Source organism: Denticeps clupeoides, chromosome 3, assembly GCF_900700375.1.
Source record: "Denticeps clupeoides chromosome 3, fDenClu1.1, whole genome shotgun sequence".
Taxonomy (NCBI): Eukaryota; Metazoa; Chordata; class Actinopteri; order Clupeiformes; family Denticipitidae; genus Denticeps; species Denticeps clupeoides.
In genome coordinates, this window is record NC_041709.1 from 2,961,820 (window position 1) to 3,014,083 (window position 52,264).

The following is a 52,264-nucleotide window of genomic DNA, read 5'->3' on the forward strand; positions in this document are numbered from 1 at the left end:
ATGATTATTTTTGATGCCCCATTTCCAAACGCGCTGCTGGTTCTTTTTTGGGATTTTTCTGCTCACCAAATGGCCAAAACCGCAGTTTTGTGATGCTTTCTACTGATGTGGGTTCTTTTTCTTCTTCTGGTTCCAGTGTGTTCATGTTGCTTCTGTAGTGTGCAACAGAACAGTGTATACAGTGTGTGCACATTCATTTTCCCCGCTTGTGATTCATTTGTACAGTTTGATCTGGATGTTTACCCCACGACAGGAAACGACCAGGAAAAATTCCACAGTGTATACCCACCTTAAGCAGGGAAGAGCAGGGAGGCTTAGAGGTCAGCAGTGAACCTCTGTCTAATATATATTAGCGACTGGTGAGATAATTAACTACTGGTGGCTGGTTAAAAAAATTGATATTATTTTGGTGGGGTGCACTTTTGCAAGACATTGCAAGGCATTGTTCTTCACCATACTGTTCTTGGATGGTTGGGAGAAGTTGCTGTCGGAGGATGGTTTGGTACTATTCTTTATTCATGGCTGTGTTCTGGATGAGGTGGCACTCACCGTTTCTTTTACCCCAGTCCTCAGCAGTCCAATTCTTGTACGTTTTGCAGAATATCAGTCTGTTCTTGATGTTTTTGGGTGGTAGTAGCTTAGTGGTTAATACACTCACCTATGAACCAGAAGACCCAGGTTCAAATCCCGCTTACTACCATTGTGTCCCTGAGCAAGACACTTAACCCTAAACTGCTCCAGGGGGGACTGTCCCTGTAACATCTGATTGTAAGTCGCTCTGGATAAGGGCGTCTGATAAATGCTCTAAATGTAAATGTTTTTCTTGGAGAGAAGTGGCTTCTTGAGAGATGGCCTTCTTGACACCCGGCCATTCACCAAAAGTGCCAATGCACTCACATTGCTGGATTTTCATGGGTGCCCTGAAGCCTTCTTCTCAACACTTGACTGCACGATGAAAGCATACGTTTCCTTGCTGGTAACCATGGTTAACAGTTCCTTTTTGTGGCAGAGCAATTAATCTGTTCACTCTTCATATGCAAATAAAAAAGCAGTTTTTGTATCATTCTCAAAACTTATGGCCATGACTGTAATTGTCAACTAAACATAAAGCTATATTTGTACAGTCAATGTGGGGCTAGTTTATTGATCTTCTCACAGTTTCAGTCTCATAGAGAAGTGTTTCTTTCCCTATCCTACGGGCTCCCCTGTCAGCCTGTCTGTTGCATAGAGCCGACTGGAGGATCCAGACAGAATAAAGCTTATTCACTTTCCACCCCAGCAGTGCACAAAGGAAAAGTTAGTATTGCGAGATGCCTATTTTTTCAGCCAGACTGATGCTTTTTAAGTTGAAAGTTGCATCAAATGCATTTCTTTGTGTCTTTTTCATTATGAGGGTCTGTGCACGAAGCACAAACTGGCTGATCTGAATGAATTAAGTGTGAGTGAGTTTGCCGAAACTGTTTCATTGGTCATCTGTGACCTGTATGGTAATTTCATTAGCCTGCTATGACAAGGTTAAAAGTGTTGGTGGCAGGAAGCTAGCCTATAAAAATCCATAAATTAGCTGCATCGTTGTAAGAGCTTCAGTTCTCAAAGTGTGTGAAATGTGCTGGAATTTACGAAATTTTTATATAAATATACACTGTACAGGCCAAAAGTTTGGACACCTTCTCGTTCAATGTTTTCTTTATTTTCATGACCATTTACGTTGGTAGATTCTCACTGAAGGCATCAAAACACAGGAGTGTGATGGAGTGCTGTGTGTGTGTGTGTGTGTATGTATATAAAGTGAAAGTAAAGTGCTTGTCATTGTGACATACAGCACAGCACACGGTGACAGAACAAAATGTGTCCTCTGCTTTTAACCCATGTGGCACTTCAGTGGCACCTTGGCAGTTCGGGATTCAAACTTTCTGATTACGGGTCCGTTTCTTGACCCACTGGGCCACCACTGCCCCACAATATGAAAGTGTGCACAAACAGATGCCTTTTTCGGTGAACTGTGCAGTGCTTCTGTTTATATAATATCATGTGTGACTCAGGGTGGTAGTAGCCTGGTGGGTAACACACTCGCCTATGAACCAGAAGACCCAGGTTCAAATCCCACTTACTACCATTGTGTCCCTGAGCAAGACGCTTAACCCTGAGTGTCTCCAGGGGGGACTGTCCCTGTAACTACTGACTGTAAGTCGCTCTGGTAAATGCTGTAAATGTAAATGTGCAATGTGTGTAGTGAGAGGTCTGTTGTAGAAATTGTGTGTGTTGTTTTAGAGCATTTTGGAGCTCTGGTGAAAGAAACTGTCTCAAAGTCGGCTGGTCACATGACCATGGATATGGAGTGAATGTTCGGGCAGTTATAATTTCTAGTTGTTCTACGAATCCCACCCCTACAGGCAATTTATGCAAGAATACGAGACCCTGCCATTTTCAGCACAGTAAAAAGTGAACACAAAAAAACTTCAGGACATGGGTGCCTTTGGGTGGTAACATTTCTCAGACGCAGTCAGGCAGTGATGTGCACTTAAAAGGTTAAATTAGAAGTTGATGTATAAGATTTACTTTGAAGCTCTACCCTTCAAAAAGAAATGTTGCCATCGATGCCAGCAGGGCATCTTCAGGCACCCTGCCACAGTTTTGAACCCAAAAGATCACACTTTTGTTGTGCAATGTTTTATTGATCAGGTGCACGACAGAGAAAACAGGATGCGCCCTTCCTCATGCGGTCCAGAAGCTCCAGAAGTAAAGTCCCGACAGAGGCGTCTCCAATAACAGCAACCCCCATACCTTTACAAATCCAAACAATTAAGCTACTGTCCTCTCCAGTCAGAAAAAAACATGATTTGCAGAAGCAAGTGATTGTGTGACTCGATGCTTTTGTGCTGCTGAAATGAGGGAAACGCATAGTTCATGCAGCTGATGTGACCGTGACCCTGTTTTTTTTATAACAAAAGGTTATTTTTCTCTTTACATATTTACTGCCTTTTCTATGCTTTTCTTCGATTTTAAGAACATTTTATAAATAATGTATTTGACCTTAAGGCAAGCACACTTTGCTCATATGCTGACAATAAAGGCACATAATGACAATTGTCAAATATTATTTAGCACTGGTAGTGAATGTGATGAATGGGATGTCAGCTCTGAATTTGTGACATAAAAGAGCAAATAAATCTCTGTGCACTGTATTAATACAGAACCCATCATCAGATCTTCCATGGGATCATTCGTAAGTGTATCAAAGTGGTTGTAGACAGATTCCGACAGTTTCGCTTGTTTGGAACTGGAAACAGAATTAATTTCCTTATATGGGGACTTGCGTTTTTAATATTTTACTCAGGAGTTGTGCTAAAAGATTTTACATAGGCAAAGTGACCAGAAATCAACAAGAAGCACATTCCCTTAATGTCATTATTGCAATTCAATTTAAATCAGAATCACAAACGTGTTTATTGGCCAAGTAATATAATCTAAATCTTATCTATAGAAATATGATTCTATAGGTGCACACAGTGAAAATGTTCTACTCTACGTTTAACCCATCCCCTGAAACCATGAAACCATGGAGCAGGGTGTGGGGACGGTACCTTGCTCAAGGCACCTTGAGCATCTCAGTGGCACCTTGAGGGTTCGGGATGTGAACCTGCAACCCTATGAGTCTGCTTCCTTACCACCACTGCCCCACAGCTGCCCCACAGTCCAATGATGATGGTGTTGTACAATGGTGTAGAGAGCTGAACTAAAGAACTCAAACAGGATCCTGGCATAAGTTCCTGGACAGTCGAGGTGTTGCAGGACATAATGCTGCCCCATATTCCCTGCATTAAAAGACCGTACCGCAAAGAGCAGAGCTTTTTGAACCCATGAAACCATGGACCACTGGTGTTTGCCAGAAGAAACTCTGAAAGTAGCAATGACAATGAATAAATATCTTCACTATTACAGCATTCTGTGCACACACCTTCCCCGCACAATTCCTCCTCCCCACTGCACACAGCACGAGTTCGCTCGGCACACGTGCTTATTTGTGCATTCAAAACAGCTGTGCTGTCTTGTTTGCTGACTGCACCGGCTGCCTAGTGTCCTGGATGCTGTACAGGACCTGCAATATTAATCAGCAAACCATTTGGAGGGTTTAGTTCCTCTGTAGGGGAGGTAAACACTTTCTTTTTCAGGCTGGGACGACTCTTTGTGACCGTTGTGACATCAAGGTTTTTTGCATCCTAAACATAAGCAGTGTCTGCATAACGTCATATAGTGCCTTTCACAAACCCAAGGTCGCTTTAAGTACAGGAGAGAGAGAAAAAAGGTTTGTTGATAAGAAAAGTTTTCAGTTGAGATCTGAAGGTGAAGAAGAAGGTCAAATCACAAAGAGCTGTGGGGCCATAACACTGAAGGCCCAAGGCAGGTCCTAGTGTGGAGAGGCTGGTGACGGTAAGGAGACCACTGGGCTTTGAATATAATCCATTATGGACATTTTGAAACCATGAACCAGAGTCTGACCATCATTTAATGTTGCAGAGATGATAGAATAAAAGAATGGGACCTTTTTTTTCCTTTTTTCGAGGTTGTGTGCATACTGTCAGGATCCGGTCCGAAAGGGGGGTTACTCAGGCCCGGATCAGGTTCAGGATCCGTACCAGAGTTTCATTGTTGTCCTGTGTAATGTTCCCTGATCGTCTTCACCTGTGTTAATTGTATAAAGCTGCCCTGTTCGTTTCTGTCCGCTGTCAGGTCTTTGAAGTTATGTTCTATGTTCACCAGTGTCTTCGTCTCGGATGTCTCCCCTGTCCTGTGATTCACCAATTAAACCCCTGTTCCGTGAAGTCAGGCGAAAGCGTCCTTCATTCTTCGTTCCTCGTCACTCCTCGTCCTCCTCTACGTTCACCCGCCGCGTCATTCCCGCATGGACGTGACAGAAAGACCTGACCCACATTTGGACGCCACCTGACGCAGCCCCGCTGAGATTGGAGGAGCCGCGACTCGCCGTGAGGACGCCGCCAGCTTCCTTGTCCCTGGCCTTCCATGGCTTCATGTTCAGCAGGGTCCCGACCCCTGCCTCTCAGTCCCGTGTCTGGCGGCGTTGAAGGTGAGGAGCGGCCATTCAGCGGGGCGCGCCGGAGACTGACAGGGAGCGGCGGACGCATGCGGACGGCGGACGAGGTGCCGGTACCAAACTGGCCCAAAGCCGTCTGCGCTGGACATCCGCCGCTCGTCCATCTGGAATACCGGACCATTCGTTCATTCAGTAATTTATCATTCTGCTCTGTTCATCTCATCTTTTCCGGTTTTCGAATCGATTCCATTCGATTCCTCCTGTCCACTCGGACCATTTAAGACTGTGTTTGGACTATCCTTCCTCCTTCATGGACTGCTTCGTCTGGCCCGCCAGGCGTCGTGCCATAGGAGGGGGGATTCTGTCAGGATCCGGTCCGAAAGGGGGGTTACTCAGGCCCGGATCAGGTTCAGGATCCGTACCAGAGTTTCATTGTTGTCCTGTGTAATGTTCCCTAATCGTTTTCACCTGTGTTAATTGTATAAAGCTGCCCTGTTCGTTTCTGTCCGCTGTCAGGTCTTTGAAGTTATGTTCTATGTTCACCAGTGTCTTCGTCTCGGATGTCTCCCCTGTCCTGTGATTCACCAATTAAACCCCTGTTCCGTGAAGTCAGGCGAAAGCGTCCTTCATTCTTCGTTCCTCGTCACTCCTCGTCCTCCTCTACGTTCACCCGCCGCGTCATTCCCGCATGGACGTGACACATACACAGTTAACCTAATGAGTTTCTCGAGGTGTTGTGTCCTTGATTTTTCCTTTGTGTGTGTTTAGCCTCTGATCTTATGATTGCATTTGGCTTGTGCAGATCATATATATATATAATATTTTTTTCTTAAAACATTTTAATAAACTTACCCATTTGCCCATAAATCCTATTATGTAACTCTGCATCTTAAAGGCAGGAAGCCATCACGGGAAGTTCTCTGGCAAAGGCAGACTATGTGATATCACAAGAAGATTCTGGTACACACCTCCGCAGGAAGGCGTCTCGTCAGCTTAAACGCTGGCTGAGAGGACGGAGCTAAAATGCACGTTTAATTTTTTTCTGGCCTCAGCAGAATCCTTGCACTTATTTATGAAATGAGAAGGAACAGCATAATCGCTCCTATCTACGTTCATGGCGAGGCATCACTAGATGTTGTGCCTCTCAAGCTTAATAATGTGGTCGTGTCCCTCTCCACGTGAAAAAGTGTGATGCATGTTTTTAACCCCCCTCCCCCAGGGATACGGTAAAAAGCTAAAATATGGGTTGGATTGTGGGTTATGCTCTGCAGATGGGTATCAATCTATTTAATTATTAAGTGTTTAGCCTCAGCATGCTGAAGGGCAGTTACTCACCTGCTCTTTTTGTAGCACTGCACTGCTAGGGTGATTCACAGCGGCTAACTGCACATATCCATATGCATATGCTTCAGATTATGTAAATGGGGCTACATTTGACAGCAATTCAGTCAGAAAACAATTATAGTTGTGCGGCGTGATGCATAGAAACGCGTGTAACTGGAGTCAAGCTTAAAAGGCTGATGTGTTTTCTCTCCATCTCACTCTCCACCTCAGTTTTGCTGTATCTGTGCAGGCCTATTTGTTATTTGACACAATCAAATGAAACACACAAAAACACACATAAAAAATATGTCTATTTGACCTTAACCACCATGACATATTTTAACCAAACAATCTTTAAATAAAGTCAGAGATCGATCAGCAAAATGTTTTTTCACTTATCATCCCATTTATGTCAATTTTGTGCCAGTGTTGTAGTCTTACGTGCATTGTACTGGTGATTGTATGTGGAGCCCACGGCATGCAATCATAATAAATATTAACATGAGGGGCAGTGGCGACCTAGCGGTTAAGGAAGCGTTGTGGCACCATGCGCTGTGCTGCCGTGATTCACAATGACAATCACTTCACCTACATAAGAAAACACACAGATACAAAAATGGTCGCATTAATGACTAAATTGCACAAATGCACAAGTAGAAAAGCCTAAAGATGTGATTTATTTGGTAGATTTTATGGTGACAGTTGCTTTGTTGGGCTACTGTAGAAGTCTGCCATTTGATAGATGCCCCTGTCACCCATACCAAAGTTGTCAATAATGGCTTACACAGGTCCCCAAATCTTAAAATATTTAACATGGAACTAATGTGAATAATATGGACAATCAATGACTCTACAATACACAGATTGCATATGCTGACAAGAATAAAGAACCTCTTCCTGACCTGGATCAGGTGAATCTTACTGAACAGGTCAGGGGTCATCCACATGGACGTTGCACAAAGCAACACTGGCAAATTTAAAATAAAGCACCTAACATTTGTGACCATGAAAGCATTTGAGTGCATCGTTCTGTCATACTTGAAACCCGGCGCCTCCACACTGATGGATCCATGTCCATTTGCCAACTTAGTAAAGCATTCTGTTAAGGATGCAGCCAGTATAACACTTCATCATGCTCAAACACCTACACACACACACACACAACATAGATCTGCCTTTTACTGCATCGGCCCACTCAAACACTTCTCCTTACTCCCTGACACAGTCCCAGCCCGATGTTCGTTGATTCAGAGCTTTCTGTGGAACAGGCCACAGAGGGTGAAGGTTAATAACCTGACCTCATAACCTCTTACGCCCAGGGCTGTGTTCTCTCCCCAAGGTCTCGTCTCACTTAACACCTCCTATGTATCTATGGCCAAAGCCTGTGAAAATAGTACAATGTGTAGACAACAAAGCCATCGATTTTCTTCACGCTGATTATACCACGCTGTGAACAAGGCTGCCAATTCTACTCAAAGGCTGTTACTTCTGCTTAGGAATAAGGGGTAACGGACAGTGGGTACGAGTAATCAAGCAATTAAAGTATCTTGCCCATTTGCTCAGATGGTGACTTCTTTTTATAGCAGGACAGTGTACAGAACAATTCAACTCTGTGACCAAAAAAAAAGCCTATACAAGCCAAGAAGAAATGGACCACTTTGACAGTCATAACCAAAAAAATGCCAGATCTTCATTTTTTACACAAGGTGACCTTCTTCCTTGTCAATATCCCAACGTCTCTGTTACAAAAGCACAGCAGATCTAATTGGATCCAGCAAAACCTGCTGCTGCTGTTTCAAGGGCGTGTGGTACACTGGAGCTCCCTCAGAATTTGACAAAAACCAGTCCAGGCAAAGAACACATGTCCTCGGTTTGTAATCCATTACCAATGCATTTGTTTGAGCAGGTTTGCCACGCCAGTTGACACCGGAGAAGACAGAGAGCGGGATGGAGCAGCGGGGTCGTGCAGACGGAACTCACGTCTCTGCACATCAGCACTCAGGTCTCCAGAGAGGAATGCATCTGGTGCAGAATGAAATTACTCCACGTGCAACAACCACATGAACCACACTGGACTCCTGTGGGAACAAATTGAGGTCAATGACATTTTAAGCTTTATGAAATGTTTACTTTAAAAAATTCAGTTCTGGCTACTTTCAGAATCAGGATCTGATGTTTGCCCCGACACCACATTTTTAACGCGGGAAAAACAACAGACATCATTTCCAAAGATGAAAATGTTGTTGGACGTATTTCAGATCTTGTAGGCCCTCCGAGAGCATTTCCAAGACTGCAGAGCAGGGGGTGTTGGGCTTGGTATCTGGAGAGTTGAAGCCGTGTTCAGTGACGAGCCACATTAAAATCAGATGAGCTGAATATGTGAAAGACTAGTGGCTCATAATTATGACATCCAATTCAAATATACACAAAAAGAGCAAATGCTGACAATTTGTTAAATAGATTTGCTAGCACTTCCACAACAGTATGAACAGGCTTCAAACATTCTGTTCACATTCTGTTTAACATGGAATTTGGATATGACAATCAACGGAATAATAGAAAGCTACAAAACGTACTTACATGCACATTTTTCTTTTATTTAGAAAAACTATGCTGTAGACAAGGTTATTTGGTTAATTTTTGGTCTAAAGTTGGTATAAAAGGAGACTAAAAACACAGACAGCAAAATTGCCAGTGTTAATTTAGCACTGCACAGAAATGAGCCCACTCCAAATCAGAGTTAAATTTAACCCTTTCAGTTGTAAAGTTTGTAAAACTGACCCTAATTGGCGTTAAATGACAGCGACTCCGCCCCTTCCCATGTAACAAGCCCATATGGGTGGTACACAGGTACACTCATCAGCCCCATCTTAATATAATCCCAAGGCCAAGCACATCATTACTAAGCACAACCATAACTGTTTTTATATATATATATATATATATATATATATAAAAAAGTTCACCACAAAGTTCCATGCCACACCAGTGGCAGATCGCCATTAACCCATCCCCGCTGCCATAATGTGGCTTCCGCCTGTGTCTCAGTGGGCTGGGGCTGGTGGAATGATTAAGATGACAGGAATGTTCCAGTGTTGCCCCCTCAGCAGTAGTGTGGGTACATTTGGAGTTGTTGGATGCCCTCGCTGGCGCTGTGCTGCAGACGGTGCGCGGAAATAATGAGCCGCTGTCCCTCAGACGGAGCGCATGTGTGCGCCGGGCATCTAAATGTGACCTCAATTAATCTCCTCCCCTACTGCGGAACCTCTATAATCCAACTTTGTCTCGGAGCAAGCGGCTGCCTGTGACCAGACGGCCGGGAGTGATACATATCACATTAGAATCAGCAAAGAATTGCCGCGGCTCTGCCACGGCCTCCACTGCACGACATGAGATCATGTTTTCACCGTTATTTACGACTCCAACGGCCTGAATAAATAAAGGCGCGTGTGACAGCGCGTCCGTGATGAGACGAGTACAGGAGAGGAACACATTTGCCGACTTCATTTGACAGCTAGACGCGCTTCATGAGCTGCTGATCAAGGCCCAGACAAGCGTTTAAGTAGTAATGAGAATTTCAGAAGCATTAGTGCAGATTTTTTTTTCGACACGAGCGCAAAATAAATGCTTGCGTAATGCCTCCCGAACGCTTGTGAATGGCACCGCGCGAAGCGGCGTCTTGGAAAGCGTCGGGTCCAAACACCTGAACCGATAGCATTACACCCAATAAATCTCGCGGGGAAGAATGGCCTTACTCAGGAGAAGTGGTTTAGACTAAATATGATTCATGGTAATCTCCCAGAGGATCCCTCCATTCATTCTGGAGAAAATGTGCTTACTCCGTGACTCCTGAAACCGGGCCAAGTCTCAACTGGCACGAGCATCAGCAAATGGTCTTTTTTTAATGCCGCAAATGTGCCTAATTAATGAGCGAATGTAAACTTTGCTTGGGCGGCAGGGAAAGTGGAATGGAGGAAATTTGTTGGACTATTCTAATTACTCACGGAATTTGGTGTCCCAGTGGGGAAAGCTAATCAGAATACATGTTCAACTTAAACTAATCATCACAAGACCTGGTTGTCAAAGGCTGTGGGTTTTTCCCTTTTAATTAGCCCCCTGTCGCAAAAGGGGAGGAGGTCCAGGCGCAGGTTAGTTCCACCAATTTTATTAATGGAACCAAATCCAAAAGACTCAAAACACGCAGGGTCGGTACTTTGGGGCGAAGGTTCGTTGGACATGGGGAGAGAGAAAGTCAGACAGATAATCTCGGGGAACACAGAACTGACATGAAAGACGAAACGGTGCAATTCCAGTTCATGGTGAGGAAAACAGGTGCGGTGAATAAGGATTGGGCGTGTCCAGCACTCAGTGTAACGGGAGTGAAAATCAGGGTTAGGTGAGGGGATTGCCATTGTGAAACACTGCAGCACAGCATGCGGTGACACCACGAAACGTGTCCTCTGCTTTTAACCCATCACCTTGGTGAGCAGTGGGCAGCCATGGCAGCCTCAGTGGCACCTTGGCGAATTGGGATTCGAACCGGCAACCTTACGGGTCCGTTTCCTTACCCGCTAGGCACACCACTGTCCCAAGGGATCGTTGTTGCACCTTCACAAAACTTACACGATAAGGATGAAAAGGTTCTCCATGTGCAAAAAAGAAATTTTTTTACCCATAATAATATTTCCAAACCCAACTTTACTCTGCCTCTACATTTCCTGGAATTTCCCTGAATTTAAAGATTTCTCTGAGAAATGTTGTATTCTGATAAATGTGTTTCAGGTTCTTGTGTTCAGGTTTTTAAACCAGTTTTGGCTGATTTCAAAATGTAGATAACTCGACCTCGGCGAGGTGTGTCAAAACAGCCGCGTTAGTCACCATCATTTGGAGGCAACCATTAAAATCACCAGAGTGATTCAGCCCTGCCAGAGAAGAACCGTGCGCACATTAACAGATCCGGCGCTCATGGAAAGCCCGAGCGAGACACTTCCTCCCAGCACCCCCACGACAACAGTGTCATCGGCAACCGTCTTGTCTCCCTTCCTGCTGTCAGCCCAAAGAGCCACCCACCAGAGCCCCTGGCAGCCCGGAACTCTTTTTAAAGCGGGGATTCAGTGTGATGGAGGCCTTGGCACAGGTCACCCAGAAGACATGAGATAAATGGGAGCAGCACAAGAGGCAGAGCTGATGCATGTTGAAACAAGAGACAGAACAGAGGCAAAAAAAAAAAGAAAAGAACTGAAATTTTAATGCCAGGTGACATCGTGCCTTGCTCCATATTAATTTTGTAACACACATGTGCACATTCCACCTTGTGCAGTTGCTGCATCGACGTGCTCGTCTGTCACTTTACTGCTGCCGCTTGTGCCGGCAAGATCCGACGTTTCTCCGGTGACGCGAGTAAACACGTGCACCGTGACTAACTGTCTCTGTGGTCATGTTGGGACCATTTTTTGGAGTGTTAGCTTAGCACCGACATACATTTAATATCTGGTGTAACTATGACGAAATCAGAAGCTCTGTTGCACTTTAAGCTCATCGATGGTAAACATGACAGGGTGCCATGCATCTGTCCACTGTGAAGAACCCTCATGAACTAATGTTCCCGCGGCTGAGTGCCTCTCTGTGCATGCACCGTGGACTGCAAGCGCAAACCGGAGTCTGAAAAACAGCCGCTCACCTGAAAGCCCGAAGCTTGAATTAGTCCTGAAATCGCTTTGAAATTGGCAGGCATGCGATTTGGGATGCGGATATGATGATATCATTTTATGAAGAGGTGCTCTTATACAAGGTTTGGTGCCCTCAAGTACAATATTGCTATAAACCCATAGCTAAAATAAAATGGAAAATACCTGGTTTGGATCATTTCCTCTTGGAAATCCCAAAATAACATGATATGTGCTAGGCAACTTGGCACCTGCAACGCAAAAGCCACTGCATCCTCCATGGTGAGTCACTTGAGGGTTACTCATCCTGCCATTTCGGGGGCTGCAGAGGAGAGTAACATTCCGCCTGTCCATAGACCTGCTTCGATCCATTGGTTAAAAGGCAAATTGGATGCAACATTACTGTGTTTAAGGTCCTCCTGACAAACGCTAACTTTGTTATACCTAATTATTATTGTCCTAATTACAGTGACAAATATCTCTCATTTTCAGAGACTCCACTGTGGTGCTCCCAAATGGTCAGCTCATGAACCAATAATGGACATCAGAATGTGACTCCTTATGTGACTCCTTGTATCTTAATAAAGCCATTGCATAATAATGGTCTTGTATGAGTCTGCTAAATATCTACCTAAATCAAATTATGGGGCCTGAAAGCAGCTTTTATGGTCACTTTTAAAAGGCAGATAGAAAAGATTTGGGTTCATATGAAGATTAAGTGTAAGTAGCTTTTGCTGTTGTGGAGGACAACCGCTTTGGCCTTTTTTTCCAGCAAGTTCTAGACATCTAGAAGGACAGTGTTTTAATGAGAAGCACTAGACCAGCAAGGAGAAAAGTATGACCTGACTCAGTTATTTGCTGGGATTTTTGAAGAATAACCTTAAGCACCATGTTTGGAACAAACCTTGGTAAACAGTTGGATTTTTCAGATCTTGCTGCAAGGACAAACCTGCCTGAAAATAAAAAAAACACATTTGGAAGAACACAAACCGGAATGTACTACACTTTCCATCCTGAAGAATCATACAGTTCAATAATAGGATATTCATGAATTCGTGACAATGCCTGCAAGCATTCAAGCAAGAAAGTTTGGAAATATACATGCATCAAAACTGATACCACTGTAGAGATACCTGCAGCACAAAGTGACAGATATTGCAATGGAAGAAAAATCTAACTGACCATAAAGATTATGGTGTTTATGAATCATTACAGCCATTAACATTGCATGGTTTGCTCTTATTTTGTTAATTAGGTTAATAGCTGAAGTATTGCCTCCAGTTCAGATTTTGGATATTGGAACTACCTTATCAACACATGTGCCTCATATTCACAGAAAAATATATGTGCATGTCAGCATTGAACATTAACAATATGGAGAGGTCAGCTGCAAAAAAAAAAAAAGCTTTTTCCCTACATATATTATCACAGACATTATATTCCTTATTGATCTTGCATTGTCCAATGATGCTTCATTTCACTACAGATGAAATATGTTCCATAAACAAGGCTAATTAAAAAGGCTATTAAAAACAATGTGATCCCCATGACTTTGACAGGTTTTGTCAATAAATGATGTACTTATATTGTACTTATAAATTATGTACTCATATTGTATTTATAAATGATGTACTTGTATGTTTTTCCAAGACATGTAATTATCATCTTGTGTTTGAGCTGTAAATATTTGAGTTCCACTTCTGCTTGACCCTCTGGCACAGTTTAATTAACAGAACATATGTTGAAACCATGAAAGAAAATTAAATTCCTTTACGTCTAATGTGAGCAGAAAGAAGCCAGAAGAAGCTCGGGAGTATTGAGGCATGGTTCCCAAAGAAATGGCAGCAAAATACAATCATATCAAACCCGTGTGGTGCAACAAATCCCCGTAGACTAGGTGTAAATTATGACAGTATCCTCAAAAAAAATACGGTGTCACTAATGAGACCAGGGTAGGCCTTCATATCATTTGGTGTTCCCTCTGAGATCTCATCCTGGATCTGCAGCCTCTAATCTTCCTGCTGGTAGCTCCCATTCGCAGTAAAATAGAGGTGGGCTGCAGGTTCTGCATACGACGGCAACAATGGCTGCGAATAATTGGTTGGCATGGATAAGATAAGCTGTGGAGTTTAATCACACTTGGCAGCCCCGGCAGAAGGCTTTTAGGTGCATGGAGGGGAGAGCTGTGCAGACAGGCAGTAGAGAACCACCTTCCTACAGGGCAGAAAGGAGGAACAGAAAATGCAGTCCATCAAATGGAGTCTCCCAGAAAACAGTGACATATTGATTTTAGCCGTGTTGCTTTGGGGGGTTCATCTGGCACAAGGGAGAGGAAGAGCGACAGACAGGAAAAGAGAAAATGTCTTTCCTACGAAACAAAGTTCCACTTTAGTGATCTGCTTAGATAGAAATCAGTTAGCCAGTTATGATGCAACATATCTGTTATGTGGTGGAACATGTGTAGAAATTGTGTACACAGATTATTGTGGGCACCATTGTGGTGCAGTAGGCAGTGATGATGCCCTGGAGATTCAGAGTTCAGTCCCAGTGTGGATTCCAGATGTGAGGAGTTCATGTGAAGACATGCCAGTTTTAAAAAAGATCTTCCAACGAACCCACTTAGCAGATGGAGCAGATCACGTGCCGTTGCACCTCTTATTCCAAACCTGATTAAGCCCATCACAAAACAATAGAAAAATTAGCACCATGAAAAAAAACTCTAAAAAAGTTACTATGTAAATGAATGCACTTAACTAAATAAATGCATTTATCTGGTATATTTTCTGCTGTGCCTATTAGATCAAATGCCATATGAACCTGGGGAAATGCCTGTGATTTCAAGGTAGGTTTGTACAAGAGAAGGTAAATATGATCTTGTTAAAAACAGCATGACCCTTAAATTGGTAAATCTGGTTAAAATACAGGCTATTTAGTTTGATGTATGTTTTCACACTGGTCTAGCTTAACCAGCTAAAACCGGGGAGGAAACCAGAGAACCAGGAGGAAAATCCTCACTAGCACGGAGAGAGCGCGCAAACTCCTCACACACAATACTGGGGTTTGGATTCATGACCTTGGAGGTGCTAGGTGGTGATGCTAACCACCACGAATAAACTCCAAAATTTGATGTACAGAGTGGGCCATTTATATGGATACACCTTAATAAAATGGGAATGGTTGGTGACATTGAACACATTTTATAAGTGGTCAGAAACTTGTAAATAACTCATGAAAGAATAAAGTTACATTAAAACCAAGCACACCATTGTTTTTCTTGTGAAATTACCAATACATTTGATTTGTCACATGACCCTCTTCCTATTGAAAAAAACAAAAGTTGGATCCAGTGACCGACTTCAAAATGGCCACTATGGTCACCACCCATTTTGAAAAGTTTGCCCCCTCACATATACTAATGTGCCACAAACAGGACGTTAATATCACCAACCATTCGCATTTTATTAAGGTGTATCCATATAAATGGCCCACCCTGTAGTCGTGACACTAGCGCATCATGCCAAGTGTTCACCATGTGTAGAGCTGAGTTTTATTTATTCCGCTGCATCCACTCAGTCTGATCCCAGTTGGGTCAATTTAAAAACCAAAGGGCTCTTTTGAGGGCTTCACAAGATTGAGACCCAAAGCTCTTTTCAGACTTTGTAAATGAAAGGCTCGGTTATGTTTCCATCTTCCCCGCCAGCCTCGATAGATGTGCTGCTATCAGCTGCAGCCGTCCATTATCTTCAATATTCTTCAGTGCAACGTTTTAATGATAAAAAAAAAACCAACGAACAAACAGAGGCTGCGTCGCTTGAGCGGGGGAACCTGAGAGACGGCGGCGGGGAGAGGGGCGACGGTTGGCAGTCGTGCGGCGTGATGAAAGCCGAGAGGCCCTACTCAAGTCAATTACAGGTTGGGGGCCGAGTGATGTGGCCTGCGGTGGCGTCTGTAATGCTGACGAGACGAGACCGGATGGCACGTGCGCCCGTGCGTCCCCAGAGCTGCCGCGACAGCGCCGGGTCAGGCTCGGAACAGCGGGGCTGTCGCACTGCGCACACGTCTTAATCACGGCGAAGAACTGCAGTCAGGATGCCTCTCTGCTCTTTTCCAAAGTTCCTCTTTAGAGATCTGCTTAGATAGAAATCAGTTCGGCTTTAGTCAGTCAGCCAGTTATGGTGCAACATGTGTAGAACTGTGGGCACCATTGTGGTGCAGTAGGCAGGGATGATGCCCTGGAGATTCTGAATTCCGTCCCAGTGTGGATTCCAGCTGTGAGGAGTTCATGTGAAGACATGCCAGTAATTTTCATCACACGTTCCAAAAAAGATCTTGCAACGGACCCACTTAGCAGATGGAGCAGATCACGTGCCGTTGCACCTCTTATTCCAAACCTGATCAAGCCCATCACAAAACAATAGAACAATTAGGCTGGTAGCACCATGAAAAAAAAAAAACATTCTAAAAAAGTAACTATATAAATGAATGCACTTAACTGAATGCAGTCGCAAAATGCCGGAAATATATTTGCTGCTAATATTGTTTGCTTAGAAGTGTTTTAAGGTGTGTGTTTGTTGAGGCCACCACAATGACCTACACTGGAGTCCTGTGTTCTTGTATGCAGCACATTTAATCTGTTGGTTTACCACCGACTGAAGTGCCTTTCGGTGGATCTGGGAGGCTGAGATTATAGCCACTGTCGCTCAAGCTCATCACACACACACACACACACACACACGCACACACTGTTTGTGAGACTGTGGCTTGCGGCTCACGATCCACCTACAACCAGCTGATTGTTTTACAAATCAGGACAAAGGGTTTAAACTCACAATGGTCATGACAGGAAGAAGAAATCGGTTTTATTTCTGTGCTTCTCGACGCGTGGCAATACGAACACATGCAAGGTCATTTTTCCAGACGCCGGTGCTGAGAAATCTCCTCGGGAGAAAAAAGGCACAGCCTACTGGCTCTGGGCGAACGTTACCTGACAGAGAGAGCCAGGGCCTGGCCGTGCGGGCGGGCGGGGACTTTATACTCCCTGGCTGCACCTTACTGGAGCCAGAAATGGAGCCATTTACCTGGCCCATGTTGAGAAATGGCCATTCAGCATACAATTCAAAGTGTCTTTCTCCTTTATTTATCTTCCAACAAGTTTGACACTGCATATGAAAAAATACATTATACAGACATTCATTAATAATGTTATGCAAAAGTAATTAATTCACCAAAATAGCTTTGTCTAAGGCAATTATACAAAATATGTATTCATCTTGTAAAAAAGAAACAGCTGCACCTAAACATACAGTACAAGCTAGTTGCTGAAAATAAATTATTTATGTACACAGTGTATTTGCCTTTGAACTGACCACAGAATGAAGCCATCCATCATCAACCATAACTGCAGAACAATCAATATAATATGCAATCCTTCATGCAGATATGCTGATACTTCATGCTGTGCTTAGATTCCATCTGCATGACTTCTGAATGTCACATGGTGCTTAGTGACAATTTAAATGAAAACAGATTCAAGCTTGTTTTAGGCTTAGTGGCCGTCTTTTTGATGTATTTTGGACCTGTTTAATCAGACACACAATAATTATTAAAAATAGAGCCACCGCTACACACACGCAGCATTTAAAACTCATCTAGATTTATCTTCCATGGAAGAGGCAGAAAAAGCATCCTCTTGTTTGGTGTGTTGATCAAACTATATATGGCCTTTTAATTACCAAAGCAACAAGTGGTGTTTTCTGATATTAAAAAAAAAAAAAGAGCAAATTAATTTGGCAGTTCTGATTGTTTCAGGATAAATGTTGCGGTGAGAGCTTCCAAATGAGGCCGTACTGCTGCCAGAGGACCAGACGCTGCTCTTCATAAAGACACTGTGAGAGATTATTAAATCCTGCGACTTGTGGAGAATCCTAATCAGTTCCCTTTACTAGAGAGACGATCTTCAGAAATATGTTACTTGCCTGATTCAACCTGACACGGTCCAGAGTGCCTAGGTCACTGATGCAGATAACAAAAACTTATTTTGCACAAGATTTCTCATTAAACGGCCATCGCTTACAGTACCTTACAAATCTGCAGCTCATTAAACCCCAAAACAAAACCACTTAGGCCGAAGAGAATCCATTTTTAAGGAAAAAACAAGATAAACAAGCGCGAGACTGCAATGGAATGAAAATGTGTCTTCACATTTACAATAGTGAAGAAAAATAAGCCTTAAGATCTACTTAACACTGGTCCTACTGCGGGGAATCACTTGAAGAGATCGCTGCGGGACACGACTGAGGGTGAAGAGGTCAGTTCTCCACGAGAGTCTGGTTCATGTAGAGTCACAACCCTTTGGGATGGGCTTCAAAGAGACTGCTCCTTTTTCCACCCATTTCACTACCTGAGATCCAATCCGTTTGGTTCCACATGATATAACAGAGCTTTGGGACAAGCGTGGCCTTAATTGCTTTAATTACACAGGGCTACATGAAAAGTGACATTCTGGGGAAAATCAGGAGTTCGTTGAAGCATTAAATTCCCTCAAAGTTTCATGCTGTGAATCTGTGGGGAAGATCGCATATACATTCAGGGCAGTCAGCTACAGGCCATAGTGACTGATCCATGGGGGAAAAGAAGGAACAAGCTTCCCAATGCCAACGTCTTCTGTCCTTACGATGTCATCCGAGCTGCCCAGAAAGGTCCAGTCTGAAAAGTGAAACAAAATAGGTGAATAATAAAAAAAAAAAAAGATATTCTTATCTGCATGATGTGAGGAGCTCACCTCTGCCACTACACTCTCAGAACAGCACCATTTCGGGCTCCTGCTGAACATGGTTTGAAGTTGTGAGATCACAGGAGGACATTTTCTCACCAGAATGCAGGAGACTGACTGATGGCAGCATGCCTGCTGTCAGTAGGTGAAAAAGAGGAAAAAAGAACAGGCACTTCAGGGTGAGTGCAATTACGTTTCAGCAATCCGGTTTTCCATGCTATGAGCAATTAGGGTAGAAAGTAAACTAAAGTGAGGCCATTAAAAATGCAATTATTCCTTTAAAGATTTTCTTTTTCTCACCTAATGGTATGGGGAGGGGGGGGGGGCGGACACACAACAACAAGTAATTTATTCACTTTGTGAAGATTTCTTTTCCCCGCTCACCTCTTTTCCCCCTGCTGATCAGGTCTGGGGCAACTTTCTGGTGGTCCACGTGTTTAGGTCTGCTCCTGGTTACACCTTCTGTGCTTTGCTTATTCACAGGCTGCTCCAGATACAGAGGGTGCATGGGGATGTAATTGGGGTCCCACTCGTAACTCTCGTCCACCGAAGCTCTCCTCTGCTGACTGCACAAGCACCAAGAAGGTGATTATTCACTTAACTCAATTAATCAAGCAGCTGAAAGAAGGTCCATTAAGAGGAAGAGGCAAGGCCTTCACCATTTGTCTGCGCACTCCAAATCTTCTTCCCCGTCACTCTCATCAATGGTCTCTGGAGAGCTGGTGATGGTGGGGCTGAGGCAGAGGGACCGGTGGCTGTTGGGGGGATCCAGGCTCCCTCGGCCACTGCTCTGGCTGGAGTAGCTCCTGTAGCTGCCCTCTGCTTCCTCCATGTTCCTAAACCTACTTATTTCTGCATCGACATCTGGCGCAGCGTCCCGTCCCAGTTCCTCTCGCTCCTCTGTGCTCTTACTGTGTCCAGCAGGGGGTGAGACAAAGTTGGGTGGGACCCAACCGAGGCACTGTGAAGACTCCTTCAATGAAGAATCTTGTTTTGGGGTCTTTGAATGGAGGTCTGGCCCTTCTTTAAAAATGGAGGTTTGGTGATGGAGACCTCGGCCATGACTGATCGGCTCGGTTTGGTGCATACATGCATCTGTAGGCAAACAGAGCAGTGACCGGTGTTGCGTCTCCACACTGTGTTCTCTGTGGGGATCCTCTCCCGTTTCATCGGATTTGAATTCATTAGGAGATGATACGCAGGACTGGTTTAGAGTGAGAGAATCAATCCAAGCGTCAGGGGTCAGGAATTCACTCTTTGTCTGATGGAATAGATTCTTGTGACGATGCCAGGTTTGCGACCCAAGACTTAAGGTTTTCCTGAGCGCCGGTCTTGGAGACTCTGCAGCAGAGAGATTTCTGCTTGACCGACTCGTCTTCCCCCCTTTGTCTCTGTGATGCCCGAAATGGACTTCCCTTTCGAATCCTGGCTTCATCGCCTCTCTTATGTCTGGTTCATCCACGCTCATCTCAACAAGGTGACAGATCTGGTCACTGTGAGGATTGTGAGGATGAACTAGTGAATCCATCCCACTCGCACAACTCATTCTGCACTTCTTCAGAAATAAAGAATCCTGCTGCCTGTCTAGGGTTTGGTACCGGAGAGAACTTGGCTGAGAGTTGCTTGAACTAGCCGCTAGTCTCGGAGTTTCATCAGGCCTCAGGAAGAGGGGAGCGTGATTGGACATGTCTTGCCTCTGCGAGGGCTCCGATGTCCTCTCAGGGTGCATCTGTACTGGCACCAAACTGGTTTCTGAAATGTGTGGGCTAGCCTCCCACGGAACGCCGGGGTTAGCCGAGGAGCCTTCGTGCACACTGCACGTGTTCCCAGTTAAACGCTGCCCCCTTCTGGGCTGGAAGTTACCAGGATCTTGTGATTTCCGAACAGGCCTTTCTTCTTCAGTCCTTGTTTTTGCCACTTCCTGTTTGTTTGATGGATCTCTTTCCAATGTACCCACAGTGCTCGGGTTGAGTGTGTACTTCCTTAGCTCTTTCTCCAGAGCCTCTCTTTCACGTGCCAGTGTGAGGCACCTGCTCAAGTTGCCCCTTTCTTTCTCGTGTTCCATCTGCAGAACCAGGGTGCTGCCGGTGGAATGATGGGCAGTGTGTTTCAAAGTTGGACAAACTGAGTTCTGGACCTGCTCTGGGTAAGTGTACATGATTGACTCGCTGTCCTCTGAGAACAGACTTGACTGATCTGGAAAGCTATTGGGGAAGTCATACTCCTGGTCCAGAAAATGGGGTACATGAATTGAGAGATGCTTAGCACCGGGGAGAGTGCTAGATCTAAATGGAGGTAAGTCAACTGAAAGCACAAAAGGTGGATCATTACGATTATTTCTATTGGCGCGTAAAGATTGTGATTTCTGGATGCGGCTGACATAGGAGGCCTGGGCGTCTTTCTGCAGGTCAGTTCTAGCAATGGACGTTTGGAGGGTGCTCCCTGCTGGGTGGACCACAAAGCGTCCGTCGGGTCCTCGAGAGATGAGCTCCAGGGTGGATGACGGGGAGAGTGGGCCCTCTGTGAGCTGACTGTCACAGAACGAGTGTTCAGGAAGGGATAGACGCCTCGGGAGCCGCTGCTGTTGATGGCACTCACTCTCGAAACAGGAGGGTTGAGAGTGAGAGGAAGAAGAGGAGGAGGTGGAGATGGAGCCAGGCGAGAGGAGTTTCTGCTTCAGCACACTGTCTGGACTGCCAGCCACCGGGCCAGCTCTGAGGAATGAAAAAGAAAAGCCAAGTGCCATTGATTTTACCTTCATTTTGTTTCATTTGTAACAACAACAACCAATCGAAGGCACAGTGATGTGGTGAAGTTGGGGTTGGGCGGTGTAGGCACTTACGTTGCCGGAGAGCGTTTGAAGAGGCCTGGAAGAAGATCTAAATGAGGGGTAGACGTGACAGATGAATGACTGACATGACAAAAGAGACGATGACACAGCAAGACCTGCACCATGATTTGAGGAATGAGCAAGAGATTTCTGTTCTGTCAGTGACAGCAAGAAAACGGGTGTCGGGTGGTAGTAGCCTAGTGGGTATCACACTCGCATATGAACCAGAAGACCCAGGTTCAAATCCCACTTACTACCATTGTGTCCCTGAGCAAGACACTTAACCCAAAGTGCCTCCAGGGGGGGACTGTCCCTGTAACTACTGACTGTGAGTCGCTCTGAATAAGGGCGTCTGACAGATAAATGTCGTAAATGTAAATGTAAGAAACCATAGCGACGCTTTACCATCTCTCCTCTTCTTACATTGTTGACCCCTCCTTTGTCTGAGGAAACAGGCCAGTCCCACGGTGAGAAGAAGAGCAATGCACAACAATGCCAGGCCACCCATCAAGCCAGCCAACAGGGGCTCGGGAACAAATTCAAGGAGGCGGGAGCTGGCCGGGTTCACGTCCAGCCCTGTCAGAGTGAACCAACATCCGCTCACATGAATAATTAAAGCACGTGGCCGAGGGACATTTGACATTTGACGAGTTCCGCACTGACCCGCTGTGGAAACGCCGATCGCTTCGCCGGGAACGCTCAGTTCTCCTGCCCTCAGAGACAGCAGCCGGAATTCATAAACACAGTCCTGATGAGAGAATTAATTAATGATGAATATCAGAGTGGCTTTAATGAGCGACCAAAGCACGTGCCCTCTTCTTCACCTTGCGCAGCCCCTCAACCAGCATCTCGCTGCGGCTGGCGCTGATGTTCTCGTACAGATTCGACCACACCCCCTCCTCTAGCCGCGACTGGAGCACAAGGCTGTCGATGGGGGGATACTGTCCTTTTGGGAGTGACCATTTTAAGACCACGCCCCCTGAGGTTTGGTTTTTTGTTGAAAGCAGCGTAGGTGGTTCCAAATGAGTTACAACTGGTCGTGCATCTGCAAGAAGAGCAAGACAAAACGACCAATTCATTTACATACAATTACCCACAACAACGTTAATACTAACCATAAAGTAGTAATACATTGAATTTGAGTATGGAATGTTGGTACCTACCTAGGGTTCGAGCGGTAGTTATCTCGCTAAAAGGTCCTGTGCCGACTTTATTGTGGGGCAGAACACTGAACTGGTATTCAGTTCCTGGGAGCAGTCCGGTCACCAACAGGCTGGTAGTGGAGGAAGGAACAGACACGGACACCCACTCCCGTTTCTCGCCACTTCCGTCAGAGGGCAGCTGCTTCAGCCTTGTGTGTGTGTAGGAGTGTACAAGACAGGAACGTAGAGAAAGACTACACATGAAATGCACATATGTAGATGTGTGGATATAAATGCATGTACATACGCAATAAACACAAACACACAGACACACGTCAGGAAAACGCAAGAAGCTACAGACCAGACAGTGAACTTCTGAGTGTATCCCCCATCAAATCCTGGTTCCCAAGACACATTAGCCTGATTAACGCCAGTGGACACAGTCAATGAAGAGGCAGCATGTGGACTCGTTCCTGGAAAAGTCCCACATTCAGTATGGACAAAAAAAAAAAATCTTTTAAAACTTTTAAGGGAAATTATGGTTGAAAATGCATAAGTGACTTCTTCAGGGGTACATTCTGTCACTTGTGACAGGATGACTTGCTGAAGCTTCATGTAATTTTAAAAGGCCTGATCTGCGGGAAAATTACATCAGTCCCCGAGGAGAACTACTGAGCTCTAATAACACCATATCTCCTTCTTATCTAACCATGCCTTTGAGTCACCCTTGACGGAATTTTTTGTAAAAAAAAAAAAAATGTAGGTGATTGGTGCTGATACTTCTCCTTCATTCTTTAGACTTGGGTCCTTAAAAAAAAAATACGGATTTCAGGCCTTCTTCCGGTACTGAACAGAGCACAGGAGGGCAATAAGAAAACGTTCAAGGAACTTTGTTCTCTAGCTGCATCTGGACCTAAGGGCTTCAGTTAATTAACCTTTCGGCGCAGTGCAATTTGCTCCTTACCGAGCACCAGCACGGCCGTGCTGACATTGACAGTGGCAACCCGGTTGGTAGAAGAGCACACCCACGCCCCCTGGTGGTCTTTACTGAGAGGCTGCAACAACAGGGAACCATTGGTGGATACAGCATATGAAGAAGTGGGGGCACGACCCACCTAAAAAAAAAACACACACACACACACACATAAACATTTAAGCATATAGAAATCTGTGTCTTTTTACAGGTTTTAAAATAAAAATTCTACCTTCTTCCAGGTGACTGTGGGAGCAGGGTTTCCATTGACCTGGCAGGGTATGACAAGCGTCCGGCCCACCTCCTGCCAGTACTCTTTGCGTGGCGCCTCTTTAAAAGAGGGCGGATCCTATGCAAGGAATCACAATCAAACCCACTATGCCTCAAATAATGAACTAAAACCAGAAAACCAGTTGCAACTGCTTGTTTCAGACTGACTTGCAAGATCACTCTGGTAGGCTGTGACGTGCCCATTGTCCCATAGCTGTTGTATGGCGTGCAGGTGTACACTCCTGCTGCGTCATCGTTCGCTGTTGCCATGAACACGGAGCCCTCTGAGGTCAGCGTCCACCCAGGGTACTGCAGGTAAAGGAGAAAATCAATGCAGAGAAAGAAGAATCTTAAGAACATTGAAGTATATGAGCATTGTTTGAACTTCAGCAAATGGAGCAATGGAATCAATCACCATCCCCAAGTCCAGTGGTTTTCCATCTTTGCTCCATTCTACACGGAGCAGCGGGGGCTCGGCTCGTAGTGCACAGGGGATGAGCCCCTTCATGCCTGCAGGGACATATGTCTCTTTTGGCATCTGGATCACCAGAGCTGGGTCTGTAAGGGGAAATTGACGAGGAAAACGTTATTCTACCTTGCAGTTATTGGCAGTAAACATTCACTCACATCACCGCTTACTCCTAGTCAGGGTTGCGGCTGCAGGAACCAATCCTGAGACATGGGGGCGGGGCGAGGTGCTAGCCCAACACAGGGTGCACACACATTCGCACCCTACTCTGACATTCAGACCTATGGACAATTTAGCACCAGGCACCAGTGGGTGTATTCACTTTTTAAACATTTTTTATTGCCTAATTGTAAAGTAAATGGAACACGTACCACTCTATAGAAGAGATGCTGGCACACTTACAGTGTTGTACATCTTAAAAAAATGAAAGCCTGACACAAATGAAAGCATCTGTAAACATACCCCTCACACAAACACTTACGCCACACTGAAAGGTAGGCAGAAGCAGTAGGCGGAGTCAGCAGTCCATTTGTAGGAATACAAGTGTAGTTCCCAGAATCCTCTGGGATTACCTGGCTGATTAGTAAAGTACCATCAACCAAGACCTTAACACGAGACTTCAGACTCCTGCAAGAGGAAACGAAAAAGCAACATGGGAGCAGCATGAAGTTCCGTTTTTGGTGTGAAGATGTTCAAAATTAAAACAACATGTCTGATATTCACTCACTGAATGTGGTAGACGACCTCGCCCTCTTTCTGCCAAACATAGGTCATGTTGGGAGGGTCAGCCTCTGCCTGACACTGGAGCTGAGCATTCTGGGATATATTGAGAACCAGATCTCTTGGTGGAATTATGATAACAGGAGGCCCTGGGAAGGTCATTGGGAAGATTAATAACATGAAAAACGTCATACCATTTCCCACTTAAAAAAAATTACGTTTATTCACACCTTAATATTTTAAATGTGCAGTAGCATGACCGCACAAAGCATTGATACAAAACAACAGGTTCTAACCACTAGAAGTGATTGTGAAACACTGCAGAACAACACAGGGTGACACAACGAAATGTGTCCTCTGCTTTTAACCATCACCCTTGGTGAGCAGACAGCAGCCATGACGGGTGCCCGGGGAGCAGTGTGTGGGGGATGGTGCTTTGCTCAGTGGCACCTTGGTGGGTCGAGGTTTGAACCGCCAACCTTCAGATTACTGCTTCCATGCCCGCTAGGCTTCCACTGCCACATTTTTATAACCCTAGTCAGTCAAATTGGCAAAAGAAAATTAAAAGAACGAAGGTAATGGGAAGAGGAAGGTAATTTGAAGGGGGTAAGACCATCACCCACATAATACTGTTAAGCTGCTTTCACTGTGCAATTAGTCTAATTTCCCCCTGAACTAACGCTCCTTTCACTGTGCTCACTTCTTACCTATTAAAATAATTATTATTAAATTGTTTGTGTTGAGATTGACATGTTAATAGCTGTGATTCATTTATGAATAAAATAAAACAATTCACACAGCTGTGGTTTGTTTACTTCCTGTGTAGAGTCTGACCTTTGACACGAATGTTAAATTCATCTCTGCCAAAGAAAACCCCCCAAAATAATGGAGACTGACTTTGGTGAAGGCGTTTTAGGGCAGATTCAGATGATGTACCCTTTACATTATTTTGAAATGGAGACTCACGGCTGCCGAAATGCTCAAGCACAGGAGCAACAAACTTGCTATGTGTCCGTAGTGGATCTGCATCTGGAGTAGAAATCAGCTGCGACCAGATGAACATATTTAAACCAACACAGTACCATGTGACATGCAGCTCTCCGCTTTTTTGGTCGCATCATCTGAATCTGCCTTCAGTTGTTGTCCAACTGAGCTGCTGAGAAAGCTGAAGTAATCAGCAACCAATTTTATTGTCATTTCATTTCCTGTCTGCAGGGTGTGTTTAAAAAAAAAAATCGGATTATCTCACCTTCTGAGCTTCTTTCCTACACTGGCCTTTATCATATTTTAATTCTGCATTACAGCAGGTTTAAATCTACAGTAATGACTAATTCTTTTAAAATAATCAATTCATTTGTTAGCCCAAATTAATTCTATCATATTCTTTACTGTGTCCATGTATACACATCAAGGTGCAGTTAGCTGGACCATGGGTTCCCATCTGTTTCTATGAAATCTACATCAATGAACACCACTTTCATGCCTATTTTCCCACAAACATCTACGGTAAGTTGATACCGACTGCTCCATTTGATCACACAGATGGTGCATATTCACATCCACCTCGATGTTTTGATGTACTTTGGCACTGACAACATGCCGTTCGCAAACAGAGACTGACCTTTGACCTTCAGCTGCATCACGTGGGTCACGTTGCCCTCTGTGTTGGAGGCGTGGCACCTGTACTGCCCAGCTGTGGCTCTGGTTACCGATGCAAAAGTCAGAGTTCCGCTCTGTACCTGTGTGCGCGTGAGTGAGGGATAAAACAGCCACTATTACTGCACCGCTTATAGAAATGAGCGAAAGGGTTCTTTCTTTCAAGGAATGTCATGAACTTGAACACACATTAAAATATCAACGTCACGCTTACGCTGACAAAGACCACACTTTTAATTGAAACTAACTTATTTTTAAATGGCACAATTAATGGCACTGAAGCATGTTTCCAATTGACATTTTACATTGTGAATCTGATTGGATCATACAGGAACTTTCCAGAAGAAAACAATGACTTCCTGACTAACTTGAATAGAAATGTGAGGAGACACTTAGCCCAGCATCATCATGCCAATGACAAGTGAACACTCAATTCAAACGAGAGAGAAGAGTATTGCCCTTTTGAAGTCAGGGAATCAAGCTTCGGCCATGTAGTCTCCAACCTTATAACGGCTGTAAGAGGAGACTCCATGCTGGAAATCTGTGCGAGATATTGTGGCACATCTGTTATTTCTTGATGAGGAATTCTTTTTTCTTTTGAAGTCAGATTTGTCTGGATAAGCTGAAAAGATTTTATAGTGCCAATAATAGTGGAGCAGACTGTGATGATCTTAATTAACTTAATTAACATGAACAGCGAGTCCAGTGCAGACCTCACCTCCACGTTGTTTTGCGCAAATACGACACCGTCTTTCACCCAGGTTATGGCAGGCTGGGGGTTGCCAGTGGCAACGCATCTCAGCCTGAGCAGCTTCCCCAGGAGCACCTCTTGCACGAGGGGCGGAGTTTCGCTGAACACAGGCGGAGCTAAACATGAAAAACAGGGCGTGTAAGTCGTTTTCTGCACACCAGATCGCGCAGCTGGGGTAATTTCAGGTAAAGACACGACCCCTCATATTTATATACGCGATGGAAGGGGAGCCCTGCGGATCGGGTCGGTTCAGTGCAAGCTGTCTCCTCGTGTTTAGCGTTTCAGAGGCCTTTGCACCCTCGCTCATTTCCAGCGGCAGCAGTTAGCTGTTGGATCACAGCCTGAGGCGACCGGTGCACACAATGAGGCTGAAAGACAACACCCCGCTCTCGGGGAAACCTCACACCGGCGAGCTGGTCCTGCCCGGTGCTGAGCGCGCCGTGAGCAGCCATGGAGACGTGGCTCGAGGGAAAACTGGTGTCCGGTGTGTCTCGTGTGTTGTAGTGGTGCTAGTGGCCTAGTGGGTAAGACACTGAACCCCGAGTGTCTCCTGGGGGGACTGTCCCTGTAACTACTGACTGTAAGTCGCTCTGGATAAACGCGTCTGATAAATGCTGTAAATGTAAATGTGTGTGTTTGTGTGTGGATGGCAAGGATGGATGGAAGTAGGAGGAGCCCTGCACAGTGGGCGACTTACAATCAGTAGTTACAGGGACGGTCCCCCCCTGGAGACACTCAGGGTTAAGTGTCTTGCTCAGAGACACAATGGTAGTAAGTGGGATTTGAACCCGGGTCTTCTGGTTCATAGGTGAGTGTGCTGTACATCAAGTCCAAAACACAAACACACCCAGTTCCTCATTTTTCGGTCTACTCACCGGTGACCGATAGGATGGTCCAGCTCCCGTTGTGCGCGTCCTCCTTGCTTTGTTCCAGCGGGAGGATGCGGCACTCGTACAGGCCTCCGTCCTGCAGGAGAAGCCCCTCCACGCGCAGCGCTCCGTCCGCCGTCAGTGCCACGCGGCCTGGTCACACACAGGGGGGAATGTGAGGCCGGGCGGACTTTTTTTATTGAAGTTTTTTTGTGACTTTACCCGCAGGTGTCATGTGTGATGCTTTTAAATTCAGGTACTGTCTGTCACACACACTCACACACACATGCGGGTGCCCACTTAAGCTTTGAAATTCAGTATCTCTGTTGCCAGGTGACTGCAACCAGGGGCGATGGTGTTTGCTGACTCGCCCCTCCTTCCTCCTCACTCAGTGGAGCCTTTCAAAGACTCCACTGTGTCCGCCCCTAAATGCGGCCATTTATTACGCCCATCAGAGCCGATCGCTGATGAACTGCATTCAGACTCCATCGCTCGCCACTCGCCATCCTGCAGCAAATATGCCCCCCCCCCATACGGACGCAGGATGATGCCAGGGGGTCAAAGGTTTTGGTTCCCTTTGCAAGTTAAATTTATATATGAGGAAAATGGCCAGCGTCCCAGGAATGGGAATTTATTGAAACTGACTGCGCTGTTAAATCCTATTATGTGGTTTTACTGGGATCATTAGCATTTGGAATTGATTCAGTCCATTACAACAGACACTGAGACATGCAGACGATGCTGTGCAGTTTAGAGCTTTACAGGCAAAGAGTTAAATGTACTTGTAACAGGGCCTCGTTTGGGCATGGAACGCATTTAATTTAATACAAATTTAGGTTAGGATTTACCGGGGCCTCGTTTGGGCATGGAACGCATTTAATTTAATACAAATTTAGGCTAGGATTTACCGGATTCACTATACTTTAAAAAAGACTTTTTAAAATGCCGTAATAATACAGAAATACAGTAGTCCATATTACATATAGGTACAATATGTATTATGCATTTGTGACACATAGATAACATTTGGTCCCCATAAAGAAATGAACACATTGTGTGTGTGTGTGTGTGTGTGTGTTGTGTGCGTCCTTAGAGAAAGGGAGGGACAGGAATGTGACAGAGGGCAGGCAATGATAACAGGTGAGGATCAGCCTCTCCCATCCTCTCGGCTGTTCAAATACAGCCATCCACCACCCCAGGGAGACATGACTCAGGCCAAGGACCACAAACACACACACACACACACACATACACACAACACTACTACACAAAGACCCATCCTGAGTTTATTGTCCAGCCATTGTGACATCATCGCAAGCCATCCATAGAGCACTGGAAATTCAACCCTGCAGTACAAAGTTACCACAGGGTTGCATTTGAATGCTGTTGCCGTAGCAACGAGGTGGATTTCCATCAGGTGTGGAGGGAGGGGCCCAGAGCGAAGCCTTTCAGGTGCTGTTTGTTGAGTTGAGATTTGAAAGTCGTAAGCTTGTTTTCATTTAAAATGCCGTATTACGGATTACACGGGAAAGGGGCGGGCAGCGGGAAATGGCACGGTTTCCCCCCAATAGTTCAGCTCCTAATGACAGGATTTAGTCTGTGGAATGATGGTGTAACTTTAGAACTGTCAATAAGCAGCCCAACCGTGTCCATCGGCTTAAATAAAGAAATTTTAGAGAAGTTTCCCACACAAAGACTAAACTTTGAGATTAGTTCACTCTTGACTGAATATAAATATTTCATTGTTTGAAATACACCACCCCTTTAAAGAGGAATATGTTAGCATCAGATTTAGTTTAATCTCTTGCTGCGAAGCTGAACCACAAATCACATTTCTACAGATTTGCCTATTGGGTCTATAAAATGTCTTTAAACAAATCAGAATTTCCGTAAATTAAGGACATGTGTCTTGCATAGTCATAAGAATATAACAACATTTCAGTATCCGTATTGATCTGATCATAAAATGTATCCTCGTCTTTCAGGACTAATTAAAACACTACTTATGAAGTATTTGTATTTGGCACAATATACAGGGTGGGCCATTTATATGGATACACCTTAATAAAATGCGAATGGTTGGTCATATTAACGTCCTGTTTGTGGCACATTAGTATATGTGAGGGGGCAAACTTTTCAAGATGGGTGGTGACCATAGTGGCCATTTTGAAGTCGGTCATCTTGGATCCAACTTTTGTTTTTTCAATAGGAAGAGGGTCATGTGACACGTCAAATTTTTTGTTAATTTCACAAGAAATTTCACAATGGTGTGGTTTTAACGTAACTTTATTCTTTCATGAGTTATTTACAAGTTTCTGACCACTTATAAAATGTGTTCAATGTCACCAACCATTCCCATTTTATTAAGGTGTATCCATATAAATGGCCCACCCTGTATAAGTAATGTGTGTTTTGTTGAGACTGCAAATGTAAGATGGCTGGACTCACAGAAGAGTGCATTTGTCAAAAAATTAGTGCTGCACGATTAATCTAATCGCAATCGTAATCGCGATGTCAGTCTGTGCGATTACATGAACGCAAAAAGCTGCGATTTAAATGTGACGTGTTTGGTCACATGACTTTCGATTCGGTTCAATGGAGACTTCAGATTCGTGACTCATATAGACATATGGGTGCACGTACGTCAACGTCGCCGCCATATTGCGATAGGCTGTGCTGTGGCGTGAAGCATATACATGTCTATGGAGAGACGTGGATAAAAATGCCTCACTCTTGTGCTGCTTGGGGCTGTACAAACCGCTGTACGCTCCAAACCAGATCCCGGGGGATTACATTTCATAGGTAAGGCTGGACCATTGTTTTGAATATATTTGGCCATTATAAAATCCCGTTATATAAGTCTTAACCTTAGCTAAGCTAGGCTAAGCTAGCGTAGCTATGCATTCCTGTGTTCAAGTCAGCCTCCAAACAAGGTTTTGGCTAAACGTAGGCACAAACTATTTAGACTGTTCTTAGCTGTTTAGTTAACTTTTTTCAAACTTTGAAGGTTTCCTAAAGAAATTCACCTCAGTTTACAAATCTTAACCTTAGCTAAGCTAGCAAAGCTATGCATCCCTGTGTTCAAGTCAGCCTCCAAACAACGTTTTGGTTAAACGTAAGAACTATAATACGGGATTTTATAATGGCCAAATATAATCAAAACAGTTGTTTAGCCTTACCAGGGTTTGTCGTTCGACAGTAATGTTTTTTAAAGTAAAGACTTTTTTATGATTATTTAATTTAGTAGAATATTGTATTTTGAAAGCACTGGGCATTTCAAGCTGTTATAAGTAGTTTGTATGTTTCGCTTTGAAATTAAACATTTCACTATTAGTAATTTGTATGCAACTTTTCATTGATATACAAGCAAGTGCTCTTTATCATATCGCATATCGCAATATTGATCTCAATAATTGCAATATGTCTTTTTCCCCAAATCGTGCAGCCCTACAAAAAACGAATAATTTCTTGGCATTTGCCAATCACAATTACAGTAAAGTGACTTCATCAGTGGACAGAAGCTTGAACATTCACCAACGGCGTCCATATCGCCTCCATCCGCTCTATTCATCCCACCCAACCCCCGGTTTCATTGCCCCGGGCTGGGGGCAGGGACGCCTCGCTCAGTCCGTCTTCTCCCGCAGACACTCATTGTGTCACTTTTTGGCAGAGGCGTCCCACTGCCGACCTGTAGCTATGGGGTTTCAGAAGGAGGAGGTGGGGGAGGTGAACGCAGGTAGGGTTACCGCTGGTGAAAGCCAGGGTCCCTTTTGTTGTGCTCCACCGACATTGTGATCATTTGAAATTTCCGCATTTGCGCGATGATGGGGAGCAGCAGCGGAGTAAGGAAAGACGGCAGCAACACAATACACGTAATAACGCCGAGTGGCGGGGGAGGCGGAGTTAGCGATTCGATCTGCTGTGTGGTGGAACGAAAGTCTGCTGCAGACAATTCTCCGCACCTCTGCTCCAGGGAGGGGGAACGACAGAACGGAAAGCTAGAAATAACTTACAATAAAACTAAGAACATCAAGCGCTCGCAAAGTTGAGGCCCCGGAGCAGGAGTTAACGGCTCCATGGCGGCCTCGAGAGCTTTAAATCCGTTTATGGGTCTAGAAAAAGAAAAATATGAAGTCTGGATGGCTTCAGGGCTGCCATGACAGGTGGAGCACGGGAGCAAAACCAGCCAAGCCAAAGCCACGGGGGCTTTCTGTTCCCGACGATACCTGAGAAGAAGCATGGCCCGAGGAGGTGAAATTCACACTGTTGCCCCCTCCCCCGAACACGCTCCGCCCCTTCCCACAGCACCTCCATGGCTTCCCACCACCACCCGATGAGAGACGTACGTGGAGCTATCGCATCTCCTGAGGGCTTTGTGTTTCTCAACATGAGCGTGAAGGCACCAGGCTTTGTTTCAGACGCTGCTTGTTCTCCATACAAATACTACACACGTTTTTTTGGGTTTTTTTTCTTAGTTCTTAGTCTCATTTGTCTCCCTGTTTTCTCCATTGTTTGGGGGAATGTGGACGTACCGAATGACATCAGCTGTGGGACTGTTCAGGATTCGCTGTGGCGTCACCTTGAGTGCGTTACGGCATTGTGAACCATCATTCCAGTTCAGATTGTCGAAGCCTTTTTTTCTAATTGCTTAATTGCCGAGAGGCTTTTGGAGGTTCATTAAAACTGCGATCGTACATTACAGAATAATGGGGAAATTGCGAAAGTAGCAGACTTGGCCTCCCACACACGACTTCACATGCTAATAAAAAAAAATTCAAATATTAAATTACCCACGGGGAACTACGGCAAAGTGCGTGAGAGGCGGCTTCATTCATTTAACTAATCAGTTCTGTAATTGAACATCACACTTAATCGTTTTTAATCACAGGTTCGTTCTGCGGGGCGAAGAAAAGACGGAAGAGAAGCGAAGCTCTCCACATTAATGATTAAGCGCCCATTCCAATGTGTGGTACTGAACGCAACGCGTTCTCTGCTGCGGGGTGAGTCTTCGCATCGGACGCACGCGAATGCACCGCGCTGCCGTGGAGACACAGCCCTGTCCACCAGCTACCCATAAGGCCTTTTGTATGCGCGTGTGTGTGTGTGTGTGTGTGTGTGTGTGTGTGTGTGTGTGTGTGCGGCTCTCGCGGGACAGTAAAAGAGAGGCCCTTTTCTCAGGCCAGCGTAAGTCCCTTTTCACCCCAGACTGCCTTTGTTGTCCAGCCCTGGGACAGACAATGATACGAGTTTGAGGAGACAACTGTACCGGCTCTGAAAAGAGACAATAGGCCCAGGACACAATGAGGGGACTTTCAGGGACGTGCAGAACGCCAAGGTGCAGATGTGAGCTAAAACCGGCATCTAATGGAAGTTATTATTAAATTATTATTTAAAGTAAGACGATACGGGCTTTGCCAACTTTTTTACATTTACATTTACAGCATTTACCAGACGCCCTTATCCAGAGCGACTTACAGTCAGTAGTTACAGGGACAGTCCCCCTGGAGACACTCAGGGTTAAGTGTCTTGCACAGGGACACGATGGTAGTAAGTTGGATTAGAACCCGGGTCTTCTGGTCCATAGGCGAGTGTGTTACCCACTAGGCTACTACCATGTGAATTATTATTATGTAAAATGATTATGTAACCACAGCTACAGAATAGAGAGAGACGAAGAGACATATCTCACCCTCATACTCGGGGTGCACCCGCGGGGCATAGGCCCCGAATTTGATGAGGACGGGCACGTCGCAGCCCCGGCGTACCCACTCCACCACGTGCAGGGAGTCCGCGGCGCCCGCAGCCGGGGCGGCGAGGCTGCACGGCAACACCGCCGCGCCGCCCAGCTTGCCGCTGACGGAGGGCTCCGCCTCACAGGACGGGCCTGAAAAGACAGAAGGAAGGAGGAAAAGGATGCTTGGCTGCACGTTGAGAAAGTTGGGATTTAACGCGCGTCCAGGCGCATGTACTCACACAGATAGCAGAGCGCAGCCGCCGTGCAGGCAAACAGCGGCAGGAGCCGGTTCGGTCCCATGGCAACGGCTCACGCCGCCTCACACACCATTACACCTGCAAACACAACAGTGGGGACTGAGTGGGGACACGGCGCGATCGTCCCCGAAATCACATTTACATTTACAGCATTTACCAGACGCCCTTATCCAGAGCGCCTTACAATCAGTAGTTACAGGGACAGTCCCCCCCTGGAGACACTCAGGGTTAAGTGTCCTGCTCAGGGACACAATGGTAGTAAGTGGGGTTTGAACCTGGGTCTTCTGGTTCATAGGCGAGTGTGTTACCCACTAGGCTACTACCACCCTCGCAACATTTACATCCCGTACGGCAGGTCCGCGGCCGGCCTCGATTCCGGCGAAGCCCGGCGGTTTAAGCGGCTCGCAGCGAGGGAGGGAGGGGAAGGAGCACAACGCGAAAGGATGAACCTGTCCTATCGACTTGAGCCGATCCTGAAATCGTGCTACGTGCCTGGAATTTCACTAATCAAATGCACTGGCGCGTCTAAAAGAAATACTCGGAATGTTCTGAAAATGCCACTTGTTCTCATAATTTAGTCTTTCATAAAAATTTTGAACCTTTTGAGTGGAAAAAATACATTTTTGCGAATCTATGTAGCAAAATTACATAACAAAAACTGTCAGTCGTTCTAATTCTAAAAATAGGATAAATCTCGGCTTATGCAAACGTAGTCTCTCTTTCTAATATACGGCTCTGTGGTGGATTTGGCCCATGCCCCATCCACGGTGATTTGTGGGATCCCTGGCGCGGAAAGGGGGACGCATGCTGCCGCGCGTGTCGGGGGAAAATTTAACGCAGGTCTAATGCCTCGCCGGGCTCGTCAACCGCATACCCCCCACACACACACACACACACACGCCCTCCCACACACTTAGCCAGCCCAAAGCTCGGGGTTAATTACGCCCACGCCGAGGGAATATGTAGTCATCGATCTATCTATCTATCTATCTATCTATCTACACACATTATTTCTGGGAAAATACATACTTTGCTCTCAAACTTTGTAAACGGTCCGTCTCCAAGTGTGCGGCTGAGAGTTTGTATATTGTCAACTCCAACAGGCACACAAAACCGTATAGTAGTTTTTGGTTGTAACAAGCACGAGGAGAGTATCTAATGGACGCTGTTGCAATAAAAATAATTTTGAATGGCTAGTAAATAAACATTACATAAAATTGCATTGCATTTACAATTCATGGCATTTATCAGACGCCCTTATCCAGAGCGACTTCCAATCAGTAGATACAGGGACAGTCCCCCCCTGGAGACACTCTTCCTGTCCTGCTCAGAGACACCCTGGTAGTGAGATTTGAATCTGTGACTTCTGGTTCTTCTGTGACTTCTTCTATGACCCGTGACGTCTGCTTTAGTACTATTAAAGAACAGGGGCAGTGGTGGCCTAGTGGCCAAGGAAGGGGACCCGTAACCTGAAGGTTGCTGGTCCCGAACCGCCAAGGTGCCACTGAGCAAAAGCACCGTCCCCACACGCTGCTCCCGGGGCGCCTGTCATGGCCGCCCGCTGCTCACCAAGGGTGACGGTTAAGAGCAGTGGACACATTTTGTTGTGTCACCGTGTGCTGTGCTGCTGTGCATCACAATGACAATCGCTTCAATTAAATATGACACACTGTAACATAGTAGTTCTGTCCACTTTTTGAGCAGTTCCAGCAAATAATTAAATTGAAATGTGATCTGTTTTTATAGGCGCGCATGAACAACATTTTACACAGATGAGGGACGAGGGGAAAAGGAGCTGTTGCTGCATTGTTGTACTGAGTTGGTGTATTGCATCCTGGTGCCTGTGCGCAGTCACCTTTCAACTCGGATTTCGATTAGAAGCTGCGACCCGGGCGCGGCAGTGAAGCAGTAAAGCAGTAAAGCGCGGCAGTAAACGGCGCAGGGGACGAGAGAACCCCCCCCCGCGCTTCTCTCCGCGTGCGCGGACGAGTTAAGACAGCGAGGGATGAGAGGAAGGAGGCCGCGTGCGCAAACGCGCTCCTCGCAAACAGAGCAGGGGCGTCTTCGCCATGGATACTCAGCCCGCATCTGGCCGACCTTTCCCCTGGTACACTCCCAACGCGGCGATGGCATCGCCGGGTAAACACCAGCCTCCCGCCATGCCTTTGAAGCGGAGCGATTGGGTAAACGAGGGTAAACGGTCACCGCCGGCTTCCATTTACATTTACAGCATTTACCAGACGCCCTTATCCAGAGCGACTTACAGTCAGTAGTTACAGGGACAGTCCCCCCCCTGGAGACACTCAGGGTTAAGTGTCTTGCTCAGGGACACGATGGTAGTAAGTGGGGTTTGAACCCGGGTCTTCTGGTTCATAGGCGAGTGTGTTAGGCTACTACCACCCCTACGTCAACCTTGAGGGCCCATTATGGATCAACATGTCTTCTTATCACTGTCTATAACGGAGAAGGTCAGTATTGTAGGGGTTAACGGAGAGCGTAACATATGTTCTTTTCACCCGCGCAAGTTCACACTTTTTTTTTACCAGTTCTGTATAATGAAAGAGCGGAGAGGAATACAACTGCTTGCTGAAGCGTTCTGTACGGCCCAGAATGCAATGGGACAGGGGGTCCAAACACAGTTGTAATGCATTTCTTTTATTTGTTTTTGGATGGCCACACCAGTCCACCCGAATGCGGGAGCCGGCGCAGGACAGGAACGTGGTCGAAAAGCAGGTCCGCCGCCTCCAGACACACACACACACACACACACACACACACACACACACACACACACACACACACACACACACACACACACACACACACACACACACACACACACAGGGGCAGTGGTGGACTAGCGGTTAAAGAAGCGGCCCCGTAATCAGAAGGTTGCCGGTTCGAATCCCGACCCACCAAGGTACCACTGAGGTGCCACTGAGCAAAGCACCGTCCCCACACACTGCTCCCCGGGCGCCTGTCATGGTGCCCACTGCTCACTCAGGGTGATGGGTTAAATGCAGAGGACAAATTTCACTGTGTGCACCGTGTGCTGTGCTGCTGTGTATCACATGTGACAATCACTTCACTTTAGAAAGGGACGCCGTCGGCCGGCAGCCAGCAGTAGGGGTGGGAAAAGAACTCGATATTGAAATATATTGTTGGGCTCTCTGTCGCAATGAATAATCAATACACTAACGGCCAATATCGATATTTTATTAGACACAAAATGATTAATTTACCCGTTGTCAGTGTCACTGTCACTACCCAATATCTACCATTCTGGTGTCAGTGGGCTTGTCAAAGCCCGTTGAGACATACTGTGTGGGATTATGGGCTATATAAGAAATAAATGTTGTTGTTGTTGGTGTGGTAGTTGCGTAGTGGGTAACACACTCGCCTATGAACCAGAAGACCCAGGTTCAAACCCCACTTACTACCATCGTGTCCCTGAGCAAGACACTTAACCCTGAGTGTCTCCAGGGGGGGACTGTCCCTGTAAATACTGATTGTAAGGCGCTCTGGATAAGGGCGTCTGGTAAATGCTGTAAATGTAATTACTCGCTGTTCGAGTAAATAGGGGTAAAGTGGCGCAAACAGCGGCCGGTGAAGAACACAAGTTAACTAACCACAACAGAGAAGGAGCGCAGACAATGGCGGAAAATGAAATAATAATAAAAAAAAATCAAAGACGCACCCGCTAGTTTCCACTCTAAAGTGTGGAGACACTTCGGGTTTTACGGGACAGTCGACGGACAGGCGCTGGATAAAGACTGTGCAATCTGCAAGAACTGCTTTGCAAAGATAAAACATAACGGCGGCACTGCGAATCTGCAAGTTCGCCATCACGGTGAACTACTCTGCGGTGATAATGAGGGCAAACCGAGTACGTTACGGTAAAGTACTACTGACGCCTCAGTATCATGGTTAACACATGTTAAGTCATGTTCGTGTTGGTTTTTAATGTCCATGCACTTTTATCTGTCCAGCTGTACAGTGTGTACATTTAAGGAGGCGGTGAATTATTATGCAAATGCATATTTCCTTGCACAATGTTGGAAATATTGGCATTAATAAATTTCCTTATTATTTCCTTGTTTTTCTTTTTCAGTCACATATATCGTGATATGTCGTTGATGAAATTTCTTCCAATATACTGAATATTGTAGATATCGCGAATCGGGATATTATCATTATCGTGGGCCACACTGGTTCAGTCCTTAGTAATCTCACGACTGGACTACTGTAACTCCCTTCTAGCTGGTCTACCACTATGTACCATCCGACCTCTACAACTCATACAAAATGCAGCAGCACGACTGATCTTCAACCTTCCCAAGTTCTCCACCACCGCCCCTCTGCTACGCTCCCTCCACCGGCTCCCAGTAGCTGCACGCATCAGGTTCAAAATACTGATGCTGGCCTACAAAGCCAAACATGGAGTAGCACCATCCTACCTCACAGCCCTTATTATACCTCGCACTGCACCTCATATACTCCGAGCCTCCAGTACTGCTCGCCTGGTCCCTCCATCTCTGAAGGTAAAAGGAAGACATTCATCTAGACTCTTCTCCGTCTTGGCCCCTCGGTGGTGGAATGAACTTCCCCTCGAGGTCAGAACAGCTCAGTCACTGAGCACCTTCACACGGCAGCTCAAGACCTTCCTCTTTAGAGAATATTTAGATTCACTTGTAACTTTCTTATTGTCGAACTTGTGTACAGAATCTACAACAGAGTGAATAAAAAGATTGTATTCATAGTTGGGGGTCCTGGTGAACCAGAACTGATCACTTCATCGATGGTAACTTGAAAGCACGTTGTAAGTCGCTCTGGATAAGGGCGTCTGCCAAATGCCGTAAATGAAAATGTGAATGTAAATATCGCCACAGAATTGAATCGTGAGTTGCCTGTATCGGCAGGGTGTCCGCGACTCCGACGCAGCGTGATTCCCCACCCGAGGCCACGCCGGGTACATAATGAGTCAGAGATGATAAATCCGAGATAAGGAGCTGACCTCACCCCTGGCGTTCTACCACAAATCACAGGGCTCTGAACGATGTGAACTAGCCTCGAACGCACAGGGGCGGAGATGTGAGAGTGTGCCTGTCTCAGGTGGGGATTTTCGTCTAATGGAGGCCGGTGGAACTTTTCCAGGGTTGTGAGTCTGGGGCTGATGTTGGTCAGCTCAGATCCAGCTAAAAGCACGAGAACTGCGGTAAGCTGCTTTCGAACAGCAAAGTGGAACTGGACTCATCTTTTTTTAAAGACCCCCTTCGGTAAACCCTGTGAACCCTGCATGGGATCCACCTTTCTAGCTCGCTTGTGCAACAGAATTACAGCACGGAACCAAATCAAGTTCTCGCGGGTTCACTTCTACCCGAAACCTGGACCAAGTAAATCCCATTCCTCCCACCTGACTGTATTTACGACGCGGGAGGGAAAGTCCTGCTCATGTGAACAGACTGAGGCTGCGACGACCTTTGAACTCCCGGGGTCACAGCACAGTAAAAGCCACCGGGGTCCCTGAAACCCACACAGGAGACATTTTATCAGGAACATCTCATGGTTCTACACCGAGACATTACATTTAAACCTGACATATGCACTTATATATAAATATAATGTGTATATATATATACGTTATTTTTTTAACCACCACGTAAATAATGAAGTCGTGTAATGAAGTCGCATCTCCAGAGTAACTCACCGCAGGGTCGGGGTCGAGTTCCGCGGAGGATCCGTGCAGGTTGTCGGCGACTTGTTACAGCTCCGCGGCGGGACAGACGTCAGGACACTCGGGAAACGGTCGATTCATCGAAGTTAGAATTAGGATGAACTTATTGATCCGAGCGGTAAAACGCGCGTCTGTCCCCGTCGCTTCGGTTGTCGCAGTCGCCTTAATGATCTCTCTCTCTCTCTCTCTTACTCTCTCTCTCTCTTTCTCGCTCACTCACACTGAAGGAGAGGCTGGCATTTGAATATTCATTAGGTTGTTTTGCATGTTCGCCTTTGCATTGGTCGTCACGATTATTCATGGTAATATTTTAAATTGTAAAATCGCATGTACACACGACTGAGTTTCAGTGCTTTAATAGCTTGGTGATGAAGATTTTGGGAAAGTGTTCTGATGTGCATTATTATTATTTTTTTCCTTCATAAGAAAGGTCATTCTTCATTAACACTTTGTTAAAAGGTTGTCAAGCAGGTCGATATTCGAAACAGCAGCCATTATTCCACTAGAATAATTAAAATATGCAAAAAGTTCGATTATTTATGTTATCTCCTGTTAACCCTTTGTGTTTTCTTCCGGACAGTCCCAGTAGCCCAGTACACGTATACAGCAGGCGTAGTCTGTGCTCTCCACTTTGGCCTGCATAATCCTTCTGTTTTTACGAGACGGTAGTTGTCAGATCACCCTCAGGATTAAGGGCAGGAGGCAAAACAATCTGAAGAGCAAGATAATATCATGCAGTCTCGAGATCAGCGTGTGGTGCGTGGGGATTATCCCCATATCGACCCAAATGGAGGGCCTCATCGCAGCCTAGACATGCGAAATGTGTTTCTTTCATGCCATAAAGGCTGTTAAGAATTAAACAGCACCACGTTATTCTCCAGCCTGCAGGTCGTTGTAATACCGGCTACCGCCACTAGATGGCAGCTGGCGGCGCTCTCTTGGTTGAGATGTTGTAAATATGTGCAGTAGACCACGTGTAACATAACACAGCGAGCCCACTAAAACATTGCACTAGAATTGTCCTCTTGTTGTTACAGAAGTGCAGGTAATACGTGTGTCCATTTTTTAGGCTGCATGTTAATGTCTGGCATGCCGGTTGCTGTGCTCACATCCCTACAAGTTTCCAGGCAAGTGACAGGCCTGAGGGTGGAAAGGGGCAGACATGGTCGCAGTGCAAAAAAAAAAGAGAAAACTACATAGTATTTAAAGCAAAAATGTGTTATTTGAACAGAAGACACTTTGTCGATCTCAGCTGCCTTGAAACTATGAACTATAACTTTACTTTACTTTACTTATCAGACGCTTTTATCCAAAGCAACTTACAAGTGGAAGACACCAGCAATTCTCGTTCGGTTTCTATTGATTTTGAGTTTACAAAACTAAGAGCCCTGATAAGGCCGAACTTGTCAGAAAAATAACATGCTCGGAAATTGTTAAGTGCTAGAGGAAGAAAAAATTAATTTGTGCAGTGTGTGTGCATGTGCGTGTGTAAGTGTTAGATTCGTCTGAAATACTTTTAGAACAAGTGGGTTTTCAACTGCTTCTTAAAAGGTGGTAGTAGTCTCGGCTAGTCGAGTGGAGCAGGACAAGTCGTTCCACCAGCCGGGGACAACAAAGGAGAATGAAACACTTTGTCTACAGCAGATTGCATTTTATTCAGACATCCAATTTTGTTGATATGATTTTGCATTAAAAGTAGCGGACAGCCAATAAATGGTCTTCCATTAAAGGCAGTCTGGCAGAAAGGGACGATACAGAAAATCCATAGGCAATTTAAACTCATTTCCTTTGATCGCCTGACAAGTCGTTCGCGATCAGGCGGCTCCATCTAATGGTGCTTTGCTGCATAACACTGAATACCAATTCAGTGACAGATTCATTGACTGTCATCATGTGCATGTCTGACAAACGCTCATGTTGTTCATAATTATTAAGAAAATGCTCAGGTCGTTCATACGTGAATCCTCAGCCTAGTATAACTGTGTTAAAATAAAACGGGCAGAGACACGGTCGGCGAAAAGCTTTAATTCCTCAACGATAAGAGCACTACGGTGCAGTAATGCTGGACACCCCGCGAGAAAAAAATTAAAAAACCATTTCAAATGCACAATTCAAAAGCACAGCAGAACACAAAGGCAGATTGGAGGCCTTGAGAATACTGAGGGTTCGGTATACCCTTCACTGGCACCTTTTTGTCAGGGAACAACCTAAAAAACACGCAGAGCGGATGAACCGCTTCACACGGCGTTTCCCCGGTGGTAAACATAACAAGGGTCCTAAGGCATCTCACGAACTTAAGATAAAGAACACGGTGTAGTAAAACAGTAAACCGTACAGTAGAATAGTAAACCGTAACAGCGGCTCAGTCATCGAAGTCTGGGATGTCATCATAGGAGTAACCTCGGTAACCCTTAGACGCGTAATAGGCGATCCGTAAATGGTAGAATCCCGGAAGGAAGACTAATACTCCGATAATGATTACAGGAATGGTCCGGTTTGGGTCCTGAAAAAACAACAACAACAACGTATATTAGCGGTTAATACACTCTGAATGCGGTGAAAAAAGTAAAGTAACGTGTGGTTAAACAGAATCGCTCCCTCTACTGCGTCCAGGACACACATACTGTATATCATTAATTAAAATAAGGGTGGTAGTAGCCTAGTGGGGTAACACACTCGCCTGTGAACAAGAAGACCCAGGTTCAAATCCCACTTACTACCATCGTGTCTGTCGTTTCCGTCCAGGTACTTACTACATTATGTAATTAAAGCACTCTAAATACCCCGTTAAATAAAAAGTACCCAGAAGAGAGGAAATTGAAGGGCATTTGACAGCATTCATTCTTAAATGGTCATAATTACTGTCATTGATTATTTATAACCATGATTGTAATCATGGTAATTACAGGTAGCAATGACAGTGACAGAAATAAAGTCTGTCACTGTATACTGTACAAATGTGTACAAGGTTCATGTTCAGGTTCGTGCGCATTCAGATGCACAAAAACAACACACTTCTGAATGATATATATATATATATAAAAAATGAATTCATTCACAGTTTTTTGACATGCTTTTAAAACCAGATTAAAACCAGGCGGCCAAACCCTCCGGCGCTGCCAGCACGAATCAGCACCCACCGTGTAAGGCGACGCCCCATCTTAGGGTGCTAATCACACTCGTCTCCTTCCGGAACAAGACCCGGTGTTCAGCCGAACACAGCAGTGGACGGAGACATGCGGCGGTGGGGACCAAGGGACTCCTTGACCTGACACCTGTCCATCACGGGCACTTTCAGAGGAACCCAGAGGACACGCCAATCCCATGTGTGCCGGAGCGATGCAGTTACACTAGATTTATACGTGTATTTCTCTAAATGTGTGCTTCGTGTCTTCTATTTTCTTATTTCCTGAAGACTTTTATTTTGGTTACCTGTATTCTGGTGTGGGTTACCGTGACAATCTGGGTGTTTAACTAATTGTGGAATATGTAAGTGTGTTAAGTGTTTCTGGTTTTATCAAACATGTTTCTGTATTTTCTGTTTGTTTAATTTGTGGTTATTGTAAAAAGTTATGCCAGTTATAAAACTCTGATCACCCCCCCAGAAATTGTATGGTAACGGCCGCACCCTTGGGTTAGTGGGTCTGGGACCCGGTTCCGTTCTCTTGAACACATGGCGTCGGCTGTAAGATGTACGTGGGGTTGGTGCCAAGAATGTTATTTTTTATTATAAATGATGTGCATATTACTGCATTGTTCTTATAACACTGTATATTATATACAGTATGGTAGTAGGGTGGTAGGGTTATATACAGGGTGGTAGTAGCCTAGTGGGTAACACACTCGCCTATGAACCAGAAGACCCAGGTTCAAACCCCACTTACTACCATTGTGTCCCTGAGCAAGACACTTCACCCTGAGTGTCTCCAGGTGGGGACTGTCCCTGTCACTACTGGTTGTAAGTCTCTCTGGATAAGGGCGTCTGGTAAATGCTGTAAATGTATATTGTAGAGAGAGGCGCAGGAAGGAGACGCGATGTTGTGATGCGAAGTTCTGATGCAACGTTGCTTTTTGTGCAGGTATGCAGTGTTATAAATTGTATGTAAGCAACTTTATTCTTCCATTCTCTTGAACACATAAAGTGGGCTGTGAGAGAGAGAAAGAGAGAGGGAGAGGCGCAGGAAGGAGGGAGATGTGATGTTCTGATGCGACTTTGCTTTTCGTGCAGAAAAATACACATGGATAAGCAACCGCTTGGCGTCATCTCGTCATTTGCTGTCTGAGGAGCAAAATGAGAAATACACAAGAATGCACGGAGAAGCCTGGACTCACCGAAACAGTTATGACCCCAGACAGCAGCAGGGCTCCGATTACGATCAATAAGGAGCCGATCAGAAACAGAAACGTTGCCAGGGCGATGGCTTTGTATGGAACCCTGGGCGGCCCTTTCTTGAACTGCAAAATGAAAGTCGCAGCTCAGCAGCGCAAGTTGACCCCGGAGGTCCGGGCGTGAGACGATTCCCCACCTGCAGGTCGATGTAGCCCTCGTCGCTGTCCGCCAGTCTGGAATACTTCACTTTGCTGTTGGGAAGTCCTCCTCCTCCTCCGGACGCCCCGCGGGTGGACATCGTGCTCCGACCCCGACTAAAACGGGCAGTAGACGGACCTCAGACCGCATCGCTTCTCCCTTTTACCCCCCCCCCCCCCCCCGGTCAGCGCTAATGCCGCGACATTAAACACGCGTGATTAGCATGCAGCTAATGACGTGGGCGTTTACCGGCCAAACAACACCAACAACGACAACGACACCAACAACACCGACCTGCCGACAACCCGTCACGCGTGGAACGTGGACCGACGGGACGGCGCTCGGCGTGGGAGGCTGCGCTTCGGGGGACTTTTTCCACGCCGCTCACGCGACACATCCTTTTACTTCCTGGTTCGCGGGTCAAGGGAGCCGCTGCTGCCCGGTTCCGCCCAACTCTCACAGTTTACACGTTTCCACACGCACATGTCCCAAAACGCACTTCAGCTCACCAAGGGTGGTGGTTAAAAAGCAGAGGACACATTTCGTTGTGTCACCATGAGCTGTGCTGCAGTGTATCACAATTCACTTCACTTTTTCCAACTTTTTTCTTTTAAAAGGGTTTCTTCCATCCATTATTCCAGTCTTTTTTACATTTACATTTACTGCATTCATCAGACAGCCTTTTCCAGAGTGACTTACAATCAGACAGTCCCCCCCTGGAGACACTCAGGGTTAAGTGTCTTGCTCTGGGACACAATGGTAGTAAGTGGGACTTGAACCGGGGTCTTCTGGTTCACAGGCGGTGTGTGTTACCGACTAGCCTACTAGTTGCCCTCCTCCATATACATTTAATTCTCCTTTCTGCACTCCGCACACAGCGGATAGTTGACTACGTTTCGTTCTGGAAGGAAATTGCAGCAGCTTTCTTGCTCATCAGAGTTCTTCGGCGTCCCCATATTTAACCGTCATTTCCACAGCTGATTTAGCCATCATGTTTTGATCGAATATATATAAACTCCAAATAATCAACTGTTGCAGAGAATATACATTTGATGGAATTGATCAATCGTTTTTATTGTATTCATTGTTAAATGCATTTTTTTGTGTGCATTTTGAACATTTTGCTGCTGCAGCGGCACGGCATCCTGAGCTTCCCCGCTGAAAGCGCTCATTTATTCCAGGCCGCTGTTTACCTGGAGGCGCTGTGTAATTCGTTTTTGATGAGATGGACTGACAGCTTTTAGCTGGGATGCGTGGCAGCGCGGTCCGGCAGGCTCGTGTGCTCCAGTCCATTAAACAGAAACAGAAGCTGAGCCATCAACCTGTCATTTATTACTTTAAATATGTATATTAAGAGGTTTCTTGTGCCACGCGTCTCTGTCCCCCAACGAATCAGTTGGAGAGACCCTGCCTTCATCTGTCTTTAGTAACATCTTGTTTGAGTGCCATTTCAAATTCAAATTTTATTTGTCACATACACAGTCATACACGGTATGATATGCAGTGAAATGCTTTTTGCGACTGCTACAGACCACAGTATTGATGCAAGTGTACAATGAACCAATATGCAAATATTGCAAACATAACCAAATATTACACTATTACGTCTTTAACATAAAATATGTATAACTGGTAGGGTGAAGGTGTGCAAATGAGTGAAAGTCAATGTTTAAAGAAAAGTACAGTGGCCATGTCTCCTGTTTCTGACTGGTACCTACCCTTTCCGGTTTCTTAATATAATTGTGATTCTCAATTTGTTTGTGTGGTTTGCACTTCAGGGCCACCGTAGAAAAGAGCCATAAAAAAAGAGCAGTAAAGTAAAAAGCGCAAAGATTTTGTGCAAAGTGATTTGTGCAAAGTGATTTGTCATTTGTCTTCAAGACTTGCCACTTTTCAGATATTCTGTCAAAATTGCACAAAAGTTGGAAGAAATTCCTTTTTTATCAGGTGAGTGTGTGTGTGTGTGTGAGAGAGAGAGCGCGCGAGAGAGAGAGAGAGAGAGAGAGAGAGAGAGAGCTGCTCTCTTGTTAAAATTAAATAAAAAACGTCATTTTCCTTCTTGGCATATTCATCAGGGCTCCCAGCCTGGGTGCAAAAATTAGACAAGAGTAATCTCACAAAGGCCAGACATAGTCTGCCATGAATAATTTAACATTTATTCACTCGGAGTTGATAAGGGGAGCATGTTTTCCTCACTGTGAAGGTACCTGAGGTCAGAGTCTCATGCACAAGGCCTCTAATTAATTCAGTAATTAAAGAAGGTAGGTCTTACTATGGTATACCTCCTATCAGCGTCTTCTAAGAATGATTCGATTTAATGAGAGAAAATTGTGCTGCACATTCGAAGGGATTCTTTCATTGTCTAATTAAGGTGAATCTGAATATCAGGATCAACGTTTGTGTCTCCGAGTTGTCTCAATTTAAAATGCCAGCTGAAGTAAAAAAGTTAGAATACAGAGATGTCTCCTGCCACACAAAATGGATATATTTGTACCCATAATTTGGGAAATGTTGCTGAGTATGCATTTGCCCCAGAAGCTGGTGTCTGAATCTCTCTCTTACCATATCACATCCTCCTCCAGGCATGCTTGTCTCTAGTTACTCTGGTTCCTCACCTCTTCCCAGGCTTGCCATTTTCCTCTGGTTTCTTACCTTTTATGATTACAGCTCTCCTTCTTCCATCGCTTTTGTTATGTACTTGGGAGGCGGTGGGTTTCTTCCATCCATTATTCCAGTCTTTCCCACTCATTGCTATACATTTCCTCCATTTACATTTACTGCATTCATCAGACAGCCTTTTCCAGAGTGACTTACAATCAGACAGTCCCCCCCTGGAGACACTCAGGGTTAAGTGTCTTGCTCTGGGACACAATGGTAGTAAGTGGGACTTGAACCGGGGTCTTCTGGTTCACAGGTGATGTGTGTTACCGACTAGCCTACTAGTTGGCCTCCTCCATATACATTTAATTCTCCTTTCTGCTCTCCGCACACAGCGGATAGCTGACTACGTTTCGTTCTGGAAGGAAATTGCAGCAGCTTTCTTGCTCATCAGAGTTCTTCGGCGTCCCCATATTTAACCGTAATTTCCACAGGCTCTTGCGTGCTCAGGAATGCAGCTGATTTAGCCATCATGTTTTGAACTAAGATTGATGAATCTGCATATGCCACACGCCCTTCAACTTCCGCGTTGACAGGCGACCCCGCCCATCCGCCCGCGATCTGCTCCGAGATTCCCGGCGAGCCGAAGTCGATCGCGGCTTTCAGCCTCCACTGATGACAGCCCCTGACGGTCCCTCAAGCGTATTGAGTTTCTCTCTCAGGTCTCATCAAGTAAGCGTTCCAAGGCGCCACATCTGCTTACGCAGTGGGGTCTACAGTGTGTTCCTTCCAGGAACTGCCAGTCTCACATTAATACCTGCGGGGTCTTTTCTCTGCTAAGGGCTTCTTAAACGGCCGCAGATGCCAGTCTGATACAGACTTTCCACCGCCTGGCACGATCCTCACCTCTGCCCAGTGACGCCTTGTTAGAGAACAATGTACCGTCTTTAACCAAGTTTACCCGGTGGGTTCAGACACTCGCCTGAAGAAGACCACAAATTCACAGGTTCAAACCCCACTTAAGTCGCTCTGGTTAAGGGGGTTCCGATGAAGGTGAATCAAGAACCTCTGTCTACAGTCTCTTCGCCCATTCGAGGAGTTGTGTCACCAACTTCAATTTACGGATCGTGCTTATGATGTTTCATGCTATTGCAGGAATATATTTTTATCTCACCAGTAGCAGCATGTGTCCGGTCTTCTTCGGTAGCCCACTAATTTGACAACATCTAGTTATTATTGATTTATGGCGAGTGAGTCCACTGATATCTGAATCTGCTGGGCTATTCATTCGACCTACAACACAATGGGAAGTGGTGGCCTAGCGGTTAAGGAAGCAGCCCCCGTAATCAGAAGGTTGCCGGTTCGAATCCCGAGCCGCCAAGGTGCCACTGAGGTGCCACTGAGCAAAGCACCGTCCCCACACACTGCTCCCCGGGTGCCTGTCATGGCTGCCCACTGCTCACTCAGGGGGATGGGTTAAATGCAGAGGACAAATTTCACTGTGTGCACCGTGTGCTGTGCTTCTGTGTATCATGTGACAATCACTTCACTTCACAACAGCCGATACGTCAGCATTTCCCGTTCCAGCTTAATCAATAATATGAGCTTAAAGCAATGAAAGGAGTCATTCAAGACACCTTTTGCTCAGAGAGAGACGTTTCCTTCTCTTTCATGTTCTTTTATGCTCACCATTATGTCGATGGTGGCATTACTTGAACTCGTGTCATCATATTTGTCACAAAAGAAATGAAAAAAGCCCTCTTGAACATGTACTGGGTGTGTTTAAACCACAACACATGAATATAAAGTGCAATTTGTCTTTGAATGGTATTCCATCACAAGCCCCAGTAGGACGGGAAGAAAAGCAGGGCTGTCCACTAAAATCAGCTGCTGGAGGTGTGCCTGCTTGTCCGTCTGGATATTTTCCCCCTCGCCCTGCATTTATCCGATTGTTGCCGGGAGTGGATTGATGCTTTGCATTGGAACACATCCAAGGCAGCCCTCAGACTCTCATAAGAATGAGACACAGCGCGTTTAATATTCCCGGCACAGACCCTGTCTCTGTACCTATGGGACAAAATAGCACTGCAATGGCTCCATGAGAGTGCAGCAGAATTCCGAGTTTTTTTTCCCCCTGAACCTGCCTCTTCCATCGGATACACAGCATTTCTGTCCACATCTCTCCGTCTATCCCACAAAAATCGTACCCTGTTCCCAGCTGTCCCTTTAAAAACCCAACCTTGTCTCCAATATAAATGCCCATTGCAAGTAATGCAACTAATTTTTTGAACAATAGTGCATGAAACTGCACTTTTAAATGCAGAATGCATTTGTAGGAAATCACATAATTGCTGAATTCTATTTGCACCTTCGTACGCGTGCCTTTTGCAAAACACCGCATAGAGATTAAAAGTGTGGCTGAGATTGAAAACAAGTTCCCCCGTACTTCTCTCACTATGCTGTCATTGTATCAGTGTAGCATCAGCACGGGACATTGCGGGTAAAAGTTCAAACTTGTAATTGTCACTTTCTCCGAGGGAAAGAGAAAGAGAGCGAGCGGGTACGGAATCAAACCCAAAGATAGCGCGCAGAATAATTACTCCAGATGCCACGGACCTTATTAAGCCCAGGGTTCTGTCGAGGGGCAAGCTATTAACAGCAGCTCGACCTGCCATTTTGAAACAGCAAAGTAAAAGTGGAAACCTTGTTTTTTTTCTTTCTTAATTTTATTTCATTGACTCGCCTCTCTCCGGTTTACAAGACTGGCATTTGTAAGAAAACACACTCTAAGCGCTATTTAACCTTGGCGATTACACACATACGCTGCTTTTTTCCCCCCGCTCCGCCCATTTCAGCCGGGGATTGTGGATTCTTATAAGGGTGTAATTGAGGCCGTTTGATAATGTTGCTCTATTACCGACAACACTGCAATCTTTTTGAAGGGCTATTCCTCATATGGCTTATCTATGGAATCAAATTTTCCAGTTCAGTTTTGTCTGCCTAAATGGTCTGGAGGCAACGACAGATGGTGAGCGGTTTTCAGGGAAAACCACATCCCAAAAGCGTTTCCTTCCAATTAAAATGGAATGATTCAGGAGAACTTATTATGTTCAGTTATTGTGGAGGTGGAGTCCAATCGTATCACAAGGCTAGTATGAAGCTGGAAGAAAGAATGTGGATCTCTCTAATAGCAACTATATGGCATGTTCTCTCTAATAATACTAATATTAATCATACCTTTACATACCTAGCAAGGTCCAGAAGTTGATCAGATGGAGGAGGAACATTTTCGGCGGTGGGATGAGGGCAACTCAATAAAGCGCCCGCCACCTATAACTGAGATAGGGAGATAGGGATCGTCCATAAAGCAGAATGTGAAGAATGCGAGAGACGCTTTAAAGAGTAAGGGCGAAGCAGTTCTGTGATATAATGAGGTGAGCTTGCATACACGCCTTTGAAGCGAGCAGAATGCGTTGAATGCAGTGAACTAGTCCCTGGAGTTTATGCAGTATAGGTGTAACATGGGGAGATATATAAGTACAAGAAACCTCTGCACACAGCGTAGCATGCATTGGTAATTTTTTCATCTGGAACGCCAGAAAGAGGGTCATTGCATTAATTGAGGAGGTTAGGAGAGTATTTCAAAGTCCTGCAAAAAGGGTGGAGGCGGGAAATATTCAGAAAGTAAAAAAAATATATATATATATATATATATATATATATTGTGCATGTCAAAAGCAAGCAAAAATTTGAATGCAACATCAAGGTCTCTGATGGTAAGTGTTCGTAGTCAGGCCATCTTCAGGAACCTCAAACGACCTTATTCATGCATGTGGGCGACTCTAGTTGATAAATGCATTGAGGGCACAAAGTAAAGCCACATGGTCAAAACAAACCTGAAACGTACTCAAAAAATCAAATAAAATATCATTTCACGTGGGAGGGTTAGAGGTCCTTCTCGTCCTCTCAGCTGCGGATTATCATCACCATGTTCTCTACGGCGGCTCTGTTCCGATGCTAATCCATGCTGTACTTCATGGCTTTGGTAAAAGGCCGTGAAGAGCCTCAATCACTGGTCTCAAGTGAACACGACTGCGCCGCCGATCCAGGTTAGGAGGCTCTTCACCGTGAAACTGTGGTCGGAAGAGGATGGCTAATCCTCCTCAGAGCACATTTGTTGTAAAGTACAAGCTTTTCCGCCCCTGTGGCTGTGTCTTGTGTTTTCTCCACCGCGCCTACGCCAAAAACAAATGGCTTCAATTCGACTGAAATGACGGGAGATGCAAACAAACAGAGAATAATGGCGGTGTGAGTAGCAAGTGGGATAACACAGGCGGCAGGCTGCGGGTGTCGAGACACCACCATGCCTCGATTAAGCCAAATAAGCAATTAAACGGCACGTTTCCGCATCAGAAATCACCAGAAATGGAACAGAACGAAGTGTACGCCGCCAGGAAAGAGTTGTAGTTACACACCCAGGGTGCCTAGTAGGGGCAGTGGTGGCCTTGCGGTGATCAGAAGGTTGCCGGTTCGAATCCCGATCCGCCAAGGTGCCACTGAGGTCCCTGGGCTCCCCGGGCGCCCGTCATGGCTGCCCACTGCTCACCAAGGGTGACGGGTTAAAAGCAGGGGACACACTTCACTGTGTGCACCGTGTGCTGTGCTGCTGCGTATCACAATGACAATCGTTTCACTTTATCATTTAGCGGGTAACACACTCGCCTATGAACCAGAAGACCCAGGTTCAAACCCCGCTTACTGCCATCGTGTCCCTGAGCGAGACACTTGGGGGGGACTGTCCCTGTAACTACTGGTTGTCAGTCGCTCTGGAAAAAGGTGACTGATAAATGCCGTAAATGTAAATGGATTTAAACCTGCACCGCGAACCTGTATTATTGTAATATTAATAATAGGTGCAT

General features: G+C 45.5%; 2 protein-coding genes across 5 annotated transcripts; both read right to left on the reverse strand.

Annotated features, from left to right (window-relative positions):
• Positions 1-17,252: 17,252 nt before the first annotated feature.
• igsf9a (immunoglobulin superfamily, member 9a) lies at positions 17,253-40,386 on the reverse strand. Of its 4 annotated transcripts, none has more exons than XM_028974901.1 (22): positions 40,193-40,386; positions 34,468-34,563; positions 34,184-34,378; positions 28,501-28,647; positions 27,593-27,741; positions 26,840-26,957; positions 25,226-25,367; positions 24,980-25,125; positions 24,445-24,587; positions 24,198-24,338; positions 23,992-24,108; positions 23,751-23,901; positions 23,148-23,259; positions 22,808-22,995; positions 22,469-22,689; positions 22,308-22,392; positions 22,068-22,220; positions 21,657-21,693; positions 19,474-21,528; positions 19,199-19,380; positions 18,824-18,949; positions 17,253-18,747 (listed from the first exon to the last, which is right to left on the reverse strand). In XM_028974901.1, exons 2-21 carry the CDS (start codon positions 34,526-34,528, stop codon positions 18,840-18,842), a joined length of 4,653 nt encoding a protein of 1,550 aa, XP_028830734.1. In that variant the 5' UTR covers positions 34,529-34,563; positions 40,193-40,386; the 3' UTR covers positions 17,253-18,747; positions 18,824-18,839. The 4 variants fall into 4 exon arrangements, with proteins under 4 accessions (XP_028830734.1, XP_028830733.1, XP_028830731.1 ...); XM_028974900.1 differs by having other exon boundaries at positions 18,824-18,946; positions 22,050-22,220; XM_028974898.1 differs by having other exon boundaries at positions 22,050-22,220.
• A 1,463-nt stretch (positions 40,387-41,849) lies between these two features.
• Positions 41,850-45,193, reverse strand: tmem230a (transmembrane protein 230a). The gene is made up of 4 exons (XM_028973541.1): positions 45,042-45,193; positions 44,746-44,863; positions 44,552-44,674; positions 41,850-42,722 (listed from the first exon to the last, which is right to left on the reverse strand). The coding sequence occupies exons 2-4, from the start codon at positions 44,845-44,847 to the stop codon at positions 42,582-42,584; spliced, it is 366 nt and encodes a 121-aa protein (XP_028829374.1). The 5' UTR covers positions 44,848-44,863; positions 45,042-45,193; the 3' UTR covers positions 41,850-42,581.
• Positions 45,194-52,264: the final 7,071 nt, after the last annotated feature.

What these genes read in the sequence shown, in the direction of transcription:
- igsf9a (XM_028974898.1), bottom strand. Translation starts at nt 34,528, where the DNA reads ATGGGACCGAACCGGCTCCTGCCGCTGTTTGCCTGCACGGCGGCTGCG. An exon ending in GATCGGCGTTTCCACAGCGG is followed by an intron (nt 22,221 to 22,307) that starts GTCAGTGCGGAA and finishes TCACTCTGACAG; the next exon opens with GGCTGGACGTGAACCCGGCC. An exon ending in TTGGAGTGCGCAGACAAATG is followed by an intron (nt 19,381 to 19,473) that starts GTGAAGGCCTTG and finishes GTGCTTGTGCAG; the next exon opens with TCAGCAGAGGAGAGCTTCGG.
- tmem230a (XM_028973541.1), bottom strand. Translation starts at nt 44,847, where the DNA reads ATGTCCACCCGCGGGGCGTCCGGAGGAGGAGGAGGACTTCCCAACAGC. An exon ending in AGGGCTACATCGACCTGCAG is followed by an intron (nt 44,675 to 44,745) that starts GTGGGGAATCGT and finishes TTCATTTTGCAG; the next exon opens with TTCAAGAAAGGGCCGCCCAG. An exon ending in CTGGGGTCATAACTGTTTCG is followed by an intron (nt 42,723 to 44,551) that starts GTGAGTCCAGGC and finishes TTGTTTTTTCAG; the next exon opens with GACCCAAACCGGACCATTCC.